Source organism: Artemia franciscana, chromosome 9 (genome assembly GCF_032884065.1).
Source record: "Artemia franciscana chromosome 9, ASM3288406v1, whole genome shotgun sequence".
Lineage (NCBI taxonomy): Eukaryota > Metazoa > Arthropoda > Branchiopoda > Anostraca > Artemiidae > Artemia > Artemia franciscana.
The window spans coordinates 24,281,944-24,354,032 of NC_088871.1; the positions used below are offsets into that span (position 1 = coordinate 24,281,944).

At 36.4% G+C, this 72,089-nt stretch overlaps 1 protein-coding gene across 1 annotated transcript; it reads left to right on the forward strand.

The window, feature by feature from the left end:
* The first annotated feature begins 3,021 nt into the window (after positions 1-3,021).
* Positions 3,022-28,698, forward strand: LOC136031177 (opsin, ultraviolet-sensitive-like). The gene is made up of 5 exons (XM_065710531.1): positions 3,022-3,147; positions 5,419-5,591; positions 13,144-13,304; positions 23,393-23,494; positions 28,538-28,698. Exons 1-5 carry the CDS (start codon positions 3,066-3,068, stop codon positions 28,641-28,643), a joined length of 624 nt encoding a protein of 207 aa, XP_065566603.1. The 5' UTR covers positions 3,022-3,065; the 3' UTR covers positions 28,644-28,698.
* Positions 28,699-72,089: the final 43,391 nt, after the last annotated feature.

Consider the following 72,089-nt stretch of genomic DNA (forward strand, 5'->3'; position numbering starts at 1 on the left):
AAAAAAAAAAAAAAAAAAAAAAAAAAAAAAAAAAAAAAAAAAAGGAGACAGAAGGAGAAAAGGAAGACTGTTTTCCTAAATTAGTGATTAATATAGACCAGCACTTGAATGAGGCCTTAACCCTACTCATCCATACAATCACATAGGTCAAACAGCATAGCCACACACAATCAACCATAAAGAATAATCCATGGACAGGCAGTCATGTCGTCAATAAGTATAAGTCGTCATTTACCAAACCATAGAAAAAATAATATAGACAAATAATTCAGAGGCAACACCCAACATAAGGGCTCATCAGGAGAATACACTGGCCTATATAGGGTTTCGCCACTCTAAATTCCCTACCCAGCACAGTGTTGTGGCTACCACAGAATATCCATGGCATCCCCACGTCAGGTATCACCCCCAAAATACATGTCTATGAAAAAAAAACACAGCAAATGTAAAACAACCAAGTAAAACCAAAACAAGCTTATCCTGTTAATATATCCCTCCCTTTAGCAACAATAGGTAAACTAAATATTAAAAATTTTACCAAATCACAAATATTAACACATTGCAAAAAACCTGAATGAACTAAACAATTATATAATTCATCTTTACCATGTGGCTAATTTTTTAAAAATTCCGCTCAAATAGAAACACAATTCAAAATAAATGGCGCTGTGACAACATTTCTCGAACCTCCGAAATTAGTCAAAAAATTTCTTTAAGTATTTCTAGATAATTCTTTTGATATTTATTTAAAAGTTCGTTATAATGAAAACTAAATTTTTTAAATTGCCAAGTTAATTTATTTGCAGAAAAACCTCTTGATATCAATTTTTGGCTTAAGATTTTACATCTATTTTTAAAATCAATATAATTACTACAAATCCTTGCATAACGAAGTAACTGTGAGAAAAACGCTGAATATGTGATATTTGAGTGTATATTACTTTCAGGGAATGGGAAACTAATCACTTCAAAATCAAAATCATCCGTTTTATTATACATTTTAAAACTTAATTTATTATTATCACAAATATTAATATTTAAATCTAAGAAATGATCTTCATGACCAGCGCCATGACTAGGCTCAAGAATAAGCTCTGATGGATATATATTTTTAGAAATATCAATGAAATCCTTACAATTTAAGACCAAAATATCATCTAAATATCTTTTATTATTTGACAAAGCATGTTTTAAATTAATTGGATTATTCTTATCCATCATATATTTATATTCTAGTTGACTTAAAAACAAGTCAGCTATAAATGGGCTGGCATTCCCCCCCATGGGAATTCCCATAATTTGCTTGTACAAATCACCCCCAAATCTTATATAAGTATTGTATAAAACAAATTCCAATAACTCAAAAATCATATCCAAGCTGTAACATCTCAAGTTAACTGTAGTATTAAAGCAGTTTGTCCATATGGCTTTTTTATTATAACTGTCTATTTTTAAGAACCTTTTACTAGATAAGAGGAAAGATTTCTTTATAACAGTTTTTAAATTATCTAACACTAAATTGAGTGATAAATTAGTATACATTGTCGCAAAATCGAAAGACTCAATTCTTTTAGCTGAAACCATTGTTAAAGAATCTATCACCTGCAGTGAATTATTAACACTCCAATATGGATTAAAATTCGAAAATTTTTTAATACCAGAACAATAGGTTTTAAGTTTATTTACAATTTCCTTTAAAATTAAAGAGAGGTCAGTAGCAGCAATGCGGGTTGGACATTTAGCTGCTCCAGCAATAAACCGTGGTTTAGGGGGATTCTTATGAAATTTTACAGTCCAATATAGGAAAGGGAACTTTTTATCATTGTCATTTATTTTAATATTAAAATTTTTAAAAAGTATTTCTTCAGTCTTTTCAATTAAATTCTCATCCTCTATATTTACCTTTTCATAAACATTAGTTGTGCCTAACTCCCTTTTTAAGATATCACAATACAGCTTCTGACAAATTATGGCAAAATTATTATTAGCTTTATCCACTGGCACAATTACAAATTCATTCTTTAGATTAGCAATTGCTTGTTTAATCTTCGCATTATAAAATAATGATTTAGTGTTACTATTTTTTAAGTTAGAATATATTTTATTTCTTACTCTACTAATAATTAAATTCTTCCAACTTTGAAAACTCTCTTTATTTTTATTCTCTTTCTTACACCACTTATCAATAAATAAATCAAAATCATTTTCCAAGCCATCAAGAACACTCGATGGTTTCAGATGATGAGAAAGACGGAAATTTGCCCCTTTATTCATTATAATTTGAAGATCATCTTGCTTTATTATTGACAAGTCCCCTGTTATAACATGTTTGTAAGTAGGATTTACAAATGGGCCAAGTTGCTTACAATTACAAACCGGTTTCCAATTTATATCGCTATCTAGTTTTTTTAGTATTAAATTATAATTAAAAATAATTTGCCCAATAGTTTTTGAAAATTTATAAGTTAAAACTGGACTATCATTATAATTTAAATTACTAGGAAGGGCCTGTTTCACATGCCGCTGATTTAAAATTTCTGGTAAATTAATATCTTCAATCTGCTTACAAGTAAAATTAATAGGTAAATATAATCTGTTATCCTTATTACTAATCTTATCGAACTTTTTCTTTTTTGAAATAAATTTCGTTTTAGATAGAATGCAAATTGTATCACATATTACTTTAAAATTATAATCAAGAGCTGTATTATTCTTCACAATCCAGAAAAGTTTGATTAAATTCCTCTTGGATAAATTATTTAGACACTTTATTACAGAAATCATACCCCTAGATTCAAGTAGCTGGCATAGATCTATAGAAAGCATATGTACATCTAATTCATTTCAGAAGAAAGAAAGAAAATAGATTCCGAACATCAAACTTCATAAAAATTATGACAATAACCATATGAAAAATCTAATAAAATATTTGCTGACCAGAGGGTTTTGTCTCGTATTCGATTGATTTTGTATGGCTTTTCCTTTAGTTATTTTAATATAATTCTTCACTCTACAGAACAATTGCACGCCCACTAGATGGAAAGTTGTCAAAAGGGCAAGCCATCATGATCATTATGCTATGCTGGTTGTACTCTACTCCGTTTACTTTACTTCCTTTTTTTGAAGTCTGGGGCCGTTTTGTTCCAGGTAATCTCTTGTTTTTGTATCCCAATATTGCTTTATGCCAAATTTAAGATATTTTTGGACTTCTTTCTTAATTGCGATACAAATGTAAAAAGGGAAAAATAAGCTCTATGTTGGTTTAATGTTGGTAGAATGTTGGTGGAATGTTGGCTTAATTTATTTTTACAGAAATAAATTTATTTTACTTATTTTAAAGTTTGACTCTTTCTCTCAACTCTACTTTTTAAAACAGTAAAAAACTTTAGCGTAAAGAGCGGGATGTTGATGAGGAAGCAGCCCCTTTCATATACGAAGTAATTTCTGTTTGTTGTAAGTTTTAATGTCGCTCCTTACTTTCAGTTAAAAAAACTTGTTTTTTATTTAATTTCTGAACGTTTTTGAATTAATGCATGTTTTGATTTTGGCTCTCCGCAGAGGAATAATTAAAACGAAACTTTCATGTTTAATTTTTTTTGGCTAAATGGCTTTCTCATAGTTTCGATCGAATGATTTTGAGAAAAAAGGAGTTGGGGAGGAAGGCTAGTTTCTCTCAAATTTTTTGGTTACTTAAAAAGGCAACTACAACTTTTAATTTTTTACATATATGAGGGGGTTCACCCCCTCGTCAGTACCTCGCTCTTTACACTAAAGCTTAGATTGTGTCCCAATTCATTCAGAATGACCCCTGAATCACCAACGCCGTAGAACAAATAGTTGAAATTACTAAAAATACTTTAGCGTAAAGAGCGAAGTATTAGGAGGAGGTGAGCCCCTCATATGTGTAACAATTTCTGTTCGTTTTAAGTTTTAATGCTGCTCCTTACTTCCAACTGAAAAAACTTTTTCATATTTATTTTTTCATTGTTTTTTTTTTTTAATAATGTTAGAAAATCCTGCGCTCCCTTCATGGAAATTTTCTTCTCCCATGACAAATTCTTCGATGGAAAGTTCCCCCAACATATCCTCCTCTTCTCAACCCCTCCCCCAGCCAAAACACCCCCCCGAAAACGTCTGTACACTTCCCAATAACCATTACTATATGTAAGCACTGGTCAAAGCTTGTAACTTGTAGCCCCTCCCACGGGGAATGTAGGGTCCCCGTAAGTGGTCCCCAAGGACATAGTTATAAGGCTATTCAGCTACGCTGAACAAAATAGCTATCTCAGAGTTTTGATCCGTTGACTTTGGGGAAATAATTAGCGTGGGAGGGGGCCTAGGTGCCCTCCAATTTTTTGGTTACTTAAAAAGGGCACTAGAACTTTTCATTTCCGTTAGAATGAGCCCTCTCACAACATTTTAGGACCACTGGGTCGATACGATCACCCCTGGGGATCGGCACATTTTTGTAGATAGGCGCTTGAAATTTTACAATAGGGTTCTCTGATACGCTGAATCTGATGGTGATTTTCGTTAAGATTCTGTGACTTTTAGGGGATGTTTCCGCCTACTTTCTAACATAAGGCAAATTTTCTCAGGCTCGTAACTTTTGATAGGTAAGACTAAACTTGATGAAACTTATATATTTAAAATCAGCATTAAAATGCGATTCTTTTGATGTAACTATTGGTATCAAAATTCAATTTTTTAGAGTTTTGGTTACTATTGAGCCGGGTCGCTCCTTACTACAGTTCGTTACCACGAACTGTTTGATAAGTGGCAATAGCTTCTGTAGCGTTAAAGAGTGAGCATTTGACGGCTAAGGCTGTTTAAGAAGTGTAATACGAGTTGCAAGATCAAGAAATTCAGACATGAAGTATTATATACAAATCAGACTTCACTGAAGTTTCATAAATTAGCTATGGATTTAAGGTACAAGAAAATTTGTTTAATTTAAGGTTTACAGCTTGATTTAAATTAAATTTCAAATTGCCTATTTTGTCGGATTGATTCAAATATCAGTCAATTTAACCGATCATTTTGATTAAAAGAACATTTTTGAGAAGTTAATATATTTTTCTCATCCTTTTTTTATCCGTCGTTCAGTCATGGTAATGAAGCTAAAAAAAGAAATGTGGATAAAATTCCGATAAACACTCATATCAATTAGTTTGCAAAACTCTTGAAAAGTAGCCCAATAAATTTAAGAATAGAACAAAGGCCGGACAATTGACAGCGTGTCGCCGATAATTTTTCGTGTGAGCGCCGCAGAAAATTTTTCAGTACTGTCGACGGCGTGTCGCCGACAGTGTAATTGTGTCCACCACCTCTAAATTTCATTTTGGCGTGGCCTCGGGGTTTTACAGCCAATACCCACATACTGATTGGAATACAATTTGATTTTTTTTTTTTTTTCAGAGGGGTTTCTGACTTCATGCACTTTTGACTATATTACTGAAGATTCAAGTACAAGGTTTTTCGTTGCAACAATATTCTTTACGTCGTATTGTATTCCCATGAGCTTGATAATTTTCTTCTATTCAAGAATTGTTGGACAAGTTTGGAAACATGAACAGCTGTTAAAAGAGCAGGTTAGTTGGTTATGTCTCATTTCTTTATAGTAGCTCGTTTATTGGAGAGATGGGGGTTCGACAATGCTCTAAAATCAAAGAAGTTGGGCTTCTTGAAGTTGGATCCCTTTTAAAAGGTTTTGAAATGGAGGCTCATGTTCCTTTGCAACCTTGGTCATTGTATGCAAAAACTGAAAATTTTGGATTTACTTCTACAGTAGTTCCATTTTTTTTGCAATCAATAGCAACACATAGCGCCATCAGGGGCAGATCTAGTGGGTAGTATTTTGGATCTATAAAGATATATTGAAGGTCCGTCCTGAGCAAAGCACATATAGGAATGTAAAAAGACTTTAATAAAACGGGTGAACGGAAATTTTAATCAAATTAAAAGTTAATGTCGGGCGCACGTTAGTTTTTCGTCCCATTCACATTGGCGTGAAAAATCCGCTAAATTTACTTTACATAAATTATACTTTCACTTAGCTCACGTGTCCAAGTGTACTTAGAAAGTTGAACATTTTTCAACTTAGTGAAATTTATTCAATTGAGAAATTTATTATTGCCTATGCTTGAAAAATGGGATCATTTGAAAATATGAACATTGATTTTATTAGAAATAGGCCATATTTTTTCTCTTCAAAGAACAAAAATTACAAGAGCGATTTACCAGATGGGCAACTCATTTTGAATTTTGCCATGATTATTATGTGTATCTGGGATTGCGTGTTCAATGTTTAATCTTTTTAATCTAGTGAATAAAACTTTAGACATGGGTCTATAGAATAATAAAATTTTAAAATTTGTTTAGCAAGTTCGAAGCATGACCTAAATTGTTTGATAAGTGAGAGAATACACCTATTACTGGCTACCTCCTTTTTTCTTGTACCTATCACACTTTTTCATTATTATTATTGATGGAAAACTAATGTAAGATACTACATGTTTTTCATAGATTTTCAGTTTTTACTGTTAGGCGCTATAGAAAAACAATAGAGGCCATATTCTGCAACAATTTGTTGTAAGGTTTTGCCAATTATGAGGAGTTTTGCCAAGTTTCAGGATAGAAGAAATAGCAAAACTGGGAAGAATTCACCCTTCCATGTATCTCTTTGAATTTTAATAGACTGTAGTTGAAACTAGCCTAGCTGTATGTCAGAATAAATGTTTTTAGGTGTTATTTATTGGTACATTTTCAAATTTTAACATTAGCTGATAGTTCGGATTTTTCTTTTTTTAATTTTGGAGGTGAAAGCTGTGACATTTCAGTCAGTATTACACACTATCATTGAAAGCAGGGGCTTAATTGACAAGGATGTAAGGGAAATTCAAAATGTTTGCTTAATCCAAAACGCTATTTTTTGAATGATAAAAATAGTACTTATGTTTCAATATGAATAGGAACATTTTAATGTGAAGGGACCCAAGTAAAATCCCAGAACTTATGCTACTGAACTTAAGCTACTTAGGGCAATGGGCGTCCGGCATAAAACAATTCTAAAATTACTAATTCGAGAAAGTTCAAACAGTTCAGCAGTTCGACAAAGAGTCCTAATTGGATTCATTTAAAAATAAAAGTTCTCTGTCCTGGATTAACCTCTCGATGCTTTACCTGTTACAGTTTGTATGATGGAAAGCTAATGCGGTTTTTGTCGTTATTTAGGCACTAAATTGTACTACTTACAGAGGCGGAGGGGCGGAAAATACTGATGGGGAGACAGATTTTTATTGGTCCCCCTCCAAAATATTAATTCGACCTCCTTCCCAGATCACCAGGGTTACTCAGAAACGTCTTCAAACTAAAATGTAAGTTTTTTTAAACGTGGATGAACTTTTGTTCGGCGTGCAACACGTTTTAAATGTCATTGAAACGCATCAGGTTTACAGATATATTTTAATACAACTGGTGTAAGCCAGTTGACAAATATGCTTTACTAAAAAGTGTCAAAATAGAGTTCATCTTTCGTTTTTAGATGTTGCCTTTTATGCTACAAAAACTATGAAGTGAAGCTATTCACTTAATCTGTTTCCTCCTTATGTCACATCACCTCCTCACTCTCAGTCATCCCTAGTCTAAGCAACTTAGTCCTCTTGACATTAATTTTGAACCTATGTTTGTGCTCTGAACTCGTAAAAATCATATGGATTTTTTTATTTATCCAACATACTTATATATAACACTTAAATCGTCTTCATAATCTAAATCTGATAATGTTTTGTCTTCCCTTTTGTTACCCTTCCCCAATAGCATTTGACGTGTCGCTTAGGCCGAAGACCATCAGTATGACCCATAGAAACAGATATAGAACACAACCCCGCTTAAAACCTGGTTTCACATAGAACCAACCACCAATCTTACTTCTTACCTAAATCGTAGCAGTATCATTTTTGCACGCAGTACTAATCACCTGAATATACATATCAAACAGTTCGTGGTAACGAACGGTAGTAAGGAGCGACCCGGCTCAATAGTAACCAAAACTCTAAAAAATTGAATTTTGATACCAACAGCTACATCAAAAGAATCGCATTTTAATGCTAATTTTAAATATATAAGTTTCATTAAGTTTAGTTTTACCCATCAACAGTTACGAGCCTGAGAAAATGTGCCTTATTTTAGAAAATAGGGGGAAACACCCCGTAAAAGTCATAGAATTTTAACGAAAATCACACCATCAGATTCACTGTATCAGAGAGCCCTATTGTAGAAGTTTCAAACTCCTATCTACAAAAATGTGGAATTTTTGAATTTTTTGCCAGAAAGCAGATCACGGATGCGTGTTTATTTTTTTTTTTATTTTTTTTTTTTTTTTTCAGGGGTGATCGTATTGACCCAATGGTCCTAGAATGTTGCGAGAGGAATCATTCTAACGGAAATCAAAAGTTCTAGTGCCCTTTTTAAGTGACCAAAAACGGGAGGGCACCTAGGCCCCCTCCCACGCTAATTATTTTCCTAAAGTCAACGGATCAAAATTCTGAGATTTTAAGATAGCCATTTTATTCAGGGTAGTCGAAAAGCCTTATAGCTATGTCTTTGGGGACGACTTACTCCCCCACAGTCCCCATGGGAAGGGCTACAAGTTACAAACTTTGACTAGTACTTACATATAGTAATGGTTATTGGGTAATGGTAAGTGTACAGACGTTTCCAGGGGAATTTTTTGGTTGGAGGAGGGGCTGAGAAGAGGGGGATATGTTGGGGAAACTTCCATCAAGGAATTTGTTATGGGGGAAGAAAATTTCCATGAAGGGAGCGTAGGATTTTCTAGCTTTATTTAAAAAAAATAATGAAAAAATAAATATGAAAATTTTTTCAACTGGAAGTAAGGAGCAGCAATAAAACTTAAAACGAACAGAAATTATTATGCATATGAGGGGCTCACCTCCTCCTAATACTTCGCTCTTTACGCTAAAGTATTTTAGTAATTTCCACTATTTATTCTACGGCTTTTGTGATTCAGGGGTCATTCTTAATGAATTGGGACAAAATTTAAGCTTTAGTGTAAAGAGCGAGGTACTGACGAGGGGGGTGAACCCCTCATATGTGCTTCTGAGTGCAGAACACGTTATGTCGACCTCGGAGAAAATTCTTTCTGCCTCACATGTTGAAACTGGAAGCGTCGCAAGGATTGTGAGCAATGCAAAGATGTTCGGGAAAATTTGCTCCTGACAGCCGTTGAGAGCCGAAATAGCCGTTTTCGGCCTCTCTGTTGCTATGTTCGACCAGTGGTTCTTCCAGATCAGGAATTCAACTTTCAAATCAGTACATGTGCCACTTAAAAGGTCCTTGTACTTCTAGTACCCTTCCTTCAGATCGTCCTAATTCTTGCTATGGACAATTGTTGGAATTAATGATGAATGTTTAGCCGTATGAGCGAAATGGGAGCTGTATCTTACCAAAAATCAAGGAGAATGGCATCAATGGTTGGGATGAATGCCACCATCCTGTAGTGGCTTTCTGGATCCACATTGGGTACTTCCGTTCGGTACATAGAGCGCGAGGCTATGCATGGTTGAACGACTTTCATGGCAACATCGATATTTTTTGCCATATTCTCAACTTCCTTATAGAGACACTGGAACTCAGTTCCTGCACGGGCTCGCATTCCCTCTAATGTTGTCTTGACGCTGCTTATGAGTTCTAAGGCTCTGACAAGATCGTCGTCCTTTTGTTGAAGTGACTCTGCCGATGGTTTCATTGGAGATGAAAACGAATTCGAGCAGACCAGTCCGATCAACGTGTCTGGTTTCTCGATGCAAGAACGTAGTAAATGTGCTATGCTGCTGGCTTCTCGGTCAAGCTAGCCTTCAATATCATCCAGAGTGGAAACAACAGACGACAAGGAATCCCAGAACAGACTAATTGCTTCATGCCTCTGTACAAATCTTATGGTACAAGGACCAATCTGGGTCTCAGCTCTACAGTTGTCTGACATTAGATGTTTCTTCAGAAGCCTTGTTTGTTTGGCACTCGAGCTGAAATGAGAGATAGTCTCTTGTACGACATCTTGTGCATTCTGTAGAATTGGGACAGCAACTATCTTCGAGCACGATAGATTAGTGGCATGGCTTACACAATGAAAATAACCTACAAATTTGTAACTCCGCTTTATTTCACCAGCAGTCTCATTTACTAAGCTTAAAATGCTAGCGGCTTTTTCATAACCTTGGCCGATGCACTTTGTCATGCCTGAGCCAGATTTGGTGACTTCACTTAAAAGTAGCCTGCCGAGGCTTTTGCCGTCTAGCCCTTATTCAAAATTTTGGCTTGTGTTGGTCTTTTCATCTTCAGAGAGCCCCGATAAGGTTTGAAAAGCGTTGAATATGGCAACATGATCCTCTCTGATTACGTAACCTTTCTGATTTGTATCCCTTGTCTGGCTATGGGTGGATTCTTTAGCAATGAGACACCAAATTCTTCCTATGTTCACTTTTCTGACTGCTTTAGACCTTATAAGTTCTCCAATCGTCCTGATTAGTCTATTTTGGATCTGCTTACTGGTGTATTTTGCGTTTCCAGGAGCAGCATCTACAAGCCTTTGAAGCAGAGAATTGGCCCCCTGAACACGATGCCGAAGTAGGTGACGAAAATTACCATCATTTTCTGCTGAGACTACATTAGGGCCCTGATTATCGAGTTTACCATCGTCCCAGTGGCCACGGAGGGGTATATTCTGTACCCCGCAAAGTTTAATTGTTTCCATAATGCTTGTAAATAGTTCACAGTTTTGGTGTATTTGTTTTATTCATTCAGAGTCCAAGGCATTCCTGATATCTTGATGGCCTTGCTTGAACAAAGCTAAAAGTACTGCAGCTTTACACTGGTGATTCATATGATACTGTTTTCCAGTCAGATTTAAGTAGTCTTTCAGGGGTGCTAAGACGAGCCGACCCATTTTTGCCCCCTACTCCCACCCCCAGACAGAGCCGACCACCGTCCGCCACTATTGGAGATTCTCATTATGACACAAACACTACACCAAAGTCCCTCATGTTCTTGGTGACGGCTCACCGGAAGCCAGGAAAATCGGGCAAGGAGCTGAGTGTTAACTCGACGAGTAACTTCACCACCCTTTTGTCTTTGTATTGAAGTTGGAACTTCGGCTTGGTTCTTAGGCTTCCATCTTTCTTTGAGACAAAACGCAATATCTCAAGATGTTAGTTGGTTTGTTTCCTTTAGTATCACTGCGAAGCCGAAGTCAGAGAAAGGTTTGATGCCAGTGTCAAGCGAGAAGGATGTACTGCTGCTTGGGTGTGTCATCTCCATCTGCCGCATATTGGCTATTGTGCTATCTTTCGATCCTTCTTTTAGTTGATCAGAATGTTTCACTTCAATGTATGTGTCAGAATGGTTGGAAAAAGTCGGTAGTGACAGCTTTCTGTTCTTGGTGGAGCAGGTAGACAGTGTCTCTGTAGTTGAATCTGTGTGAGAACTAGAGGTAACGGGTAACGGCAAACTTGAAGTTATCGTCAGAGTCTTTGAATTTGAATGAGCATCCCAAACTGAGGGAAACGACAGACTGGAGGCATCTGAAGGAAATGTTATTGTTTTTTTTATGTTAAAGAAAACCCTTTTAAAAAATACTAGCGAAGGTAGGTGACCCAAAATAATTGATATTCCTCTCAACACTCGTCGACAGTAAATTGACAGTGTCGAGGCAAAATTAATTTTCTGAGTTAGGTTTTCTTCTGAACAAATTTATAAGGTTTCATTAATTCTGTTGGATCAGTATATTGACCTCCAGCGCTCAATAAAGTCCTAAATGATCAATTCTGAGCATTCCTCTTGTGAGAACCAGTAAGGTCATTTTTTCTGGTTAGACTCCCCCCCCCCCGACCCCATGGATATCTTCTTGGCCTAAATTGCTCTTAATTCTTTTATTCATCTAATTTCAACCAAAATTGCTATATAGGTAAAATAAATAGATCGACGGATTTATCACACGAAATCCCTATTGGGCTATTCGCTATTTAATTAGTCACAAAACTAAAATTAGGAATTTTTTTTAGTGGAGAGTGGACAGGGGCAATTCAAAAAAAATATCTGTTTAGCATAAATTAATTTTTGTAAGTTGCCTTGTCATATCCTTATCATTGAAGCCCAGACACCACACCCTAAATCGACGGGCTCACAAGATAGAGAATAAAACAAATCTGCTAAAAAAAAAAATAAAAAAGAATACATTCTGAGGATGAAGATCTAGCAAGCAAGTTTAATTATATGATTAATTTTTCATGAAAATGAGGTTTGTCTTATAATTTTATGACGAAATGATTCGTAAACTGATCGTGTGAGCAGTTTCATCTCTGAAACCCTAACAGATCAAGAGCAAAATCTTGGGTAAGGGGGCTGCTGAACCAAGGGTGCCAGTGTGACTCGAGGTGGGCATTAAATTAAAAAGTTTATTTTGAAAAAGATTAAAAAAAAAGGAACGGAACAAGTGTGCCAGAAGTGTCTTAGGAGGAGGGTCGTCCTCTCCGACCTCATGTATCTGTTCCTGGCCTAAATTACTTTTAATTCTTTCATTCATCTAATTTCAACCAAATTAGATATTTAGTTAAAACAAATGGATTGATAAATTTATTCACATGAAAGCCCTATTGGGCCATTTGCTATTTAATTTGTCACAAAACTCAAATTAAGGATTTTTTTGAGGGTAGAGGGGGTTTATTGTTAGTCAAAACTTACCTTTAGATTTCCGAGTACTTTTGGATATTTTTGGATGTGAAAAAATAAAAATAAAAAAAGTTCAGGGTTGGTTGTCTATATAGCCATCAAATCGAAGAAAAGATCATGTTTGTTACGCATTTTTTACTTGTCTTAAAGTGAACAACAAGACCTGAAGCTTGAGCTAAATATAACTAACAAATCAGCTGTTATTTTGTTTATTCTTTCATGATTTTAACTTTAAACCCGAAAATCTATCAGCTTCTGTACAATTATTATTGTATGTTATCTAACTTATGTCTTTCACGGAATTTGGACCAGAAAGGTTAAAAAGTTAGGGACTATCTTTTTAGCTTAACTGGGAAGTTCTATGTCTTTCGTTTAATTTTTTTTGTCGAATTTTAGGCAAAGAAAATGAATGTAGAAAGCTTACGAAGCAGTAAGGATCAAAGTGAGCAGTCTGCAGAGATTAGGATTGCCAAAGTTGCTATTGGAATTGTTGCACTCTTTGTTGTGTCCTGGACTCCCTATGCTATCGTAGCATTAACCTGCACTTTTGGAAATAGGTAGGATTAAATTTTATTCAATCAAAGCATCGTAAAAATCCAAAAATGAATCGCCAAGCTTAAAACAAAAACGTGTACCTTACACATTTTTCTCAAACTAGGAAATGCTAAGGGTTTCCTCGTAAAGATTTTTGCAGAAAATTTACTTCACAGTCAGGAAAGGCGGTCAATTTTATTCAGGATTGGTTTCGATCAGGAAAAATTGCTTAGAGAAAAATTATCACACATGATTTTATGTACAATTAAATAAAAAAAACTAGTTTTTTCAACTGAAAGCAAGGAGCAACATTAAAACTTAAAACGAAAAGAAATTGCTTCGTATATGAAAGGGGCTGCTTCCTCATCAACGCCCCGCTCTTTACGCTAAAGTTTGACTCTTTCTCTCAACTCTTCTTTTTAAAAAAGTAAAAAAACTTTTTTTTTATTTAATTTCTGAACGTTTTTGAATCAATGTATGTTTTGATTTTGGCTCTCTGCAGAGAAATAATTAAAACGAAATTTGCATATTTTTTTTTGGCTAAATGGCTTTCTCATAATTTTGATCGAATGATTTTGAGAAAAAAAGAGCGGGGGAGGAAGCCTAGTTGCCCTCCAATTTTTTGGTTAATTAAAAAGGCAACTAGAACTTTTATTTTTTTACGAATCTTTATATTAGTAAAAGATATACGTAACTTATAAACTAGCTTACGTAAAGAATTTTTTATTCTCGTGTTTTTATTACACATATGAGAGGGTTCGCCCCCTCGTCAGTACCTTTCTCTTTACACTAAATCTTAAATTTTGTCCCAATTCATTAAGAATGACCCCTGAATCACAAAAGCCGTAGAATAAGTAGTTGACATTACTAAAAATATTTAAGTGTAAAGAGCGAGGTATTAGGAAGAGGTGAGCCCCTCATATGGGTAATAATTTCTGTTCGTTTTAAGTTTTAATGCTGCTCCTTACTTCCAGCTGAAATAAGCTTTTTCATATTTATTTTTTCATTGTTTTTTTTTAAATAATGCTAGTAAATCCTGCGCTCCCTTCATGGAAATTGTCTTCCCCCATGACAAATTCCTCGATGGAAAGTTCCCCCAGTATATCCCCCTCTTCTCAACCCCTCCTCCCAACCAAAAAATCTTCCTGAAAACACTTGTACACTTCCCAATAACCATTACTATATGTAAGCACTGGTCAAAGTTTGTAAATTGTAGCCCCTCCCACGGGGACTGTGGAGGAATAAGTCGTTTCCAAAGACACAGTTATAAGGTTTTTTGACTACGCTGAATAAAATTGCTATCTCAGAATTTTGATCCGTTGAATTTGGGAAAATAATTAGCGTAGGAGGGGGCCTAGGTGCCCTCCAATTTTTTTGGTCACTTAAAAAGGGCACTAGAACTTTTCATTTCCGTTAGAATGGGCCCTCTCGCAATATTCTAGGACAACTGGGTCGATACGATCACCCCTGGGAAAAAGAAAAGAAAAACAAAAAAAAAAACAACAAATAAACAGGCATCCGTGATCTGCCTTCTGGCAAAAAATACAAAATTCCACATTTTTGTAGATAGGAGCTTGAAACTTCTACAGTAGGGTTCTCTGATACGCTGAATCTGATGGTATAATTTTCGTTAAGATTCTATTACTTTTAGGGGTTGTTTCCCCCTATTTTCTAAAATAACACAAATTTTCTCAGGCTCGTAACTTTTGGTGCGTAAGACTAAACTTGATGTAACTTATATGTTTAAAATCAGCATTAAAGTGCGATTCTTTTGATGTAGCTATTGGTATCAAAATTTCATTTTTTAAAGTTTTGGTTTCTATTGAGCCGGGTCGCTCCTTACTACAGTTCGTTACCACGAACTGTTTGATACTCCAAAATGATGCTACATTATTCGGCTCCAAACTGTAGTTTTCCACATTTGTTCTGGTTCAAATCGCTCAAATTAAAATCCGAGGAACCGTTTCCCGACCATATTCTTGCCCTCTTGGAAAATTATGAGCTGACTGTGTAACGTGTTCTTTCGTCTAGGTGAGACAACATTATATGATGAAAAACAATGAACATGAACAAACCAACAGGACTGGAAAATGAAGTTACTGCGGGAATTAAATTCATTCATGAATTTTTTTAATTATTCATTTGACGAGTAGATAAGCCATGTTTTCTGGATTTTTATCTATTGGCCAGAAAGTAATAATGGCTAGTCTTAATAATTAGAAAGATAAAATGTTAATTCTGCGTGCTCTTGTTGCGCAAAATTTACACCGGTCTGCTTAGAATGACTGCTTAAAATGTTTTTCTTTTAATTAAAAAAATGTTAGCAACAAACAATTCGCATTAAGTTATAGCCCTTTCCCCGGAGACTGGGAATTGTCATCCCCTGAGGCACAGTTATTTATCCTTTCGATTATTTTGAATAAAATGGCTACCTCAGGATTATTATCTATTGTATTTGGAGAAAAAAACGTAGGTAGCGGTGGGTTTTTTGCCCTCTGATCTGTTTGGATCTTAAAAGTGCTAAAAATTTTGATTGGCAAATCTAGATTTTCCAATCCTTGAAGCAAAATTATTTAACCTTTGGATTATTTTCAACAAAATGACAATCTCGAACTTTTTATCAGATACTTTTGGGAAAAAAGGCGTTGGAGGGGCGCTGTCTGGTTTCTGATCTCTTTTGACTCTTTAAAAGAGAATAAGAACTATTCATTACTAATTAAATGAACCTCCTCTGAAGTCTATGCGACAGCCCCTGACATAGAAACCTAATATGTTAACAGTGGGCGGCTTGTGAAGCTGGCAGTCCTTGCCCCGGAAGTCTTGTTTTTCTAGCTCTGGAGCTATAGTTCTTTGACCTTTGGATTATTTTGAACAAAAAAGCCATCCAAAAATTTTGATCGGATACATTTCGGGGAAAAAAGACAAGGGGGGCTGGTTGCTCTCCAATTGCTTTTGTCTCTTGAAAGAGCACTAAAACTTCTCAGTTCTACTCGACTGAGTCTCCTCCAAATATTTTTAGATCAGCCCTTTCTTATGTAGCGCTTCTAGCAAAAAACAAAAACAAAATAATACATTGGAATCCTTTTACTCTTTACTATACACAACACTGTGTGCCTCTGGTGACGAATAAAACAAAATAATTTCTTAAAAGTAGTATAGGTGGTTATTATTACTACATGAGATAGGGCACTAAACGATCAAAACCTTTTAAATGGGCATCAGTTTTGAAAAGGTTTGGGAACCACTGGGGTAGAGTTTTGTTATGTCATTCCCATAAGTACATTAATTTGGGACTTAGACTATTTATATTAAACCTTTAGTTTGAGCAAAATGACAATTCCAAAGTTTTAATCAGTTTTGAGCAGAAGCGGCACCTAAGGAGGACAAGGAAAGTTGCCGGGGAGGGTCCTGTTGCCCTCCGATATTGATTTTTGACTTGATCTTTGAATCAAAGTCAAGTTGCCATCAAGTCATGGTTAATTGGAGAAAAGACAAGACAGGTAGTCTGAGTGAAAGGCAAAGCTGGCATAAGTATTTTTCAAAATTGTATAAAAGCGATGTCATATCACTTGTTGATAGATAGTCTATCATCTATCCATCCATCAATAGTCTGTCACTCATCATCAAATTGTCTATGACTTTATATGAGCCATTTGAAGGCAATTGGATATCCCAAATAAAAGCATTTCAAAGATTTATGAGACTTTAAATGCAATTGTGCATCTGAGGTTCATCTAGAATCTACTGTAAAACTAGTTGCTTCGTTGCCTTTTTTATGAAGTTGCTACCTGTCTCAACAGAATCTTTTCGCCCTCACATGTAGGGTGAGCTTTAAGGTGAAAGTCTAATTAGAACCTGCTTGGGTTCTAATTAGGCTTTTTGGTCGTTTCGTTAACCAAATATAAGCTAATCAATTGGTTTTTGATTGTGTTTTGTATTTTCAGGATAAACAGCTACATAGTGCGTTCCATGGTCTTTACCGTGCGTTCCATGGTCATTTCATTGATTAACATGGACTTTTTATTTGCTTTGTTTTTCAACTGTTTTTTCTATTCTAGTCTAAGAATAAAACACAAATTTTTCCAGGAGGAATATTAAAATGAAAACTGCCCTGAATTCTAAAAAAATGTATTGTTACGAAAAAATGTGTCAGACTATAGAAAATGGGTTTCAGCATTGCACAGCAGCCAAAACCTTTAGATGTTGCTGTTTTCAAGTAGCAGATATCTGTTTGTTTTGTTAACCAGGTTAAGAATAAGATTTTAAGTAGTTTCAGCTAACGCAGGATGAATGTACACTAAAATATTTACAATAGTTTATCTCATTAAGCGACTAACTTCTTCTTTATAGATTTGGAGGTCCTTGAACACAAAAGGCAGGTTCTTTGACCTTTTTATTGCACTAGCTACAGCGCTAGAGTATAAATGTGACTAATCAAGGAAATGGGATAATCAGGACTCGTACGCCCGCAACAACAAAATGGTCACTAGTAGATGTGTCTCTTCTTAGGATCTCAATGGACGCCTTAAATATATTTCTATCGCCATAAGGAGGGAGATTAGAATTCAAGATTTCAATGAAAGTATTAGGTATTTTAGCCATGGGACAGAGGTACTTGAGAGTAATAGTATCCATGCAAGTGGCTGGCAATGAACTAAGACATATTGGATTGTCTGATCTGTTACGAAGCAGACACGGCATAGAGGGAATGATGTGACTTTCAATGAAATTACAAACTGTTGAGAAGAATGGCATTAGATTTCAGTTGGTAATATAGCACAGTATGCAGTTTAGTGCGGATGGGTGATGAAATAATTTACTGTGATTAAATTTAGATCTTTGCCTAATAATGTCTCTTGTACTGAGGTCTCTTGTATTCTCAAGTTTACACGAAGTACTTAATACAGCTTAGAACCTGACAGCAAGAGGTCTGTTGGATCCCCAGTTGAATGGAAGCTTTGTTCAATCCTAGGCTTACCTCAAGCCTAATCTAATCTCAACCTTATTACCTCTGACTCATTATATTTTCATGTCTACAAATGTTATGGCACTACGAGGAGGTGACCAATAATAAGCCAAAAAAGCCCATCAAAACAAACCAAACTAAGAAGAATTATTCATTAATCAGAATCCAGTGCAAATGCTATGTCGTTTACCAGGCTATAACTTCCTCGAAGGACGCTACTGCTCGAGCCGAAAGTGCAGCACTGTTAGCAGTCACGGTTTTGGTTAGGAAACCAACGCAACCAGGATTTCCCTATCGGGGATATGGACGAAGAAAGAACCTTAATACGGAACGAAGACCCCAAATTATCTCACAAACTGGAAAAGTACCTTACCTATCCTCGGTAAGGCATTCGTCACGGTACTTGAAAAGTAAGTTAACTCTGCTTGACAAAAATTTTAAAAAGCACGAATTTCATCGACAAAACGTTTGTGCGCCAATTTGACCGAAATTAACTTAAACCTAACTGTACATAACCTAAGACAATTTAGCCCAGTTTAAATAGTCAAGCTAGTGAAATTAAAACTAAACCTGATTTAACCAGCCTAATTTAACCTTTTTAAGAGCTAAACGTGATCAGTGAAGGAAACTAGCCCCCCCCCCCACATACTTTTTCCCAAAACACATGCCATAGCCCTCCATTTTCATTTTCTTGATTGGGGATAGAAAGTTCTAGTTCCTTTTTATGATTGACAAGAGAACAGAGTGTAACCACCCTCTCCTCCCACACCCTTTTTCCCAAATGTACCGCGACAAAATTTTGAGATTGTCATTTTATTCAAAATATTCTAAGGGTAAGACGACTAAACTTTAGGGCTTGACAGCCTCCCTCCCAACCCCAGGGAAAAGGATGTACTTTATGTAGGTTGTCCATTGCAAATATGTACGGTTTTTATGAAAGAAGTTGTATAATGTTTTTATTATGTTTTTACTCGACAAAGGTGGCGGATAATCTTCTCGAACCTGAAATTTCTTTGGTATTTTAAATCTACTAAATCAGAGGTAAGATACAGCTCTTGGTCAAAATCTGTTATAAATTGTTTATACCGATTAAAACTGTCATAGGGCGCAATTTCAGCATTTTGATTGGGGAAGAAGATGGGATCTACATCAGGGGGCCTGGGATACCCTTCAAGGAAGAGGGATTTTCAATTTAAAAAAAAATATAATCCTAAACGAGTTTCTAAGCTATTTAAAACTTGTCTCTAAAATTAGTTTTATAATGGATAGCAAACACCGAATACTAAAAAATAAAGGTTGTCTGGGCCTGCCTTAAGTTTGCAAAACCATAATTTTCTTCAAATGGTAACGAACAAAAGTTCATATTTACCGAAGGTTCTACATAGTTAATCAGAGAAGCGCTATTGCCTATAGTAAAGGTCATATGGCTATAATGTTTTATTTATTTATTTTTCACAGAGGCACTTCATGTGGAAGGGGTGGTCGTATAAACTTTGGAGGAGCCTCGTTCGGCTGGAAATCGTAATTTCTAGTGCCCTTTTTAAGATTCAAAAGAGATTGGAGGGTAACCATGCCCTTTTCCTCCCAAATGTATCAGATAAAAATTTTGAGATAGCCATTTTGTTAAAAATAGTTCAAAAGTAAGATAACAAAAACTCCGGTGTCAACACTAATCTCCAGGGCCTGGGGGCAGGCGTTGTAAGTAATGCCCAGGGAGTATATATGGTTCTTACGGAAGGGATGCTTGTATAAACTGCAGAAAGGGCTCATTTGATTGGAAATTTAATGTTCTAGTTCACTTTTAAGAATCAAAAGAGATCAGATGGCAATCAAATGCATCATATGAACATTTTGAAATAGCTATTTTGTTAAAATTGTTCAAAGATCAGATAACAAAACCCCGGTTATCCGTTAAAAACCCCGGTAAAAACGGGGGCAGCCGTTTTTAAGTTATGCCCAGGGGGCATATATGGCTCTTATGGAAGGGAAAATCATATAAACTTCAGAGAGGGCTCATATTTGATTAGAAATTGAAGGTTCTACGTCATATTTCAATAGTCAAAAGAGATCTAAAGGCAACTAGCCCCCCTCACGCCCTTTTTTCCCAGACCCTTCGATAAAAGTTTTGAGATAGATTTTCAAGTTATCCGCTGGGGGTATATATGGTTCTTATGGAAGATGTGTTCGTATAAACTTCAGAGGGACCCATTTGAATAACAACAGAAATCTTACATTTACGGTATCCCAACAAGTGATGCACTGGCGACTCCGGTGACCCCGGGAAAAGGCAGTGAGCCAGCCCTCTATTTAAACAACAACAATCCCTCAATGTGGGGGGATGGAATATTTGCTCAATGAAATATTTAACAACAAGAACATTTATTGCTTGCAAATTTAAGGGCTACGAGCTACACATCCTTGGCCTATCCGATACGAGAGCGAACGAAACCAACAAAAATGAAATTATCTTTAATCGTAATGAATAGGGCCCCTTTCACTTCCTCAATTTTGGTCCAGAAAATGGTTCGGGTCAAAGCAGTGAGGGACTCGTAATCATTATCCTTCAATGGCAAACTATCTCCTCGCGATTGGATATGACCTGCTTTAAGAGCCACCTGCTCAACATCACTGTTTTTGCCATATATATATATATATATATATATATATATATATATATATATATATATATATATATATATATATATATATATATATATATATATATATATATATATATATATATATATATATATATATATATATATATATATATATATATATATATATATATATATATATATATATATATATATATATATATATATACATTCAAGAGAATCTTTGAAGAATTCCAAATAGACAAACTTTTTAACAAGCTATTAGAGTTAGTTAAGCCCACCTTCTTATTATTGTAGATAGTTTCACCCCCTACACCAGCATTGGCAACCGTAAGGTCCATAAACAGCGAACTCTAGGCAAATTTGGATTCAATGATAGATGCGAGAGAAGAAAGACTCTCGGTTTGCTCAGCTGAACACCCTAGTCTTAGCTAATATTCTGTTAAAGCAAAAACCGTTCATAGAATTACCTGGGGATCCGGAGATCGAAGGACACGATCTCGAAGTGGACTACATTCTAATATATGGGCATTCGAGACGCTCTATAACAAATTGTAGAGCCTTTAGAGACGCTGACACTGACTCCGAAAATTTTTATCCTAGCCCTCAAGCTAACAGCACGAAAAGAGATATTTGCCCCCCCCCCCCCTCCAAAGATACAATGTAGGGCGTCTCAAAGACAAACTAAGCCTTGAAAAATTCTTCTTGGAGCTTTTTAATCTAATCAGCATCCTGGCTCCGGGTCAGCGAGCAATATTGAATACAAACAGAGGTCAATTAAATATAATATAAAAGATGCAGATACTCAAACACTGGACCAAATATCATTTCAAACAGCAAAATCAGTCTTCATCGATTTTGTCACCGCTCTTGACGCGGCAGTCCGTTGTGGGATTTGGATAGTAACGCTGAAAGATGGAACGCCCCCCAAATTTTTTCACCTAATCAAGCCATACCGCATACACACCCGAGCCAGTATTTTATTAACAGAAAATACTCGTCTTGGTTCAACATTAAATTCGGAGTTAGACAAGATTGTATCTTCTCCCCAGAGCTTTTTGACTCTGTGTTTAGCTGGATTTTAAGAAAAGTTTTGAAAGGCTGCACTGGAATCAAAATAAATTCGTATGTCAATGTCACCGGTTTTGAATGCGCAGAAGATGTCTTGCTTCTAGCTAGTTCATCCCTAGAAACGCAGAACATGTTCCAGAGAGTAGCCTTAGCAGCTGCCCTCTTGGGATTGAAGATCAGTATGGAGAAGAAAAAAGCAGCCACCAACGATGAGTTTTACTTACCCCCCCAATGTTAAATCACTGGAGGTTGATATAGTGGAAAAAATCAAATAGGTCCACCTTATTTAAATTCATAGACATTAATGGCAGATACAGTGATGAAATCAGTAACAGTACATCAGTAGCCTCCTCCGTCTTTTTGTAACTTTTTGGGCCGCTCTGGAAAAGAATTGGGATTAGCATTAAGATCAAAAACCGAGACAATGAATCTCTTGGTTACTTCATTCTCATATGCAGATAAGAAACATGGCCGATTATGGTGTCCAAAACTCAGACTCTGAATTCGTTTGACTATAGGTGCATAAGGCACATACATAGATTGAGTTAAAAGCTAGTCAAAACCTAGAAGAGCATCATCAAATCTGACCTTGATACAATTGGTGGGTGTACACGACACGGTTGCAAATGGGGTTCCTTTCTGGACCGAAATTGTTGTCCCTTTGACCCTTATCCTCATAGAATGGATTGTGACCGTCTGCCACCTTTTAGCGCCAGGGTAAAGTTTCTTAACTTGTCTTCTGATTAAAGTTGAAGTAAGTACCCTATCAAACTTCCAATAAAACTAGCGTTTCAGTAATTTTTTGCACCAAAGCTAATTTAATAGAAAGTTAATTTAAAATCTACCCTTTAAGCGAGTCCGATTTTAACTCACATCGAGTCCAATGTTTAATAAAAAAAAATAAAACTAGCAACAAATAAACAACTTTGTCATCAATCATCATTTTTAGCATTACTTAAGAAAATACTATATTTTTCAAATTTTAAGCAGAGCAACCCCCCCCCCCCTCCTTCGCCAACCTTCAAATACACGGACCGATGGAGACTTGAACTTGGCCCAACACTTTTTGGATCCTCTATGACTACTAATTCCCTTAAAATATCAGGCAAAGTATATTTATTCCCTGAATTCTTGCATGGAGTTTTTCATGTAATGAAATGATCAGCTGAATTGAAATTAACTCAACAAGAAAAGACCACAATTTTTAAATTTTAACTTTAAATCCTAATTATATATAAGACCAAGTAACTTTTTGCGCAGTAATTCTTGTATTTTAATCCAGAGCTTGACTATTTTCTTTTATATGTATATAATGCTATGAAAACTCACCTCAGCTTTCTATGATCATTTATTCCTTATTCTAGGAGAGGGGGAGCTGGATAGAAGACGTAACACTCTTCAAAAGTTTAACGGACTAGCTATGAAAATATTTATACCTGACTACTTTTATTTTCAGGGCCATCATCACTCCAGTGGTTTCTATGATTCCAGCTTGCACATGCAAAACTGTAGCCTGTGTTGATCCTTGGGTCTATGCTATCAATCATCCACGATTCAGGTAGGGCATTACACAATTTATATGGGTGGAGGAGGAGCTAGAGAGAAATGAATATCCATTCACTTCCCTTAATTAAATATATAATGGTAGGTAAGGTATATAATAAACTGTTGAAATTAAAATATGGTAAACTCTGTTGCTTCAAGACATATTGATACAATCAAAATTAAAAGGCTGATTGTCAAAGACAATTAAGTTTAAAAATCAGTAAGTATAAAACATTTTTTTTTTTAAATTCTTCAAATATTGCTGTACAAGTATTTAAATTTAGTTTCAACCAGCTTCAAGCAGAAGGTGATTTTTGCTTGGCATTTTCTGTGATGTGACGCATATCTGGCTTAACTCACAAAGATCATAGTTGTTGGGGGGGGGGCAAGGTCCACAACTTACGCCCGGATAATCACAAAATTGACGGCTAGAAATTATACTGTTTCAAACATTTATCCTGAAAATCAGTTTTAAAAGCTGTCCCTTGAAATTGCAGCGTCCCTTGAAGTGTCCCTTGAAGTTGAAGTTGCCTAAGTAAAGAGCAATGTGGGTGCAAAGTATTATTTTTTTTTGTCTTAGGCCGGGGCACTTCGTATACTTCCCAATAAGCAAAATTATTTTTAACAATGGGCAAAGTTCATACCTTGCAGTCCTTCCCACAGGGGCTTTGGGGAATGAAGTCATTATCAAAGCCATATTTAAAACATTTTTCGACTATGCTGAACAAAATGGCTATCTCAAAATTTTGATCGAAAAAGGGAACTAGAACTTTTAATTTCTGTTCGAATGAGCCCTCTCACAATATTCTAGGACGACTGGGTTGATACGATCACCCCTTGGAAAAAAAACAACAAAAAAACAAATAACACACATCCTTGATCTTTCTTCTGGCAAAAATACAAAATTCAACATTTTTGCAGATAGGAGCTTTAAACCACTACAGTAGAGTTCTCTGATACGCTGAATTGGATGGTGTGATTTTTCTTAAAATTCTATGATTTTTTGGAGGTATTTCCCCCTTTTTTTGAAAACATGGCAAATATTTTCAGACTTGTAACTTTTGATAGGTATGACTAAACTTGTTGAAACTTATATATTTGAAGTCAGCATAATGATCCGATTGTTTCGACGTATCTATTGGTATCAAAATTCAGTTTTTTACAGTTTTGTTACTATTGAGCCGGTTCGTTCCTAATTTACAGATCATACTAAGTTTTGTTTTTTAGGTCAACTTCAGAAGCTATAAAACTAAATTAAAAAATACTGTTTGTGACAGGATTAAAATTTGCTAAAAATGAATTTCTCCAACACACAAATAGCAACCCATACTACGGGCTCTAATAAAAAAACTTAAAAGATGTACAATATTTTTTTTCCATGAAAAAGATTATGTCAATAAAAAGCGAACTGAAATTAATAAAAAAAAATTCCGCAAAATAAGTTTTTCAAAGAAAAGTAAAGAGCTCCATTAAGCTAAGAATGAGCAAAAATAAAGACAAATAATCTACAAAAAAAAACACAACATATCACTATCAATAAATAAATGAAACTAAAAACGAACAGATATTACAATAAATAGCCGATTCAAACTCAAAACGAGCAAGAATTAACATGAGTAGGGTTGATTACCCTATGCCCTCTCAAGACCAGAACATAAGTTGTGCTTTACTGAGAGCATAATACGTTTTAAATGTTTTCACTTCTCTTACTTTCATAAATATTAAAATTATCAAAACTTTATGTAATTAATATCAGTACATGTCAAGTAAACTGATAATCCTCTGTTATTTGTTTTCTTTTTTGTTTGTTTGTTTTTTTAGCAAAGCTCAAGTTATATTCGGGTTTTGAAAAGGTTGCTCTATGTTGAGACCTTTGTTTCTGGGATTGCTTGGCGCCATTGCAACAACATACATAACACAATGAGATGGCTGCTAGGCATTTTCCGATTATATGGTATAATAGATCCTAGCAGAGCGCCCGGGCATCTGAACAGATAATGAGAGCATTGCGTAACTGACTTTGACTTTGAGTCTAAGCATAAACGTTTGATGGAGAGTTAGTTAGTATCACAGTTCCACAGAGACATTTGATTCATTTTCATTATTTCAAGTTTTATTCGAAATATTATTAAAAAATGTGTTGTTTTACACTATTACAACTTGAAGAAATTGACAGTGATGGTATGAAAAACATGATCCCCCAATGTAGCAGTGTAAACGACAAAGGATATCGACTAATATTTGAGTGGGATCAGAATTTTGGCAGATATGTTATATCATTGAGCAAATTTAAGTTGGAAGAATAATTATATTTCGGGGAAAAAGTGAATATAATGCATATATCCAGATGTTTCAAAAATTATCGGTGCAAAAGAAAATATTCTCTCAAACAATATTTGACGGTATCATGAAAAAAGAGTCTCCAGCTGTGGATTATTGCTCAATGCTAATGCGTCGCATTTACTCAATTTGTTGGCATACTAGCTGAAACAAAACAAAGTGATATTGTAGATTTGCTTTTGGACCAACCTAGACATCCTAGTTTCTATGTTAATTTAAGACTCTATATGAATTATCTGCACTCTCTCTCTCTCTCTACGTGAGAATAATAAACAAGTCGACAATTAAAACAATCCTATTCAAACAGGTTTAGTTGATTATGAAATGCGACGCTACTTGATATCTCCTCCTCTCTATAAGTGAAATGGACATTCCTTTAAATCATTAGTTATTTTCTATTTTACATGGTGAGAGTCAACAGTAAAAATATGTTCTATGCATGTCCACTATGTTTGTATAGATTGTGCAGCTGGTAGTTATGTGAGAACTAGTGTTGATGACTATGTGACAACACTATGATGACTAGTGTTGATGAATTAAGCCTTTAAATCAGCCACAAAAATCATAGTTTCAACAAGTATCGTGTCCCCCTTGAATTTGACTCGTATAACTCATTCCTTTTGCTCCCCATTCCGCCTCAACGGGCCCAAACACATGCAAAATACGGTACTGATGAGACTGCGGGAGCTAGAATTAGCAAATGATGAGTAATGTCTTTGCTCTAAGAGTTATTGAAACTTTAAGAGAGCTCTCTGATTTAAACGTTCACCCTCCTTAGGGAGAGGGCTTACACAATATTAAAAATCGTGATTACATTCAAAAAGACACCTGTCTAACTATCTGTAGTTATCAGTGAAAAAAAATTCCTCACCCCAATCACTTTAATGTCTATATAATACACTGTTTCTTCAAAGATTTTATTCCTTAAGCCTTCAAAAACGAATTCCACTTGGTCAAAATAAAAGTGCTATACAGATCTTCAGTTTAATTAACCGACGACAAACCAGATATGAAGGTTTACACAGCGCGCCCTGTGATCGTTAGGGTTGTTTTGATAAGAATTTCAAGCTAGAAGCACATAATCTGTCAAAAGACGATTGGGAAGTTTATAAAAACGTTACAATAATGACTAGACTTTCAACGTATAATTTAGAATTAAAAATGATGAATGTATGGAAGGATATGGATGAAGCATTGGGAGAGAGACAGTGAAGAGGTATAGAGGGGTAGAAAGAGAGACAATCTAAAAACATTAGCAAATATGTTGAATACATATGGCAAATTGAGGGGGAAGACACTGCTGTGGATAAAGGTTGTCTCCATCTCATGATTTCCTTAGCATACATAGAAGTCTATTTACCCGGAGGTATTTATTGATCATATCCTTTTTGTAATTGCATCTGTCGCTATTCCTCTTGAAAACTGTATTGTTAACTCTTTCCGCTTGTATGCAGATTATATAGCGTGAACAAACAATGAACTACGCGGCTCACTACCCGACAAGAAGATTAATAAACTCTTGCACAAGCCCGGTAATGGAAAACGATTTTGCTTGGGGCCTTTATATTACAAAAAAGAATATATCTGACTAGCAACCATGTAAAACTACTGTGCTATTTTTCTTGTCTGAAAGATGCCAAGAAATTCCAGGAAAAAAAGATCTCAAGGCATAGAAACTGGTTTTTTCTATGACCACCTGTTATAGGGAACTCCTTATCAATCCAGATGAGCGGAGTTCAACTTGGATCTATTATACCATATCATCAACAACACACCGAGCAACCATCTCTAATCACTGTGCTTTGTATGTATTCAAAATGCCGTCGAGAAATCTTTGAAATAAAGATCTCAATGCATAGAAACTGGAAAGTGGTGTGTTCGGTCGTATAAATATGCAAAATAATTGGACTGTCATCGCACTACGATGGTTTTTAGAACCAGAACAAATTTCATTGACCTTCAAAACCCGTTTGGGTATTAGACATTTAAATTTGCAAAAAAAAATCTAGGTAATCAGCACTTAAATTTGCAAAAAAAACCTTTTTCCCTGGCAAAGTCGTTTGAATTTTTATATGTAAACAATAGACAAAATAATTGAAGGGTTAGTGACTCCTTATGAGTCCAGGTATACCCCCTATGCGTGTAGCAGGAAGTATTAATATGTAACTACTACTCACAGGATCGGCTGAAATGAGAAGCTCCCATTCAGAAGCTTTGTTTAGATTTCATTGAAGTGGGAACGCCTATTCCTGCTGCAGGTAAGCAGCTTTTTGACACCAGGGTATGCATCAATACACAAAAAATGTAGGTATCAGGGTACCAAATATAATGGCGTTGCAGCCATCTCAAAATTTCGCAGCTTTCCAAAATATAATGGTACCTTAAATATAAGGTACCAAATATAATGGCGTTGCAGCCATCTCAAAATTTTGCATACAGCTTCTGGAATTTACAGGAGAACAAAAATAAGGCTTTCAAGCTATTCTTTGGAACAGCTTTTTTAAAGTACTAATAAAGGGGTAAATCTGTGAAACTATAATATTCAGCTGAGCTATTTTGCTTCATTTTGGCATAAAGTCCATGAAATCATATGACAGATTTACTGAAATATTTTGTCCAATCAATCACAATAGGTCTTTCTCAAACCCTATGAAGTAGATTTACTTACTCTTATTTCTAAACAACTTTTCATTGCGATCGGATCTTTTCTTTCTAGGCTAGAGCTACAAAAGCGCATGCCTTGGTTCTGCATACACGAAGAAGAGCCAAAAAGCGATGCCACATCTGTCTCAAACGGAACTTCTCCAACAACGCCAAGCTGATTTTACATATTTCTTTTATAGTCACAATGTAGGAAATATATTACATATATATATATAGATTGTCTTAAAGAAACCCAAGCGAAATATTGAGTTAGGTCTTAAACCCTGCACTTTTTATTGTTTTGCTAGGTCTTCATATTTCGTACAGCTTAGGTTTTTGGATGCTTTTGCTCAAGTGAGTACCTAAGATTATCCTTATGCAATTCTTCTGGAAACGATTTTACCATAGTTTCTCCGACTTTTCAAATTACCCACGTTTTCACGCCACACTAAACGATTCTCTTCGCCATTGGTTCTTACCATCTGAGTCTAAGGCTTATCTTCTTATTCTTCCAAAGTTCTTCAGAAGGGCAAAACAATAAAAAAAAAATCAGTGCCATGGCCACACTATATGCTTTTACTTCATCCACATTGCTTATTAATAATATTAGCTAGGTAAGTAAAACTATTCACTAGGTAAATTTTGACTCCTATCAACATTAAACCTTTTTAACCTTGTTTTATTTCTAACCTATGCATCTTAGTCTACTTACTATTCTTTTTCAGTACTAGGAGAGGTATACCTTCCAAAACCTCAAGTTCTACTATGGTCTTTTTATTAATTTCTTAGAATAAAATAAATAAAATTTTCCATATAAAGGGGACAAATCGAACCCTGCTTATCTTCTGACTTCATAACAAACCAACTAATAACCTTGATTAGTACCTTAACCGCAGCATTATTACTTTTGTGCAGAGCATTAACCACTAAAATCACCTTATCAAGAATGAGTAAAACACAGCCCTGCTAAACTTCTGATTCCAATCCAAACAACCTAGTAGCCTAAACTCGATATAGGGCTAATCATTTTAACGTTGCTTACTTATACGGTCTAGTATTTAAGAATAGGATCTTCACTAACATTTTTCTGTCTGCTGAATGGAATGCTCGTTTAAACCTTAAAGCTCGATTCGAAAGAACCGCTTTACTTCACTGTTCTTCCTATAACCTTGTCAGTATTATGTCTTAGTCTGATGTGTTACAGCGCATCCTTCCGAAATCACATAGATGCCTCAATACTTACTGCACTCATCCTCATGTCCTCTCTTATATAGAAGTGTAATTACAGTTTCTTATGCTCACCAGGTACTTTTTCGTTACTAAAAATCATTTTAATATTCGTCAGGACCTTCTTTCTAACTTAGTATGAAGCATATTTCCTAACTCAACTATCTTATTATCAGGATCTGCAAAAATGTTGTTTTGAATTTCTTCCGATATATTTTCTAACTCTCCTTGGTTGAATAAATGTTCCTTCAACTCGAAACGTCAATAAAAATTTGACTATTTCCCTTCCCATTTCTTACGGCCTTACAAACCCCAGTTTGTTAATACAAAATCTTTCTTCCATGCTGTCTAACTGCATCAACCAGATCTACATTAATGTTACTTGCAGCCACAACTTCATATTTCATTAATTTAATGCCTACACTACTTCGTTTAATGTCCTTTTAATGGGTTTTGAAACTTAATTGGGCAATATAGCTTCTAATTAGTGAATAACCCTTTCCTAGCTTCTCGCAATTCTTTATTCTATATGATTTACTTGGTGTAAAAAAGTCTAATTCCTCATTGTGATGAATGGTACGTAAAGAGTGATCTTTATCAATAACGAGAGCTTAAATTTTTATAATATTAAATCAAGGAATAAGCTTTTGAGGTTTGTCCGAACATGGATTTTTTTCGATAATCAAGTTAAACATGTCAAGTCATTAGTACATCAGAGGGTTAATATAATCATAGGCAGCGCAATAGCGCTGCCTAAGTAAAGAGCGATGTGGGCATAATGTATTATTTATTTGTTTAGACCAGGGCGTTTCGTATCGAAGTTACTGTCATATAAACTTTGGAGAGGTTTTATTCGATTAGAAATCTAAGGGGTTATTGCCTTTTTAAGTAGTCAAAAGTGATTGGAGGGTAACTAAACCCCTTCCCACGTCCACCACTTCCCCAAGCGCATACAATCAAAATTTTCAAATAGCCTTTTTGTTCAGTTGAAAGGTCCGAAAATTATATTTTTGAAGATGACAAACCCCCCCAAGCTCTCAGGGCAAGAGTTGTAAGTTATGCCCTGGGAGTATATAAGGTTTATATAGAAAGACTGATCATATAAACTTCAGAGGGGGCTCTTTGAATTTATAATCAGAAGCTCTAGTGCCCTTTCTAAAATTCAGAGTGATCGGCGTGTGGATACCCTCCCCTACGCCTCGTATTTTCCCGAAATGCATACAATAGAAATATACGTGACTGACATAACCGGACCGGATCCGCTCTCTTTGGTGGAGTTGGGGGGGGGGGGGTCATTCTGAAAAATTAGAAAAATGAGGTATTTTGAACTTACGAAGGAGAGATCAGATCTTAAGAAAATTTCATATTTAGTACGAACTTGAAACTCAGATCTCTTATTTTAAATCCCGACTAGATCCAGTGTCATTAGGGGGGTACTGGAAATCCTGGAAAACGCTTAAAGCGGAGAGATCAGGATGAAACTTGGTGAGAATAATAAGCACAAGTCAAAGATACGTGACTGACATAACCGGACCGAATCTGCTCTCTTTGGTGGAGTTTAGGGGGGGGGGAATAGTTCGGAAAAATTAGAAAAAAATGAGCTATTTGTAACTTACGAACGGGTGAACAGATCTTAATGAAATTTGACATTTTAGAAGGATCTTGTGCTTTAGAACTTTCATTTTAAAACCCAACAAGATCTGGTGACATTGGGGGGAGTTGGAGGGGGAAACCGGAATTCTTGGAAAACGTGAACATCGAGGTACCTTACGAATGGGTGATCGAATCTTAATGAACCTTGATATATAGAAGTATCTTATGTCTCAGATGCTTCATTTTCAACTCGAATCAGATCCGGGGACATAGAGGGTTGGATGGGGGAAACAGAAATCTTGGAAACTGGAAATCATGGAAAACTCTTAGAGTGGATAGATCGGAATGAAACTTAATGCGAAGAATGAGAAAAAGTTATAGATACATGATTGACATAATTGGAATGGATCCGTTCTCTTTGGGGGATCTGGGGGCTGTTAATTTGGAAAAATTAGAAAAATTGAAGTATTTTTAACTTAAGAACGGGTGACCGGATCTTAATGAAATTTGATATTTAGAAGGAACTCATATCTCAGAATCTCTTATTTTAAATACCGACCAGATCTGTTGACTTTGGGGGTAGTTGGAGGGGGAAACCAGAAATCTTGGAAAACGCTTAGAGCGGAGAGATTGGGGTGAAACTTGGTGGGTAGAATAAGCAAATGTCGTAGATACGTGACTGACGTAACCAGACTGGATCCATTTACGTTATGCGCTTTCTTTGGGGGAGTTAGGGGTTTGGGTTTAGTGCTATGGCGAGTTTGGTGCTTCTGGACGTGCTAGGACGATAAAAATTGGTAGGCGTGTCAGGGAGCTACACCAATTGACTCGATAAAGTCGTTTCCCCCGATTCGACGATCTGGGGGGCTGAAGGGAGAGGAAAAATTAGAAAAATTGAGTTATTTTTGACTTACGAGTGGGTGGTCGGATCTTAATGAATTTTGATATTTAGAAGGATCTCGTGACTTACAGCTCTTATTTTAAATCCCGACCGGCATTAAGTCTCTGATTTTTCTTTTAAATCAATCTATTGATTCTTAGAATTTTGCTAGAGCTCATACCATATGAGCTCTTGGCTCTTCCGACCTCGTCACAAGTGCCATATGAGCTCTTATTTCTTGTTCCGTTTTGGTAATACTGAGCCGAGTCTACTTATTTCTCATCTGAACAGCCATGGGATACTTTGGTTTTGAAGTAGATTTTAATCACCCTTTTGATTTCTTTAAACTTGGTTTTTGGTTTTTGAAATTTAAACCATCGTTTAATTGGAGCAACAAGAAGCTTTTTTTAAATACTTAAAAAAAAAACTATAGAATGAAGAGCAAAGTAATTCTGATGAACCAAGATTTTGTTTCTTCTTTTTGGGAATTGAACAAGGGCACCGGCAGGAAATTTTCGAATGGGGTTGGCAAACATCAAAATATTAGTGGTTGTTGGGTAACGGGGAATATATTTCAGGAATTTTTTTTCGTAGGAATAAGTTTATTTTACATAGTTTTAGGAAAAGCTCTCAAATAAAAAGAGCAACTAAATTGTATACAAAAAGAAACAAAATACAGTAAATTTTAAACGACAAGCATTCCTCGTAATAGGATCAATTTATTTAATCAATAATATATTTAACTATTGTGCATTTAATTTAAAAGAAAATCAAATTCAAACCAATATTACAGAAAGATTTATTGCTTCGTGGATCATAAGAGATGTAAAACAATTCAACCCCCCCCCCCCTTCCAAAGATAACTCATGTAAATTCTTGTTCATAAAGCTTGATTTCTTGTTGTTGAAAAAGAACTGAAAAATGTTGGCTTGTTGTTTGGTCCGAATTCAGATGTTACGAAGTCTGTTTAAATGTTCTCCGGAGCACATGCATCTCGGTCCCGCTTTGTCTAATAGTTCAAGTACGGAATGACTGCACTGTCTAAATTAATCCGCCCTGGTTTGGTATCACCTTTCTCTTTCATTACAATTGGCTCATCAGTTTGGATCTGTTCCACAAACCATCAGAGCAATCCCCGAATTATTTTTTTAGGATTTCCCCATAAATCTCGCAAAGATGGAGCGGCCGAAACACTTGGGCATAGGAGTGTCAAAGCTTTAAATCCGCCCCTAGGATCTTTAACTTTTTTCAAGTAATTTTTAAAAAGATTGGAAACACCCTAAAAAGGGGACAATACTTATGAGCATTCTCCATCAGGTTCAGCATGTCCGAGTGCTCTTGAGCTTATTTCTGAAACCTCATAAACATAATTGTATAATTTTATCTTTTCCTCATAACGGATGTGTGCTAATTCTGTTTTATTATTAATATTTTTGGTACTGGTGTACATAAAGGTACACACTCGAGAACAAACCGGTTTTATTTATCTGTATGAAGAGACAATTAGCTTAGGCTCAGTGAAAGCAAGTGATAGGTGATAGAATACATTGGACTTACATAATTTGGGCCATATATTTGCATATTAGGGGGTGGGTTGCGGTGATGTATTCGAAGAGCGCTAAGTTAGAAAACAATTCTTATTTCTTAACATGTAGAATAATTGTAGCAAACATATTTTGTATGCAGACCCGCTATGCTTTACCCTCACTCCCCCTAATCTGTAAATATAGAGCCGAAACTTGTTTCTGAAGTATTACATTTTCATTATATTTTGGTATATTTCATTAGAATTAACTTGACTTCACTTCTCGAGTGTGTAGCCTACGTGTAGGCCTACTATTAAGTACACAGGTAGCATGTTTTTTTTATACCAGGATTGTCACATTGATCTGGTAGTTTACTTCGAAAACTTAACTTTTATAATAACTAATTATAAAGGCGTCAAATAGATCGGTTTTTGATACCCAAAGATAAAATCATCAATATTACCCAGTAGCGTCCAACACTTACGGCATTGGGGAATAACCCAAAACACTAGAAATTTTTATTTGATTTTCTTTTAATCTTTGTTTAACCGAATTAAAAAATATCGGCATTTCTCAATAATGTCAAACACTTATTGCGTTGTTAAATAAACTTGAACTTTCAAAATTCATACATTATTTTTCTTTTGTATTGTTTTGTCTTATTTTCGTAATTACTTTTCTTTTTCATTTACTTTTATAGACATTTTCACTTGACATACTATTTGCATCGTTTTCTATTACATTTGCATCACTTTTCAACCAAATAATATGAAAAAAACTTCGTTTTCTCAAAGAGTTAAAGAGGCTGCGTCCCAAAGTCGAACCTTAAAACGTACAGGAATTAGGAGAGGCAGTTGGGGGGCTACCGCCCCCCAAACCCCCCCCCCCTTTTAAAGACTCTTTTGTACAGGTTTTTTGTTGTACACCAACAAACCCCCAGCTCTTAGCTTGTGTGCTCTGTGTCTGGGAAACAGTTTCAATAATTATGTTAAAATGTAAATGGAGTGGTCAACTTCATTGTTACTAATTACTAGTTTCGGCGCAATGGTTCTCCTGTCCTCTTGTGTTTAACATTTTTCGAAGTTATTCCATTATTCATTCATTTCAATTTTTTGTTAATTAAAAGAGGGCCTTTCCGAAGCCAAGAGCGGGGGGTTAGGGGGGCGACAGCCTCCCACAACAAAAAACCTGTACAAAAGAGTCTTTAAAAGCGGGGGGTTTGGGGGGCGGCAGCCCCCCAACTGCCTCTCCTAATTCCTGTACGTTTTAAGGTTCGACTTTGGGACGCAGCCTCTTTAACTCTTTACGAAAACGAAGTTTTTTTCATATTATTTCTGTACGTTTTTCTACAATCCATGGTGGATGTAATTTAATAATAATTTTCCATGTTTATTTTCTCGCTTTCTGTATCAATAAATTCAAACTGACAAAATTATCTAATTTTGATAATTTTAATAGTTTAGCAGCTTAATTAAAAATTTAGCAGCTAGTGGTTGTTACCCACCCGCCTCCGGTTTATGGGCCCAGCGCGCTTCCGCTGCGCCAAGCTGCTGTTATGCTTGTTATCAAACAAGTTATTACAATAGAAAATTTCACCAACGGCTTCAATTAGGAAATCAATTTAAATGGTTCTTTTAACTTGCTTCCATCAAGCCTTACCCTCGCTTCAGTATAAATTCTTGTGAACATTCCAGTATGTAATTCTGATCAAATGTTTCCATGTTTATTTTCTCCCTTTCTGTATCAATAAATTCAAACTGACAAAATTACCTAATTTTACAAATTTTAAAAAATTAACAGCTAGCGGTTTCGATCCACCGACCTCTGGGTCGGTGGATCAGAAAAAAAAAGGGTTTCTGTCATTTTTCTCAATTAAAAATTTTACGGATTAAGACAGAATTTTTTGAAGCTTTCAGTCAGTCTCACCATGTCGAGCTGATCATTTTGATGTACTTGATGTTGAAATTCGTAACTTTTTACAACAAAAAACTTAACATGGGCTCTTATTGGGAAATGGGGTTTTTCTAAGCTAGAAAATCGGGGGGTTAAGATTTTCCGACGAAACTTTCAAGCAAAATTACTCGGAGAATTGCGCGTCGAATGAGTCTTCGTACACCCAGATCCGATGTCGGCTGTGACCTGTAGGCGTGGCGAAAAAAAAGAACATGAACATTATGTGGCTATGCTTGGTTTCTGGAAAACGGGGAAGGAGTTATCGGATCGGGCTGAAATTTCGCGGATAAGCTCTTGGGCCCTAGAGGACCTTAACTTGTGAATTTCAGCCCGATCGAACAACGTTAAAGGGGGGTTGGGGTTGGGGGGTCGAAACTTTCGGCCAGATTTTCCCCATGAAGGAAAAATCGGAGGGGGATGAAATTTGGCAGGTTTCTTAGTTGGAGCTCGGGCTACAAAATGCATCCCTCCCCATCCCTCTGCGACCACTGGAATCAAAGATTGCTTAACATTGTCGTGGTTCGCCTCTTTAAAGAGGCACGAGTGTGCCTACTTGATAGTATTTCGACCGTTTTTCCCACATAAGCAAAAGTATCCTATTTACAAAACTATACCATATCGACAATTCGACATAAACATATTTTATTTGAAAGTGTCAGTTGTTTCGGCTTTGAAAAGGGAAAGAATGAATCTGTTTGGAACTTGAATATAGCTTTGTGAGTTTAAATTTATTTTTTCTTGCTATTTTGTTAATTTTTGAAATGTCTGAAAATCTGATGCAGAAGCATAGGGTTTTAATTTGAGGTTGTGGGCTGTCCTTCTATAAAAAAGGTATATTATATATATATCGATCCACGTATATATATATCGATCCATCATACGATCCACGCAAGGAGGATAGGTTTCGGGTATGACCCCTTGGAAATCTGAAGGTTTTGGCGGAATTCCGCTTAAGAGGCAAATACAAAATTAGTTTTAGGAGGGAACTGTGAAAGTGTGAATCCCCCATCAGTATTTTTTGCTCCTCTAATTAGTGCAACTTTCGGTAAATTGGCAGTTTGCAAAATAATTTAGATAGGAAGGAAGCGAATAAATTATGATTCAATAAATGCTTCTGGGTCAAATTAAATTTTGAGCCTTTAAGGGGGGTTGAAAGGGCTCAAAACAGCCTATATTAATTAAAAGTTTCAGAAGATATTTCTATAAGGACATGCTGGTGAGAAAAAAATGGTTACTAGTAGTTTATTAAAGAATGATGAATACTATTTTCATTGATTTTAATAGGTTTAGTTTGCAGCGATTTTAAAAAGAACCAGAAACCCTTAAAAAGGTCAGTTTATTTTTGACATCATTTTCGAGGGGATCAGGGTTTTAAAAATTCATGTATTTTTTTTTTTTTTTTCAAAACAATATTTTACTTTCAAGACCCAGGAAAATAATATGGTAAATATTTTGCTGCAAGTGGCAATTTTTTTCACTGAATTTGTTTTTGCAGCATATTTCTAGACTTTTGGTTTGGCCTACTTTTGACTGCTTTTTCTCTTGGGGCCTTATTAATACATTTAATACATTTTCAAGGGCTCAAAATACATTTTCCCTGGGAAGCAATAATTGATTATGGAAAAACGTAAAAAAGGCATCAAGTGATGTTTTAGCTTTTATTCCAACTAAATTATGTTGAAATGGCAAATTTACCCAACTTTCGACCTCCTGGGGAGGGGGTGGGCGCATGCCCCCTTAAAAGTGACATCTGAATCCGCCCATGTCAGAAGATTCTGAAATATTAAGAGTTGTTAATCTAGGACAGGTAAATGACGCTTCTAGGGTCTATGGGCTCTATGCCGGTTTTGATCATGGGAACAAATTTATTTTTCAGTAGTTTCTGTTTGAGTGTAGGTAAATTAGTCTACTTTTCTTTTTATCAATTAAAAGAAAACTTTCCGGAAGAGAAGTTTCTCAAAGAAAAGTAAAGAGCCATATTAAATTGTAGACCGGCAGAAGTTAATTCCTATAGTAATTCAAACTAAAAAATGACTAGAAATTACAATTAGTCAATAAATGAAACACCAAACAATCAGAAATTAAATAAACCATAAAAATAAATCACCAACAGAAATAGTTTCCTATAATAATTCAAACTGAAAACGACCAGCAACAACTATTGAAGAGTAAATGAACTGCAAAACGAACATAAATTACGTAAACAATCAAATAAAACCTAAAATAAACAAAAAACACTTCAATAAAAGTTTGGCAGCAGCCCCCTCCCCTAATCGTAAAAGTATAAAGCCTGGTACGTCATTTGCGATTTATTGAAAATCATGTGTCTTGAACAGTCCTTGGAAAGAACAAATAAATTAAACTGGAATTAAATATATAAGGAGATTATATATGCTAAAATCTCAGCACAAGATTATATTTCACTATAATTTATATTTTATTTTCAGTGTTGCAAGTACAAAACGAAATATTTGTAATAAAATTTGTTTTCAGTAAATGGCTCAGTAGGGCTTAGACTCCACAGTTAGGGAAAGGGAGAGGCAGCAGTTGAAAACTCTTATTTGTTGGGATCTTCGTTCGTTTCAAGTTTCATTTGAACATTCAATTTAAGTTTTACACATTTTATAATTTTTATTCGTTTACATTAGTAGTTTACCTGTTTTATGTTTGTTTCCTATGGTTGTTTATTTAATTTCTCTTCGTTTTGGGTTTCGTTTATTCTTTAATAGTGATTTCTGGTTGTTTTAAGCTATAATTATTATAGCAATTTATTTCTGCTGGTCTTAAAATTAAAATGGGTCTTTACTTTTCTTTGAAAAACTTCTTTTTTCAGAAATTTTTGTTTTTTATTAAACTTATTTTCGTTTTTGATTGCCAAAGTTTCAAGTTCTTCAACATTCCCCATTTCAACATCACAGTATCAAAATATCAAAGTATTTGTACGTGTATATTGTCAAATTGATCCGAAAAGAAATGCTTTTTCTCGCTTTCTCTCTCTGTCTATCTATCCATCTCTCCACCCTTTCTTTCTTTCTCTCTCATCTATCTCGTTTAGCTCGTTAGGGGAAGTCAAATTCGTCCAGTTAGGAATGCTAATTTTTCTAAGAATTGTTTAGTTTTAATTGAACTGCATAATGATATATTTTCTGTTGCAGATGCAGCTTTTAAAAACCGTAGCTTAGCTGTTGTGTGTCTTTTTCATTCAAGTCTCCGCTATGCTTAATGGCAAAACACGGTTGTTTTTTTTTAGCTGTCCAATTTTCATTAGGCATACCCTATGAAACTGAAATTTAAGTTGAAATCCTTCTAGATTTGGACTGAAGCTCTTGAAACTAGAAGTTTTGTGAAACTAGAACTTGGTGTTTTTATGTATTTATGCTTTATTATTCTAATATTTCCGTAGGGAGGTCAGAAATGTTGAAATTTTTGATGCGTTAGTGGAGAAGAGACTACAGGACTGGATTTTCATTCGTTTTTCATAGAAACAATAGGGAAAATCTTTTCAAAACAGTAGAAATCAAATCTGTGGATATATCGGCCATATGTCCAAGGGCCGTCTTCAGCACAATACGAGAAAAAAAAAATATCATGGAAAAAAAAAAGAGTCCTGGTTGAATTTCGCTGAAGTAGGATGCTAGGGGTGCTTTTAAAAAAAGTTTTTCAAAAATATTATTAGTTTTAATTCTCACCTTTTAATGTAAATTTATTTATATATATATATATATATATATATATTTTATTTTTTTCCTCGTATTGTGTTGAAGACGGCCCTTGGACATAAGTCCGAAATATCCACAGATTTGATTTCCACTGTCTTGAAAAGATTTTCCATATTGTTTCTACTTTGTGTTTGTTTGTTATGGTAAGGCAGTATGGTCTTCGTTGCTATTTATTCATTTGCTACTCAGAATATTCTAAGGAATATTACGACTGGCCAATCTTATTAGCTCATGCTGCTTGAACTTGGCAAGGGGTGGATTTGGAGAAACCCCCGCTTAGCCTTCTATTGCAAATCGTACAAACCATTTGTTTATATAAGCCCTGCTTTGTTTTTTGTCTTTCATTAACCTGTTAATCTGTTTTTCAAGCAAAAAGAAGCCAAGAATAAAGTCAAATCAAAAGATATGGCTCAGGTGAATTTTGAGGCAGGACCAAGCACATCCAGTGGCAGTTCTAAATCAAGTAAGTTTTTTTGGTAAAATTAGACTAACTACTAGAATAGGAATTAAAGCAAATTATTTCAACCTTGCTCAGAGACGGTATTCTTCATTTTTTTAAATGTTTAATTAATGCTTCATTATACAATGCATCAAATTATTTTGGAAAACTTGATTTTCGCTTGTCTTTACCCTTTGTTGTTGAGATTGTTTTACGTATTTAAGTGAAATGAAATCAAATGATCGCCAAAAAATCTTTCATCGAAGAAGACGTGTGTTCTTACCCAAAGATAATTGAAATTTCTTCTTTTTTCTTTCTGTCAAAAGATTTGCTGAATCAAATCGTGTAATTACGTTATTGCTCTATTTTGTGCTTACTTGTCAAACTTTTAGTGTGCTAAAGAATTAAATTTTACCCGAAAATTATTTCTCTTTCTTGTTTATAAGGCATCAGTGAATTTAAATAAACTATTTTGAAGCTTCGAAATTTAGTAGGATTTAGCTCGTTTTTAAGAGATTCAATCTTTGCTTCCTTCTTAAGATTTTACTCAGATTTAAATAGGATCACTCTAAAGTAGTCCCTTTTGTAATTAAAAAAAAATAATATTTGAAATAAAATTTGCCTTATTTAAGGAAATAGGGGGAAACACCCCCTAAAAGTCGTAGAATCTTGACAAAATAACACCATCAGATTCAGCGTATCAGAGAACCCTACTGTAGAAGTTTCAAGCTCCTATCTACAAAAATGTGGAATTTTGTATTTTTTGTCAGAAGACAAATCACGGGTGCGTGTTTATTTGTTTGTTTGTTTTTTTTTTGTTTTTTTTCCCAGGGGTCATCGTATCGACCAAGTGGTACTAGAATGTTGCAAGAGGGCTCCTTCTAACGGAAATGAAAAGTTCTATTGCTCTTTTTAAGTGACCAAAAAAATTGGAGGGCATCTAGGCCCCTTAAAATTTTCATCGGAAGGGCTAGGGGAAAAAAGGGCTTGGGGGATGGCTAGTTGCCCTTGGATCTCTTTTGAATCTTAAAAAGTGAGCTAGAACTTTTGATTTTCAATCAAAAAAGCCCTCTTGGAAGTTTATACGAGTATCTCTTTCATGATATACGCCCCCTGGGCATAACTTACAACGCCTGACCCCGGGCCACGGGAGACTTGTCAGCACCGGAGTTTTTGTTATGTGACCCTTAACTATTTTCAAAAAATGGCAAACTCGAAATTTGTGTCGGATGGGTTTGGGGGAAAAGGGCGTGTGGGTGGGCTGCTTGCCCTCCGATCTCTTTTGACTTTTAAAATGTGAACTAGAACTTTCAATTTCCAATCAAATCAGCCTTCTCTAAGTTTTTACTAATATCCCTTCCATAAGAACCATATATGCCCCCAGGGCATAACTTACAACGCCTGCCCCCGGGCCCAGGGGCATTAGTCAACCCCGGAGTTTTTTTGTATGATTTTTGAACTATTTTAAAAAAAATTGGTTATCTCTAAGTTCTTATCGGATGGGTTTGAGAAAAAAGGGCATGAAGGGGGGCCTAGTTGCCATCTGATCTATTTTGACTCTTAAAAACTTTGACTCAAAATTTTATACGAGCATATCTTCCATTGGTACTATATGTGTTCCTTAGCATACTTAAAACACCTGCCCCTGGGCCATGGGGTTTGTGTATGCACAGGAGTTTTTTATCTGACCTTTGAACTATTTTTAACAAAATGACTGGCTCACAATTATTATTGGATGGGTTTGGTGAAAAAAGGACGTGGGAGGGCTAGTGCCCCTCGAATCTCTTTTGACTCTAAAAAAGCTAACTCGAACTCGCAATTTTCAATCAAATGAGCCCTCTCTGATGTTTGTACGAATATCCCTTCCATAATAACCATATATGCCCCCAGGACACAACTTTTAATGCTTGCTCTCGGGCCCTGGGGGTTTTTTATCAACATCTGGAGTTTTTCTTATCTGACCTTTGCACTATTTTTAGCAAAATGGCTATCTAAAAATTTTTGTCGGATGGGTTTAGGGAAAAAGAATTTGAGGGGCTAGTTGCCCTTGACTCTCTTCTAACTCTTAGAAAGTGAACTAGAAATTTCAATTTTCAGCCAGATGATCCCTCTTTGAAGTTCCTACGACTATTTATTTCATAAGAACGATAAGTGCCCCAGGGCATAAATTACAACGCCTGCCCTCAGACTCTGGGAGGTTGTGTTGACAACGTAATTTTTATTATATGATCTTAGAACCTTTTTTTAACAAGGATGGATATCTCAAAATTTTTATCCGATTGTTTTGGGGAGAAAAGGGCGTGGTGGGGGGGGGCTAGCTGCCTTCGGATATCTTTTGACTTAAAAAGATAATATAACGAAAACTCCGGGGTTGACAAATCCCCCCTGAACCCAGAGACAGGCGTTGTAAGTTATACCCTGGGAGCATATTATATGGTTCTTATGGAAGGAATATTCGTATTCGTGTTCCCCCAAACACTTCCGATACAAATTTTGAGATCGCCGTTTTTGAAAACAGTTTAAGGTTTGATAACAGAAACTCCGGTGCTGACAAACCTCCCATGGCCCGGGGTCAGGCGTTGTAAATTATGCCCAGGAGGCGTATATGATTCTTATGAAAGAGCTTCTTGTATAAACTTCACAGAGGGCTCATTTGATGGAAAATCAAAAGTTCTAGTTCACTTTTTAAGAGTCAAAAGAGATGCAAGGGCAGCTAGCCATCCCCCAAGCCCTTTTTCCCCTAACCCATCCGATAAAATTTTGAGATAGCCATGTTTTAAAAATTAGCTCAAAGATCATATAACGAAAAGTTCGGGGTCGACCCAGCGCCCGGGGACAGGTGTTGTAAGTTATGCTCCGGGGGCATATATGGTTCAGAGGGAAGGGATGCGCTGTATAAACTTCGGTTAGGGCTTATTTGATTGGAAATGGAAAGTTCTAGTTTAGTTTTAAGAGTCAAAAGAAATCCGATGGCAGCAAAGCCCCCCCCCCCATGCCTTTTTCCCCAAAACGAATCCGATGAAAATTTTGAGATAGCCATTTTGTTAAAAATAGTTTAGAGATCGGGTAAGAAAACCTCCAGTGTCAATAAAACCCCTCGGAGCCCCGGGGCAGGTGTTGTAAGTTATATATTGGGGTATATATAGTTATCATGACAGGGATGCTCGTATAAACTTCAGAGAGGGCTCATTAAATTGGAAATTGAAAGCTCTAGTTCACTTTTTAAGAGTCAAAAAAGATTGGAGGGGAATTAGCTTCCCCCCCTTCCCTTTTTCCCCAAATACATCAGATAAAAATTTTAAGATAGCCGTTTTGTAAAAAAAAAGAAAAAAAAGAAGAAGTTCAAAGATCATATAACAAAAAATCTGGTGCCGACACAAACCCCTGGGCCCAAGGACAGGCGTTGTAATTTATGCCCCCAAGGCATATGTGGTTCTTATGGAAGGGATGCTCTTATAAACTCTAGAGAGGGTTCATTTGATTGAAAATCAAAAGTTCTAGTTCACTTTTTAAGAGTCAAAAGGGATTGGAGGACAACTAGGCCCCCATGCCCTTTTTTTCCCGAAACCATCCGAAACAAATTTTGAGATAGCCATTTTCTTAAACATTTCAAGAGTCAGATAACAAAAAAATGCAGTGTCAATACAAGTCCTGAGGGCACGGGGGCAGGCATTGTAAGTTATGGCCTAGGAACGTAGATGGTTCGCATGAAAGGGATGATCGTATAAACTTCAGCGAGGGCTTTTTCGATTGGAAATTGAAAGTTCTAGTTCACTTTTTAGGAGTCAAAAGAGATCGGAGGGCAACTAGCCCCTCTTCCACGCTCTTTTTTCTTCGAACCCATCCAATTTGAACTTTGATATAGTCGTTTTGTTAAAAATAGTTGAAATGTCAGATAACGAAACTTCGGTGTCGAAACAGCCCCCCAGGGCCCGGGGGCAGGCGTTGTAAGTTGTGCCCTTGGGGCATATATAGTTCTTATGGAAGGGATGCTCGTATAGACTTCAGAGAGTGCTTATTTGATTGGAAATTGAAAATTCTATTTCAATATTCAAGAATCAAAAGAAATCCGAGGGAAACCCCCCCCCCCCCACATACACACACACACAAACACATACGCCCATTTTCCTCAAGCCTATCTGATAAAAATTTTGAGATAGCCATTTTGCTAAAAAAAAAATCAAAGATCAGATAAGAAAACCGCCGATGTCGATACAACCCCCCGGGTCCGGGGACAGGCGTTGTAAGCTATACCCTGGATGCTCATATGGTTCTGACGGAAGTGATGCTCGTAAAAACTGCAGAGAGGGCTCATTTGATTGGAAATTAAAAGCCCTAGTTCACTTTTTAATAGTCAAAAGAGATCGGAGGGCAACTAGTCCCTCCCCCACGCCCCTTTTTCCCTAAATGTATCCGATAAAAAAAAATTTAGATAGCGATGTTATAAGAAATAGTTCAGAAATCATATATCAAAACTGGGGTCTCGACACAACCCCCTAGTGCCCAGGGTCAGGCGTTGTAATTTATTTCCTCTTAGGATAGGGATTGGAAAACTTAGTCGAATAAATATTGACCAAAACAATACATAGAGCATCTTAATCCAGGAAATTACTATCTATTGCCATAGTAGAGGATATTCTTTTTAGTTGAGTAGCACAAGGGTATACACGGCTCTTATGGAGGGGATGCTCGTATAACCTTCAGAGAGGGCTCATTTGATTGAAAATTCAAAGTTCTAGGTCACTTTTTAAGAATTAAAAGAGATACGGGAGAACTAGCCCCCCCCCACTTTTTTCCCAAACCCATCTGCTAAAAATATTTGTTAAAAATAGTTCAAAGATCATGCAACAAAACTCCGGTGTTGACACAACCCCTCTGGGCCCAGGGGCAGGTTTTGTAATTCTATTAAATATTTGGATAAGAATGGGAAAACTCATTAGTCGAATGAATAGTGATCAAAACAATGCCAAAGAGCACCTTAACCCAAGAAATTACTATTTATAGCCAGGTAAAAGGAAACTCTTCTACTTAGTTGAGCAGCAGCAGGGCATGCACGGTTCTTATTGAAGGGATGCTCGTATAAACGTCAGAGAGTGCTCATTTGATTGAAAATTCAAAGTTCTAGCTCACTTTTTAAGAATTAAAAGAGATAGCCTACGAGGGCAACTAGCCCCCCCCCCCCACCGCGCGCCCTTTTTTCCCAAGCCCAACCGCTAAAAATTTTGATATAGCCATTTTGTTAAAAATAGTTCGAAGATCATACAACAAAACTCCGGTGTTGACTTAACCCCTCTGGGCCTAGGGCAGGTTTTGTAATTTTATTACATCTTTGGATAAGGATGGGAAAGCTCATTAGTCGAATGAATAGTGACCAAAACAATGCCAAAGAGCACCTTAGCCCAGGGAATTACAGCTGCTAATTGGGAATTAGCAGCAGCAGGACATACACGGTTCTTATTGAAGGGATGCTCGTATAAACTTCAAAGAGGGCTCATTTTATTGAAACTTCAAAGATCTAATTCGCTTTTTAAGAATCAAAAGAGATAAGAGGGCAACTTGCCCCCTCCCCTTCACGCCCGTTTTTCCCCAAACACATCCAATACGATTCTTGATATAGCCATTTTTTTAAATAGTTGGAAGATCATACAACGAAAAATCCAGGGTCAACACAAACCCCAAAGGCCCAGGGGAAGGCGCTGTAAGTCATCCCCTGGGGCTATATATGGTTCTTATGGAAGGGATTCTCGTATAAACTACAGAGAAGGTTCATTTGATTTGAAATTGAAAGTTCGAATTCACTTCTTAAAGTGAAAAGAGATACGATGGCAACTAGCCCCCCACCCCCTTTTTTCCCAAACCCATCCGATAAAAACTTTGAGGTAGCCATTTTTTTTAAAAAACAGTTCAAAGATCATATAACAAAACATCCGGGGTCGACCCCCCCGGCACAAGGATAGTTATTGTAAGTTATACTCTGGGGCATATGTGTTTGCTATGGGAGGGATTCTCGTATAAACTTCAAAGGGGGCTCATTTGATGGGAAATTGAAAGTTCTAGTTAAATTTTTAAGAGAGATTGGAAGGCAACTAGACACCCTTCTACGACCTTTTTCCCTCAAATCCATCCAATAAGAACTTTGAGACAGCAATATTTCATAAACGTAATGCAGGTCAAGTAAGAAAAACCCTGGTGTCGACACAATCCCCCAAGGCCTGCGAGCAGGCGTTGTAAGTTATGCCCTGGGGGCGCATGTGGTCCTTATGGAAGGGAAGCTCGTACAAACTTCAGAGAGGGCTCATTTTAATGGAAATTGAAAGTTTTAATTCACTTTTTAAGAGTCAAAAGAGATCAGAGGACAACTAGCCTAAATTCTTGGTCAACCTACCCAAGACCATAGGAAGGCGTGCCTTTTTACCTCTCATTCCAGGCAATCTAACGGTCCTATGTGAATTTTAGATTCTTGGTCAACCCACCTGAGACTCTAGGGGGGCGTGTCTTTCTAAAAGCTAACAAACAAGTATTGGTCCAATAAGAGAGTCATACTTACTCCCGGCGTTACTTGTGCCATTTAGCTAAACACTTGGAAAACTATAGGTTCTATGACTATCATAGTTTTATGACTATCTACCTTAGTTCTTCTGCCCTAGGAATGACGCATGGACGGATGATAGATAGACTTATCGATATTCCCGAGAATCTTAGATATTGAATCTTAGATATCTTAGATATTGCCGTTGCAAGTTAGTTCAGACAAGTCGCTGTGTCTTTGCTCGTGGAATTGCCACCTTACTACTGGATATTTAGATGATGTTCTTCAGTTAATTGAGAAATCTTCTTCAAAATTTTATATTATGGGTTATTGTGAAACTTTTTTGAGTGCTGACCAATCTCTCTCGGCTTATTGTTTTCCAGGATGTAATTTTGAGATGAGGAACCGATCAACTATGAACCGAGGAGGCCTGGGATTTTTGATTAAGAAGAATATGAGGTATATCGTGAGGGAGGATTTGGGTGTATGGATAGAAGGTAAGTTTGAAAGTTTTGTTTAGAATTTGAAATTGAAAGGAAAAAAAAATTAGTTGGTATGGTGTCTAAGCCGCGCAGTGCTCGCTTGGATGAGTTTGTCACAGGTTTTGATAAGTTGATGAGGCGGGTTTCGTCTACAAGAATGGATTTTTCTTTTGTATGGAGGATTTTAACTTTAATCTTTTAGAAATTTCAGGTGATAATTTGGATTTTTTAATTATATGGTTTCGCATGATCCCCTAACCCATCCGATAAAATTTTGAGATAGCCATGTTTTAAAAATTAGCTCAAAGATCATATAACGAAAAGTCCGGGGTCGACCCAGCGCCCGGGCACAGGTGTTGTAAGTTATGCTCCGGGGGCATATATGGTTCAGAGGGAAGGAATGCGCCGCATAAACTTCGGTTAGGGCTTATTTGAATGGAAATGGAAAGTTCTAGTTTAGTTTTAAGAGTCAAAAGAAATCTGATGGCAGCAAAGCCCCCCCCCCATGCCCTTTTTTCCCCAAACGAATCCAATGAAAATTTTGAGATAGCCATTTTGTTAAAAATAGTTTAGAGATCGGGTAAGAAAACCTCCAGTGTCAATAAAACCCCTCGGAGCCCCGGAGCAGGTGCTGTAAGTTATGTATTGTGGTATATATAGTTATCATGACAGGAATGCTCGTATAAACTTCAGAGAGGGCTCATTTGACTGGAAATTGAAAGCTCTAGTTCACTTTTTAAGAGTCAAAAAAAGATTGGAGGGCAATTAGCTTCCCCCCTTCCCTTTTTCCCCAAATACATCAGATAAAAATTTTAAGATAGCCGTTTTGTAAAAAAAAAAAAAAGAAAAAAGAAGAAGTTCAAAGATCATATAACAAAAAATCTGGTGCCGACACAAACCCCTGGGCCCAAGGACAGGCGTTGTAATTTATGCCCCCAAGGCATATGTGGTTCTTATGGAAGGGATGCTCTTATAAACTCTAGAGAGGGTTCATTTGATTGAAAATCAAAAGTTCTAGTTCACTTTTTAAGAGCCAAAAGAGATTGGAGGACAACTAGGCCCCCATGCCCTTTTTTCCCCGAAACCATCCGAAACAAATTTTGAGATAGCCATTTTCTTAAACAGTTCAAGAGTCAGATAACAAAAAAATACAGTGTCAATACAAGTCCTGAGGGCACGGGGGCAGGCATTGTAAGTTATTCCCTACGGACGTATATGGTTCGCATGAAAGGGATGATCGTATAAACTTCAGAGAGGGCTTATTTGATTGGAAGTTGAAAGTTCTAGTTCACTTTTTTGGAGTCAAAAGAGATCGGAGGGCAACTAGCCCCTCTTCCACGCTCTTTTTTCTTCGAACCCATCCGATATGAACTTTGATATAGTCGTTTTGTTAAAAATAGTTGAAATGTCAGATAACGAAACTTCGGTGTCGAAACAGCCCCCCAGGGCCCGGGGGCAGGCGTTGTAAGTTGTGCCCTTGGGGCATATATAGTTCTTTTGGAAGGGATGCTCGTATAGACTTCAGAGAGTGCTTATTTGATTGGAAACTGAAAATTCTATTTCAATATTCAAGAATCAAAAGAAATCCGAGGGCAACCCCCCCCCCCACATACACACACACACACAAACACATACGCCCATTTTCCTCAAGCCTATCTGATAAAAATTTTGAGAAAGCCATTTTGCTAAAAAAAATCAAAGATCAGATAAGAAAACCGCCGATGTCGATACAACCCCCCGGGTCCGGGGACAGGCGTTGTAAGCTATACCCTGGATGCTCATATGGTTCTGACGGAAGTGATGCTCGTAAAAACTACAGAGAGGGCTCATTTGATTGGAAATTAAAAGCCCTAGTTCACTTTTTAATAGTCAAAAGAGATCGGAGGGCAACTAGTCCCTCCCCCACTCCCCTTTTTCCCTAAATGTATCCGATAAAAAAAAATTTAGATAGCGGTGCTATAAGAAATAGTTCAGAAATCATATATCAAAACTGGGGTCTCGACACAACCCCCTAGTGCCCAGGGTCAGGCGTTGTAATTTATTTCCTCTTAGGATAGGGATTGGAAAACTTAGTCGAATAAATATTGACCAAAACAATACATAGAGCATCTTAATCCAGGAAATTACTATCTATTGCCATAGTAGAGGATATTCTTTTTAGTTGAGTAGCACAAGGGTATACGAGGCTTTTACGGAGGGGATGCTCGTATAACTTTCAGAGAGGGCTCATTTGATTGAAAATTCAAAGTTCTAGGTCACTTTTTAAGAATTAAAAGAGATACGGGAGAACTAGCCCCCCCCCCCACTTTTTTCCCAAACCCATCTGCTAAAAATTTTGTTAAAAATAGTTCAAAGATCATGCAACAAAACTCCGGTGTTGACACAACCCCTCTGGGCCCAGGGGCAGGTTTTGTAATTCTATTAAATATTTGGATAAGAATGGGAAAACTCATTAGTCAAATGAATAGTGATCAAAACAATGCCAAAGAGCACCTTAACCCAAGAAATTACTATTTATAGCCAGGTAAAAGGAAACTCTTCTACTTAGTTGAGCAGCAGCAGGGCATGCACGGTTCTTATTGAAGGGATGCTCGTATAAACGTCAGAGAGTGCTCATTTGATTGAAAATTCAAAGTTCTAGCTCACTTTTTAAGAATTAAAAGAGATACGAGGGCAACTAGCCCCCCCCCCCCCCCCGCGCGCTCGTTTTTCCCAAGCCCAACCGCTAAAAGTTTGGATATAGCCATTTTGTTAAAAATAGTTCGAAGATCATACAACAAAACTCCGGTGTTGACTTAACCCCTCTGGGCCTAGGGGCAGGTTTTGTAATTTTATTACATCTTTGGATAAGGATGGGAAAACTCATCAGTCGAATGAATAGTGACCAAAACAATGCCAAAGAGCACCTTAACCCAGGGAATTACTATTTATAGCCAGGTAAAAGGAAACTATTCTACTTAGTTGAGCAGCAGCAGGACATACACGGTTCTTATTGAAGGGATGCTCGTATAAACTTCAAAGAGGGCTCATTTTATTGAAACTTAAAAGTTCTAATTCGCTTTTTAAGAGTCAAAAGAGATAAGAGGGCAACTTGCCCCCTCCCCTTCGCGCCCTTTTTCCCCAAACCCATCCAATACGATTCTTGATATAGCCATTTTTTTAAAATAGTTGGAAGATCATACAACGAAAAATCCAGGGTCAACACAAACCCCAAAGGCCCAGGGGAAGGCGCTATAAGTCATCCCCTGGGGTTATATATGGTTCTTATGGAAGGGATTCTCGTATAAACTACAGAGAAGGTTCATTTGATTTGAAATTGAAAGTTCGAATTCACTTCTTAAAGTGAAAAGAGATACGAGGGCAACTAGCCCCCCACCCCCTTTTTTCCCAAACCCATCCGGTAAAAACTTTGAGGTAGCCAATTTATTTTTAAAAACAGTTCAAAGATCATATAACAAAACATCCGGGGTCGACCCCCCCCCCCCCCCTGGCCCAAGGGTAGTTATTGTAAGTTATGCTCTGGGGCATATGTGGTTGCTATGGGAGGGATTCTCGTATAAACCTCAAAGAGGGCTCATTTGATGGGAAATTGAAAGTTCTAGTTAAATTTTTAAGAGAGATTGGAAGGCAACTAGACACCCTTCTACACCCTTTTTCCCTCAAATCCATCCAATAAGAACTTTGAGACAGCCATTTTCATAAACGTAATGCAGGTCAAGTAACAAAAACTCTGGTGTCGACACAACCCTCCAAGGCCTGTGAGCAGGCGTTGTAAGTTATGCCCTGGGGGCGCATGTGGTCCTTATGGAAGGGAAGCTCGTACAAACTTCAGAGAGGGCTCATTTTATTGGAAATTGAAAGTTTTAGTTCACTTTTTAAGAGTCAAAAGAGATCAGAGGACAACTAGCCTAAATTCTTGGTCAACCTACCCAAGACCATAGGAAGGCGTGCCTTTTTACCTCTCATTCCAGGCAATCTAACGGTCCTATGTGAATTTTAGATTCTTCGTCAACCCACCTGAGACTCTAGGGGGGCGTGTCTTTCTAAAAGCTAACAAACAAGTATCGGTCCAATAAGAGAGTCATACTTACTCCCGGCGTTACTTGTGCCATTTAGCTAAACACTTGGAAAACTATAGGTTCTATGACTATCATAGTTTTATGACTATCTACCTTAGTTCTTCTGCCCTAGGAATGACGCATGGACGGATGATAGATAGACTTATCGATTAACAAATGAACTGTAATTATTTTTATACAATCCTAATAAGGGCCTATGCCAGTTATGCCTCTCACTCAATTGGACAACCTGTCTTGGCTTTTTCTACATTTAGCCATGGCTTGACTCCCACAGCTACTTGATTTTAATTCAAAATCAACGGTTTGAATTAAAATGAAGTACTTGTGGGCATCAAGCCATGTCTAATTGCAGAAACAGCCAAGACAGATAGATCCCCAAACCCATTCAATACAAATTTTGAGATAATCATTTTTTTAAATAGTTCAAAAGTCAGACAAAAAACTCCGGTGTCGACACAGACTCCCCCCTCCCCGTGGGCCCATGGGCAGTCGTTGTAAGTTGTGTATTGGGGGCCTATGTGGTTTTCATACAATGGATGCTCATACAAGTTTCAAAGAGGGTTAATTTGATTGGAAATTGAAAGTTCTAGTTTACTTTTTCAGAGCCAAAAGAGATCCAAGGACAACTAGCCCCTCTCCCACGCCCTTTTCCCCCAGAACAATACAATGAAAATTCTTAGATTGCCATTTTTTTGAAAATAGTTCTAAGGACAGATAAGAAAAACTCCGTTGTCGAGGCAACACCCCAAGGCCCGGTGGCAGGTGTTGTAAGTTATGCTCTTGAGGAATAAATGGTTCTTATAGAAGGGATGCTCGTATAAACTTTGGAAAAGTCTCATTTGATTGGAAATTGAAATTTGTTGTTTACCTTTTTAGCCCCTCCCCACTCTCCGCGCCATTTTTAGACATCATTTTCACATAGTTAAAACATCATATAACAAAAACTCTTGAATCGACACAACCCCCAAGGCCCTGGAGCAGGCGTTGTAAGTTATGTTCTGGGGGTATATATGGTTCTTAGGAAGGGATGCTTGTATAAACTTCAGAGAGGGCTTATTTTATTGGAAATTAAAAGTTCTAGTTCAGTTTTAAGAGGGAAAAGAAATTGCAGGGCAACTAAACCCCAGCCCCTCTTTCTCCAAATATATTCGATAAAAAAGGTTTTTATGGACGAGGTGGTCGTATACACTTTTGAGAGGACTCGAATGATTAAAAATTGAGTTTTCTAATTCACCTTTTAAAATTCAAAAGTGATCTGACGGCGACTAGCCTTCCCTTAATATCAACCTTCTTTTCCTCGTATGTGTCCAATCAATTTTTTTACATAGCCATTTTGTTCAAAATATAACAAAGATAATTATAACAAATCTCCACAAATAAAAGGGCCCTCCTCCCACGAATCCAGGGGCAGGTGTTATAAAGTGTAGCCTGGGGGCATCCAAGGTTTTTATGAAATGGATGGTCGTATAAACTTCTGAGGGGGCCTATTCGATTGTAAATCAGAATTCCTAGGGCCCTAATTAAGAGTCAAAAGTGATTGGAGGGTAACTGCCCTTCAAGGCCCTTTTCCACAAGTACATCCAATCAAAATTTTTAGATACCGATTTTATTCAAAAAAGTTTAAAGGTCAAATAACAAAACCTCCATGGTCAACACATCCCCCCAGAGCCCAGGGGCAAGTGTTGTAAACTATGCCCTGAGGGCGAATAGGGTTCGCCCTCAGTGGTCGTATAAACTTCAGAGATGGAGATTTGAGATTTGATTGGAATCAAAAGTTCTAGTTACTTTTTCATAGTTATCAAAAGTGATGGAATGTATCTACCCCCCCCCCCCCCTCACGCCTTTTTTTCAAAAGACATCAGATAAAAAGTTTGATATAGCTATTTTGTAAAAGATTGTCCAAAATTCAAATGACTATATATTAGGGGTTCCCCTTGTGCCTTTTTTCTCCAAATGCATCTTATCAAGATTTTGAAACAGACATTTTCTTAAAATAGTCCAAAGCTCCAGTTACTATAAATTGGGGGTTGAGATATCTTCCAAAGCCCCCAGGGCAAGGATTGTAACTGATGTGAGTTGCCCATTATTAGAATATAAAGTTCTGAAACTTTTTACGCCGAACTGGTCAGCCACGACAACAAACAACTAAAAGAGATAAAATTCAACAACAAAAAAATCAAACGAGACTGCGGTAATCCCAGTAGAGAGATAAAATATAAAAAAAACAAGTTTTTCTTAACGGAGAGTAAGGAGCGACATTAAAACTTGAAATGAACAGAAATTACTTCGTATGTGAAAGGGGCTGCTTCCTCATCAATGCCCCGCTCTTTACCCTAAAGTTTGACTCTTTCTCTTAACTCTACTTTTTAAAACAGTAATCACTTTACCGTAAAGAGCGGGGCGTTGATGAGGAAGCAGCTTCTTTCACATACGAAGTAATTTCTGTTCGTTTTAAGTTTTAATGTCGCTCCTTACTTTCCGTTAAAAAAAAACTTTTTTTTTTATTGAATTTCTGAACGTTTTTGAATCAATGCATGTTTTGATTTTGGCTCTCCACAGATGATTAATTAAACCGAAATTTGCATATTAATTTTTTGGCTAAATGTCTCTCTCATAGTTTTGATCGAACGATTTTGAGAAAAAAAGGAGCGGGGGAGAAGGCCTAGTTGCACTCTGGTTTTTTGGTTACTTAGAAAGGGAACTAGAACTTCTAATTTTTTACGAATGTTTTTATTAGTAAAAGATATACGTAACTTATAAATTACCTTGCGTAACAAACTTATGTATTCTCATGTTTTTATTACGTACTAGCTGTTGGGGTGGCGCTTCGCGCCACCCCAACACCTAGTTGGTGGGGGCGCTTCGCCCCCCCCCCAAGCCCCCCCGCGCGCGTAAGTCGTTACGCGCCATATTAGTTACACGCCATTGTAGTTGTGTCCCTGTGTCCCACCTGTGAATATAGATAGATATTTATATGTTTTTAATTACGTAAAACTTGCGAATATACAACATTCTTCGCTGTCCCATTGTCTGTGCATATAAATAGATTGTCAGGTTTACCGACTCTTGAACATGCAACATATAATTGTCCATGGGAAAAAAATCCGTATTCAGATCCATACCTCATTATTCTAATGATTGCCCTTGAGCTTTGTCGATGGTGATTGCTAATCGAATATTCCCTATGTCCCCATCGTCATTTATATATCCCCCCTGTTCCCCCCGGTGTCCCCGTTGTAGTTGTGTCCCTTTGTCCTGGTCTTCATTTATATTTCCTGTGTCCCGGTCTTCATTTGTGTCCCGGTGTCCCAGTCTGTAATTTCTCTTTGAGTGTCCCGGTCGTCATTTATATTCCCTGTGTCCCGGTGTCCCGGTGTCCCGCTCGTTATTTGTGTCCCGGTGTCCCGGTCTGTAATTTCTCTTTGAGAGTCCCGGTGGTCATTTATATTCCCTGTGTCCCGGTCGTCATTTGTGTCCTGTTTTCCCGATCTGTAATTTTGTCAGTCGACAAACATGACGTCAGTCAACAAACAACTTCATGACGGAATAATATCCAATCCTCATAATGACGTCAGTCGACAAACATGACGTCAGTCGACACACAAACATGACGTCAGTCGACAGACACACAGACAACTTTTTTTATATATATAGATATGAGGGGGTTCACCCCCTCGTCAGTATCTGGCTTTTTACACTAAAGATTAAATTTTGTTTCAATTTCTTAAGAATGACCCCTGAATTACAAAAGCCGCAGAATAAATAGTTGAAATTACTAAAAATACTTTAGCCTAAAGAGCGAGGTATTAGGAGGAGGCGAGCCCATGTTTAATAATTTCTGTTCGTTTTAAGTGGTTTTAATTCTGCTCCTTACTAAAATAAGGCAAATATTCTCAGGCTCGTAACTTCCGATGGGTAAGTCTAAACTTAATGAAACTTAGATATTTAAAATCAGCATTAAAATACAATTCTTTTGATGTAACTATTGTTATAGAAATTCTGTTTTTTAGAGTTTTGGTTACTATTGAGCAGGTCGCTCCTTACTACAGTTCGTTACCACGAACTGTTTGAAAAGAGATGAAAGACTAAAACAACGCGGATATTTCGCCTGTATATAAACTAGGGGTCGTCAGCACAAGATAAAAAGAAAAAACCCTAAACTAAAAACAAAACAAAACACCACCAATAATAATAAATACAATTGTATTTATTTCCACATAGGGGAAGAGAAGCTATTAGAGTTACTTCAATGAGAACATCAAAGCAACTGAGGAAACATTATAAAAATTGAAACTAAGTTAACTATTCCGTTGCGAAATAATCCTCTTGTTAGATAATATTGAAGCAATTCTTTTCGGTCCAGTAGGTAATAATAATGTTTTAATCTAATATAAATGAGTAAATAAATCTTAAAACGCGTGAAACTTAACTTGAATATGCAAATCAAGTTTGAAACGAACAAATATCCCTACAAAGAGGAGTTGGGTTTCGCCTCTCTCTTTCACTGTAAAAGTCTAAAACCTACTTCATCGTTTACGCTTTACTGAAAACTATATATGTCTTGAACATATTGACTTGAAAAGTACAAATAATATCAAACTGAATCTTTGATATATAATGCTATCAATTGTTGAAAGATCATCAGTTCAAGATTTTATTTCACTGTAATTTTATTTTCATTTTCAATGCTGCAATAACTGGAAAAGAAAATATTTGTAATATAATTCGTTTTCAGTGAAGCACCAATGACGTAGTAGGCTTTAGACGGAAGGGGGCAGTATTCAAACTCTTGTTTGTAGTGTTGCTATATTTGTCTTGAATAGTCTTGGAAAGAGCTAATGTAATTAAACTAAACATTAGTTGCTGAAAGCGCACCAGTTAAAATTTTTATTTTACTTACTTAATTTTAATCTTATTTTCAATCTTGTAATAAACACAAAAGAAAATATTTGCAATACTTTTCGTTTTCAGTAAAACGCCGAAGACGCAATAGATTTTATGCCTTTACAGTGATTGCGCAGATAATTGTTTATTTAATTTCTGTCCGATTTGGGTTTCATTTATTCTTGAATAGTAATTTCTGGTTGTTTTGAGCTCGAGTTATTTTAGGTTTCTATTTCCTCTGATTTTAAGTTTAATATGACCTTTAATTTTCTTTAGAAAACTTCTTTTTCAGAAATTTGTTTTTTAATTGATTTCTATTCGTTTTTGATAGCCAAAGTTTCAAGGTTTTAAAAATTCCCTATTTTAAAATATTTTTTTTATTCCAAAATAAATTAACAGTTTGGTAAGAATAATGAATTAAACTGAGTACTAGATATATAATGATATTAATTGCTGAATGCTCACCAGCTCAAGATTTTGTTTCACCCAGGCCGGATACAAAGCTTTGTTACCTGTAGGCCAAAGCGTTTTTGCCGATCCGCTTTTGCAAGATTTTCGGGGAAATCCCCAAAACTTCGGAAATAGTGAAAGCCACAGGCCCTAGTGGGCCTATTGATCGATTCTGGTCTAGTTTCACCGAAATTTTCATTTTATTTTCAATGTTGTAAAAAGAATAAAAGAAAATATTTGTAATATAATTTCTTTTAGTAAAGCGTCAAATACGCAGTAGGCCTTATACTTTTACCGTTAGAGAAACGGGCAGCAACCACATTCTTTTGTATAGTGAAGATACCATTCGGTAGAGTTAAATAACTCCTACTCCCTGAAAACGACCGCTGTCTTACAACCAACATTTAATCCAACTCTCACTTGTCTTTGAATTCTGTTTTCCCAATTATTATAATAAAAAAGGTAAGCTAATTTTGTAGAACTTTATAGCCACATAATTAAGACAATAATAAGAGAATTTCCATTTACTGTTCTCAATATATAGAAAGCCTACACACAGTGATAGGTATTTGAACTTTCATTCGTGCCACCCTATTTTAGTGAAACGAGGGGTTGTGATTGCACTGGTGGGTAGAGCTTCCAGAATTTGTCCCCAGGAGTTTTTAGATTCTGAATTGTTGCATTTGAGAGATATTTTATTTCGTAATAATGACCCTATTAAATTTATTGACAAAATAATAAAAAATAGACGCATTAAACATAACAATAGGGCTATCGGAGTTTCACAGCGTACAGAATTAAATACGCAGAAAAGTTTCCTTTCTTTGCCTTATGCACCTATTTTGGGGGGGGATGCTTAAACTAATTTTTCGTAAACACAACATTGATACCTCCTTCCAATCAGTGAGACCATTAGGTAGTTTCCTTAATTCTAGGAAGGATTTAACCCGGGGAGATTTATTTAGTGGGGTGTATAAAATCCCTTGTTCTCCGACAATTTATTTAAAGATTCAATGAGCATTGTAGCTTAATAGAAAGAAAAACACTACAATTAAGAAAACCTCCTGAAACTTTTGTTTTGGCTCTGGCTGAACATACATTCCTTCATCCTAAGCATTTTATACAATTTGATGAGAGCAGAGCTATTTCGAATGATAGGGGTTTTTCTCACTGAAAAATTATAAAAATTGAAACTAAGTTAACTATTCCGTTGCGAAATAATTCTCTTGTTAGGTAATATTGAAGCAATTCTTTTTGGCTCAACTGATCCACGTAGGGAAAAAAAGCAATTAGAATTACTTCAAAGAGAGTATCAAAGCAACTGAGAAAAAATTATAAAAACTGAAACTAAGTTAACTATTCTGTTGTGAAATAAACCTCTTGTTAGCTAATATGGAAGCAACTGTTTTTGATCCAGTAGGTAATCTTGTCCCCTGGTGATTGTGTAAATTTTAATTCTTTTCTTGAGTATTGGCTCATTTTCCAAAAGACAATTATACAATGGTCCAATACTTAAATTTCCCGTGTGCTATTTATTGAAAGATTAGCAAACATATGCTTTTAATTTGTTTGCTATGATTGCTTATTTAATTTTTGTTCGTTTTGTGTTTCATTTGTGTCTCAATAGCAAAATATTCTTGTTCGTTTTGAGCTTGATTTGCAAAATTCAGCTTAAGCTCTACTCGTTTTGAGATTTATTTATTCTTTTATATTAATGCCTGTTGTATGTTTTATGCTATGATTGTTAATTTAATTTCTTTTCGTTTTGGGTTTCGTTTATTCTTTAATAGTTTATTCTTTCGTTTATTCTTTAATAGTAATATCTGGATGCTTTGAGTTTGAGTCATTATAGGTTTCTATTTCTTCTGATCTTAAGTTTAATATGGCCTTTACTTTTCTTTAAGAAACATCTTTTTCGAAATTTTTTTTTAATTAATTTTAAGAAGGGTAGAGGATACTTTCCTAGAATTCCAGGAAAGTATTCCTGGATACTTTCCTGGAATGGAAGAAATTCCATTCTTAGACGAATAATTGAGAGGTGCCTGAGTTATCAAACACCTTTGGTCCTTAGTTTTACAGATTATGAGCAAGCGCTTCGTTAAGTTAATGGAGGAGCTTAACCGATGGTCCTATCCTTGTATGGCATACCAGATAAATATAAGTGATCAGTTGTATGTACGAGAATAACATTGATGCGGTGACAGTGGGAAATGAGGGTAGTTGCTGATTTCATATCGGATCAGGAGTTAAGCAGGATTGAGTTGTGTCCCCATTTACATGGAGTATTTTGAATGGACTTCGTCCTAAGGAACACAGCAAAGGCAATAGGACAACACTAAATTTCATAGGTAGCAAAAAGTATAATACTCATCTAGGTCTAGATTATGGGGAGAATATAAGCACCCTCGATGAAAATATTAGCAAAATGTCTGAAATTTTAAAGGTTTTGTGAGTTCAGGATGCAAGAATAGGCTTGAAAATAAAAACATGATCGATAAAAAGTCACCAAGATTAGGAATAAATGAAGGTAAAGAGGTGTTGTTTGACAACGAGCAGGTCGATCAAGTGGACAGCTTCACTTGCTTATGTAGTATTATCAGTAAAGATGATAATCTTTACTGAGAGATTATCAACTGTGTGTTTTTACAGTTGAAAAGTTTGGGAGAATAGGAAGAAAAGTATGCGAACCAAGATTGGAATACTGGAAGATTTTCAACAGAAATTGCCTACGGACTGTTTTGGATACTCCAGTTTTAGTTCTCATTCACTTAACATCTAAAAAGCGGATTATATATGCATATATATATATATATATATATATATATATATATATACTTGATCCAGCATTCAATTAGTTTGACTTGTGAAATATAAATCCTGCAGAATTTGTCGAAAAGTTAATTATCTTTGGATTTTGCTGAGAAGTTTTTGAATATAGATAAATTTGATTGGATTTGATTTGGATAATTTGAATGCAGCAATTTGGGATGTCAGAGTACGGTGAAAAAATTTGACAGGCTCCCACGTTCCACTGAGCCCCCTCCACGCGGGTGCCTGCCACCGCATAACGTGGTCCTGTCCACTAAAGATAGGTAAGTTTTTAATTTGCTGGATCATTACTTTCATCATGGTACAGTTTCAGAGTGGAGACTTAGTAGTACCTCAGTTCAAGGGATACCCCCTCTGGCCAGTTTGGATTGTTAGCATTACAAACCAAGAAAAGTTTACACCAAAATTCGTTGTGTTTTGCCACGGATCTCATGACTTTCAGACTGTGGTGGAAGCCGAATCTTCTGTCTTATGATAACAATCGCTTGAAAGCTTCAAAAAGTACAAATAAGGGCGTCAATCATGCTTTCCGGGAGTGTGAATCCTCTCCTGATGTTTATTTCCAGTAAAGCAAGTTACAAATAGCCCAGGGACTGCTTTGAGCATAACTTCTGAGCTTTTAAATCAGCTTACTTTAGCATAAAACAAAGTAGTAAAGCTTAAGGCTGGCCCAGCTAAAGAACTTGAGAAAAAGTTAAGGAAAAAGTTACTTCCATGGGCAGGAGCAGGAGGCTCATCACAGTAAGCCACTCTAAACCCAGAACTGATTGTTTCGGAAATTTATGATTCGATCACGCTAGAATACAACGGAAAGTTTGAGAAAGATGAAAAATTGTTTTCATCTCTGAATAGCCAGATTCAATCAATAGAGCTTCGAATTGCTACTACTAAGGAAAAGCTTGACGATTACGAACAGGAGCGTTTTAGTAAAACAGGACCCCGGAGCTGACCTGTGTACTACTGTTTTGGATATAGCAACACCTACGCCTGTTGCGCCAATTCTAGTTAAATTCATGACTAAAGATATGGCGTATACTGTTTTCAAAGCTAAATCAAAGCTAGCAAAATTTGGTGTATTCGTCACTGAATATCTTACGAAAAAGAGAAAAGTAATTCTTGAAGGTGCGAGAGACAGATATGGTGTAAGGAACGTCTGGACTCCATATTTACAAACGTGAGCAAGGTCATATCCACCCAATACGAATCCACTCACTTGTTGACACCCTATAGCTTTTAATAAAAGTTGATTATTTATGTTTATTTGTATTAGTATTTTTCGTTATTATTTAGTTACTTTAGTATTTATGCTCTATTATTCTTATCTTTTTCTCTTTCTCTCGCGGGAAAGAAAGTTATCTACTTATTTTTTTTGATGAATGATTTTTCTTCATTGAGTAGATTTATGTCTAATCTACTCCCTATTGAAGATCACTTGGAGGCTCAAATTGGACATGATGATTTGCCTAATATTGACTCAAAGCCTCTTCGTGAAAGTTCTTAGATATTGCCGTCGCAAGTTAGTTCAGACAAGTCGCTGTGTCTTTGCTCGTGGAATTGCCACCTTACTACTGGATATTTAGATGTTCTTCAGTTAATTGAGAAATCTTCTTCAAAATCTGATATTATGTGTATTTGTGAATTTTTTTTTAGTGCTGACCAATCTCTCTCTGCTTATTATTTTCCAGGATGTAATTTTGACGTGAGGAACCGATCAACTATGAACCAAGGAGGCCTAGGATTTTTGATTAAGAAGAATACGAGGTATATTGTGAGGGAGGATTTGGGTGTATGGATAGAAGGTAAGTTTGAAAGTTTTTGTTTAGAATTTTAAATTGAAAGAAAAAAAAATTAGTTGGTATGGTGTATAAGCCGGCCAGTGCTCGCTTGGATGAGTTTGTCACAGGTTTTGATAAGTTGATGAGGTGGGTTTCGTCTACAAGAATGGATTTTTCTTTTGTATGGAGGATTTTAACTTTAATCTTTTAGAACTTTCAGGTGATAATTTGGATTTTTTAATTATATGGTTTCGCATGATCTTTACCCTTTAACTTGAGTACCTACCCGAATTTCTATTCATTCTGTGACTCTAATTAATAACGTTTTCGTGGGACATAGCTTTTGAGTCAAAGCTGTTCTGATGTTATCGTATATCCAGGCTTGGACCATCTTCCGACAATTGCTCATGTGATGTGTCTCAGAAATGGACACATCCCGTCAAAGAAAATACTGACACGTGAACTAAAAAAGCAGAATTTGAATAACTTTGCCATGGAGTTGAGTTGCATTAAGTGGGTGAGATTTCAGGTGATTCTTCTATAGCTTATGACCAATTCATGTCAATTTTTCAACCGATTTATGAGAAAACATGTCCATTGCGACTTGTAAAGCAAAAGAAGGACGATCCCCGCAAGCCATGGATTACGGAGGAAATAATAGACATGATAAACAATAGAAACTTGTTATATGAGCAATATCTTAATAGTAAGCATGACGCATATTTTATGGAATTCAAGGGAGTGAGAAATATGGTGAATAGTATGAGAAGGCAAGCAAAGAAAAAGTACTTTAAGGAAAAGTTTTCTGACAATAAGGGAGATACAAGAGCTACATGGCATATCAATGAGTTAATGGGAAATAAGAAAAATAGCCAGTCGCCTTGCATTGATATAAACGGAAGTTCTGTAAGTGATAAAAATATAGTTGCGAATCATTTTGGTCAGTTTTATTCTCAAATTGGATTGTCTGTTCAAGGAAGTGCAAGATGTGACATGAGAAATGTTCTCAGTGAGGAATTCAAGGACTCTCCTGGCGACAGTGTTGAGTTCCAGCTTGAAAAGTGTACAATGGTAAAGTGATTAAGATAGTGAAAAATATAAAATCGAATGCTACTTGGGTAGATGGCGTGAATCTTAAAATTTTTAAAGCTGTTATGACGTATATACTACCATGCATCCTACATATTATCAACCTGTCTTTGGAAACACGGACCTTTCCAGAAGCGCTGAAGCAAGCTAAAATTATTCCACATTATAAAGGGGGTGCCAGGTCAGATCCCGGTAATTGGAGACCGATTTCGATGATGCCTCTATTTTCAAAGTTCTCGAAAAAGTGATTCATCGTCGTCTATATGACCATCTCACGAAACATGGCCTACTCAGTGACACCCAATTCAGGTTTAAAAAAGGTCATTCAACTAGTCATGCTACCATTCATCTTGTTGATTTTGTAAATAATTGTTTTGAAAAAGGTAAGATCCCCCTAACAGTATTTTTGATTTTGAGAAACCATTTGACACAGTAGATTTTAGAGTTTTATTGCAGAGATTAGAATGCTTGGGTATCAAAGGAGTGTGTCTGAAGTGGTTTGAAAGTTATTTACGCGGGATGTGTATTAATGTGATGATTGATGATGTGTTTTCTTCATCTTATCAAGTGTCGTTTGGTGTGCAACAGGGGTCGGTCCTTGGTCCACTTCTTTATCTAGTTTATGTAGATAGCATGAGGCTCTATCTTCCGGATTGTTGCTTAACGTCATTTGCTGATGACACTGCAGTTACGTTATCTAGTCGTTGTTTGGATAGCCTTGTGTTGAAAGTGAATGGAGTTTTGAGAAATTTCCATGTTTTTACTAGATTGAGTTTGTTATCAGTAAACGTTGCTAAGACTAATTTTGTTTTATATACTAGAGTAGGCAAGCCCATTGATATTAAAGGTAAAATTTTGTTTGATAATAAGCATGTAGTTCAGGTTAAGGAAATCCGTTATTTAGGTTTTTACATTGATTTTAATCTTTCGTGGAAACACCACAGTGATATTGTTGCAACAAAGGTTGCCCGCGACCTTGGAGCAATTCAACGTTTCAGAATTTTTTCAACTCCGAGAGTTTTATTGCTTTTATACCACGCTCTGATTCACCCTTATATTTCGTATGGGTGCTTGTTATGGGCAAGCAATTTTTATCTGAATTTTTAAACGTGTTCAGATTCTTCAAAATAAAGCGACGCGTTTTATTGGTGGATGTGTTGAAGGTGAACACAACACTACAGCTTCCTTCAAAAAGTTACAAGTGCTGAATGTAGTACAGCTACGGGAGTACCAAGTTTGAAATCTTGCCTATTAATGTTGGAATAATGCATGTCCAGAGGTTTTTCGCAATTATTTTGGTGAATATAGACCGTTGCATCATTATGAAACGCGTCACGCTAGTGATTTCGTCATCCCACACAGAAGTGTAAACACGGCCGGCTTCCCTACTAGATTTTCAGGTTCTAAAGTGTGGAACTAAACTGTGTTCCTGGGAGCATTCGGGCGGCTGAGCACCTGGGGTTATTAAAAAGTAAATTGAAAAAGTATTTATTAGGCCAATGTTCATAGTTCTTTCTTTTCTTTTTTTTATTACTATGAGATTGGTTATTATTATTGATGAGTTGGTGAGAGATTGGTCGTTATTGTTTATATTTTTCTTATGTTTGTAGTGAATTATTAATTAGAATATGAGTTTTATGTACCCGCCCAGTCGCAAGTGCTTTTTTGCATCTTTCTTGGGGCGGGTAATGGGATATTAGTTAATTGTATTTGGATTATAGATAAAGTGAACTGAACTTAATTGAACCCGGCTGACTGACCATATCTCAAATAGTAAGCTCTACGAAAAATGTTGTTCAATCCTGCTTTCTAGGCCTACAATAAAAGAAAGGATAAGTTAGCTAGGATATGTTCTACGGATGAAGAATGACAGATTGCCAAATATTGTCCTCATCGGCCAACCTTATAGGCCCAAATGATAAGTAGGTCGTCCCCGAATATGGTGGTAGGATGTTTTAGGAAAGATGTAAGGGAAATGGGAGCTTCTTGGGAGGGTATAAAGAGGTGGCCTATGAATATATTTAAATGGATGAGGAGTGTGTGTGACTGTGTTGGCCTCAGGTGGCTTTGTGCTACAGTAAGTTTTAAGTAGTATTAGTAGTGTTAAAGTGCTAAAAAAAACTTCGTCATAAAAAGGGAGATATTAAGGATGGTACAGTCTTCATCATATGCTGAATAATTTCCATTTGTTTTAAGTTTTAACATTACTCCTTATTTTTAGTTGAAAAAACTTGTCTTTTTACTCAATAATTTAGAACACAGCAATGTACTTACTAAACAATCAGAAATATCGAAATTGAAAAAGTTTTTTTTTCTTTTACAATTTCAATGCTCATTTAAAAAATGAATATGGATACAAAGACTTTATTTGAAATTTAAAACAAAAAAAATAAATATAAATTATTTTTAGTACTACTTTTCTTGCTCTTGTTTCAGCAAACCTCTTCTCTTCTTCTTTTTTTTCTTATCTCCGAAGTACAAGAAAAAATTTAGTTCGTATATAAACCCCAAGCGGTTATTAAAGCACCTGTAGGTCTATTATAGTCTTTTTTTGCTAGTTCGGCATTTTTTGTTGAGATTTCACAAACCCATCAATCTCCTTAAACATTCGATTTAGTTACAATGCAAAAGCTTAAGAGTCAGGTTGAGCTTTTCCATGGATGATGCTTACATAAGCCATAGGGCATCTGTATCTTAAAAATGTTATGCACAAATTACGAAAAACAGATCCCCTTGCAGGGACACATTCAGGGTTCAGTTCGGGGTGGGTATGTATTTTTCAGGAGGGGTAGGGGTCGAAATTTTTTTTAAACGTATCAAAATTTCTTATGTCCATTTTTGTTATTTTTACGTGAAGACAAACATGTTCAGGGGGGGGGGGGGTAAAACCATAGCCCCTCCTAAATACAGCCTTGGCAGCTTGATATAAGATGATGTATAAGATGATTGGAACAATCCATAGTCATACCTGCTCCCTCTTAGCATTTTAATTGCTTTTTTTAAGGAGCAGGACTAACTCTAACTCGCGCAACAGCAATATATAGAGCTGCAGAGGCGACCCAAGCAAAGCTGATAATTATATCCAACCAGGAACACTTCAAAGTGCATTTAAAACAAGAGTTAGATGTGGTAACGTGGCAAGGAAGAAAATGCTACGAATGTGGTGGAAGCTTCACACCTGTTCCTCAAGGGACTCGGGTGAAGGGTCAAAGTGTCACAATTGTGGAGGAGTTTTTTAGTAAAAAGCCATCAGCACCCTGCCAAAGGAAAATGCTGCATAAAATGCAAGAAGATGAATCACTTTGCAAAAATGTGCAAAAACAGTCAAAGGAAAGTCAATTGTGTTGGAGAAGAAGAAATTAACACAGATAACTCTTCACAGTACTTCATTGATAGCGTTCAAACCAAGGAAGAAAATAGCAATGAATCAATGGCTGAATCTAGCAAAAGAAGGAATCACTATAGAATTCAGAAGTGACACAGGTGCAGAAGCAAATATCATACCAAGGAAGACCTTTAACAAGATATACCCATAACCAAAACTTATACCAACATCCGACATACTTACAAGTTATATTGGTGAATCATTAAAAGTAACAGGCACCTGTCATCTAGAGGTTCAGCGTAGACACAGACAAAAAGTATATGTTTAGTAGACAGAACAGTGTATTGTTGAACTTAACTAAGTTCATATACAAATTAGAACAGATAACAATAGCTAGTGTCACATATGGGATTCTGGCAGAATACTAAGACGTGTTTGAAGGCATAGGTAAAATGTCTGGAAAGTGCAAGATATACCTGAAACATGAAGCAATACCATCAGTAAAGTTTCCAAAAAGAGTACCCTTGACAATCCGGGACAAACTGAAAAGCGAACTGGAACGAATGGCATCCCTCAGAATAATCGACAAAATTACTGAGCCAACAGAGTGGGTAAACTCTATAGTGATAGTACAGAAGTCCAACGGTGACATCCGGATATGCCTAGATCCAGTAGAATTGAACAAGTGGATACAGAGACCATACTATCCAATACCAACGTTTGACGTCATTACAAACAAATGTCACGGAGCTCAAAATCTTTTCAAACTAGATGCCTGGAATGGATGCTGGTCCATGGTACTTGATGACGCATCATCAGAGCTGACAACGTTCAACACCATGTTCGGGAGATTTAAGTGGATAAGATATTCATTTGGAATAATTTCAGCTTAGTATGAGTACCAGCGCCGGATGGAGGGGGTTTTTGGAGGATTTGGTATTGGGCTAATAGTGGACGATTTAGCAGGCATAAGAAAAAGTAAAGAAGATCATGACATGCAACTGAAAGCAGTCCTCCAAAGAGCAAGAGCGAAAGGAGTTAGGTTTAACCGGGACAACTGCATATTCAACACAACAGCCATAGCATAATTTGGCCATTTGCTAACCAAGGAGGGTGTCAAGACAGACCCCAACATAGCAAAAGCAATAGCTGAAATACCAGAGCCCAGAAAAACAGAGGAACTGCAGACATTATTAGGAATGTTCAACTATCTCTCCAGATATATACCAAACCTTTCAAGTCAGAATCAACCTCTTCAGGAGCTCGGAAAGGCTAAATAAATTGTTTGGACGAAGAACCACGGTGATACAAGTCAAATTATTCGCCAATCATTGCGTGGACACCTCTCATATTTCGATAACTTACTGTCAAGAAGTTGAAACAATCGTTGACGCCTCCAAACACGGCCTGGGAGCCCAACTACTAGTGAAAGACGAAACAGTAGCATGTGGTTCACGGTCATTGAGTGATACAGAACAAAGAAACTCTCAAATAGAGAAATAACTATTTGCCATCGTATTTGCGTATTTGCAAACATTCTCATCAATATTTATTTGGAGGGAAATTTTCCGTCATTACAGATCACAAACCACTGGAAAATATTTTAAGAAAACCAATCAGCAAAGCCCCACCTAGATTACAATGGATAATGATAGCAATCCAGGCCTACGATCCAAGATTCACGTACAAAGCTGGAAAAGAAATTCCTGTCGCTAATGCCCCATCACGTTTACACATGGAAAACACAGACCCAGAAAAAGAACTAAAGTCTTAAATATACATGCATAACAATATGAAACACGTTCCAATGAAAGACCGAATGGTGCAAAGTATTGCAGACAACACCAAACACTATCCAGAAATGCTAGTTCTAATTGACACAATCAAAAAAGTGTATCCAGAGCACAAAAGCCAGTGTCCAGATGAAATTCAGGAGTACTGAATCATAGAAATGAACTGGCGGTATACCAAGGCATCATCTTGAAGGGTAATCGAATCATAATACCGGAGTGTATGTGCCGAGACATAATGACCCGTCTTCACACGGCCCATTTAGGCATTTTCAAAACAAAACAACGCGTACGCTCATGCGTTTTCTTGCTAAATGTCACGGCTGATATCACAAAGTATATTTCCGGATGTAAAATATGTAAAAAAAAATTAGCGATTGCCAACCAAAAGAACCTCTCCTGAACTCTAAAATACCACAGTACCAGTGGGAACATGAAGGCACTGATTATGGGAAAGAAGAAACTAATTTATAACCACTGACTACTACAGCAGATACATGAAACGAGACAAGCTAAACAACATGAGCTAGGGAGCCATCATAGCTAAATTGAAAAGCCAATTCTGGCAATGGCCCCCAGTTTGCAGCAGAAGAATTCCAACATTTTTTAGGACATCGGAGAATCACACACTGCACATCCAGCCCCTGATACCTCAGAGCAACGACCTTAGCGAAAAAGCGGCCCAAATCGTAAAAAGACATGTCAAAAGCGCTGATTGACACATCAGACCCATACCTAGCTTTACTTGGGTATGGCAACACGCCGGTAGACGATTTGGCATCGCCAGCACAACTCTTGATGAGTCGTCAGCTGAGATCATTTATACCATCCATAGAGTACAATTTCATATAAAAAATCGTGCCTAAAGAGGAACACAAGGCAGCAAGACGAAAGTAATAAAAAGCCAAGAAGAAGTCTTATGACAGAAGAACACACATGATTAAATCCTTGACCCCAAGCCAGCAAGTATGGCTCAATAAAACTGGTCAAGCAAATAGAAGATGGATTGAGACGACGGTAAGCGGTATTTATGATGAATCAAGCAACCAGTCAGTGACTGTAAAGACAGAAGATGGGGCTGTATATAGACGCAACAGGAATTATATAGGTACCAGATCCACTACCAACGAGTTCACCTACTTGCAAAACAAAGAGATTCCGTTAACGAATATAGAGATGCCCTTGGAACCTGGTCCATCGTGTGAATCCCCCCAAGCTACGAGTCTATCAACCGATATCAGTTGGAAGTTTGGCCCATCTGAAGAAACTTCTCAAACACCAAGAGCAAACTGACAACCAAACATTAAGGAATCATAAGGTACACCTCCTTGTTCCAAAGCTGCCACTACAGAACATCAGACAGAACCGAAAGTGAAGACAATAAGATAAGGAAGTATTATACAGGAGCCGACTAGATTAAACCTGTAGCTATGGAACCCAAGTTTGATCACTTGAAGAAGCAACAAATCCAATAGAAGGAAGATGTAGAGTTCTCTGTTTAAAGTGATCAGACATTAATAATTCTTATTAATGTTTATTTATTTTGTCGGTGCTGGGGTCACAATATAAGCTTACTTACTTGTTTGGCACACATTAGAAAAATATAAAACCACAATACCAATTAAGGTGGGATTTCGTCTGTTAGAAACACTTTTATTTGCCTCTTTCACTGGCACTGAGTCACTTTGGCGTTAAATGTAAATTAAACAAAAATTTAGACAAAATTATGATTATGTCATCAAAACAAGAGGGATATACCAGAGGCTACAAAAAACGTGTAGCCATACTCGAAAAAACACTTAGGCATTATAATTTAGGAAATTTCAGTCGTTTTATAAGGTCTTCTTTCAGAAAGTTTTCTTTGTAATTTGCTCTTTAGATTGTTTTGGCGCCAAGAGCCCTAGCCTCCTTTTGCCCTCACCCTTTAGATCTGGCCCTACTTTTATATAATAAAATCAACAAACTATCCGATTGGGACAGCCAAAACCGACCTTATGTTAAGATCAGTAAGTGCAATAAAGGATAAGTGACTTTTTCTAGTCTTTCTAAGCCTGGAAGACAAGGGATATTAACGACGAATGATTTATGAGGGACCGATGGCAAGCCCAACATGAATATCAAACAGTTCGTGGTAACGAACAGTAATTTTAATGTAACGAGCTGCTTCCTCATCAACGCCTCCCTCTTTACGCTAAAGTTCTTTACTGTTTTAAAAAGAAGAGTTGAGAGAAAGAGTCAAACTTTAGCGTTTTAAGTTTTAAGTTTTAATGTCGCTCCTTACTTTCAGTTGAAAAAACTTGTTTTTTTTTATTTAATTACACAGCAAAGCAGGATAATTTGTTTATGTACCTTTAGTATTGATGCATTTCAAGAGCATTACTACTTTTTGAATTTGGCATATACAAAACATATTTTTTTTCTGCCTTGGAGGTCCAACTGACCCTACAAATAATCACTGAAATTTTCAGGTTTATTTCCAAGCGCTGTGGCTCTCAAATTATCCCCATTCATTACGTTTCCACGAGCTTTAGCAAACAATTTTTTTAAATTAATGATTGTGTTGTCACCGTTCTAACAAAATAATTTAGCTAATACAGTGATTTTCATGAACCTAATAAGAGTGTAAACTTGATTCTGATAAGCAAGATTTTTCAGCTAATCAATCACGGATCATTTTACGCTCTTAAGTTATGTACTTATATTAGTGAATGATAATGACAAATAGTTATAGTCAGAATCAGGAGAAGAATCCCAAGTCACAAAATTATTGTCAATAATAGATGTCATGAAGGAAGCACATTCCTAGGTTGTTTAACATCCACTGCTAGCTTTGTAAGAAAGAAAGCGACGAATTTGAAGATTTATAACTTCTGTATTTTTTTTTCTGTATTCTATTCTGTTTTTGACACAGAGATCGAAAGCCGACCGCATTTTCTCTATATTGTTATTTGAAGGTAATTTTTTTTCAAGATAATAGAGTTCTGGTTAGTATAGCTTGTGGGCAGTAAAGGTCTCCCTCTCCAGAATTCTCCTATGGGGACTAACTTTAACTCTACCATTGGACTATTGGCTTACCAAGGAAATGAGTAAAATTCTAGTTAATTGACTTCTTGCTATCTCAGAAAGGGTTTAGGTTAGGAAAATGAAACTTTCAGGGATGAATCTACAGACTAAAATATGTCCCTGAAAGGTATTTTGAAGCAACTACCTCCACTCCTTTTCCCTCTAGAGGGCCCTGACCTTTGATGACCTTTAAAAATATGTATGTTATAAAAGTGAAACCTTGCAAATAGATCTTCTGCTTAATTGAAGTACAACAAAATTGTTTTCAGCTTCATAACTTTGCTCAATTCCATTTTATAAGGTTTTAAAGATATGCAAATACATTTCCTAAATTTTGAAAAAAACATTGATATGGCTTAAAATTCTACTCAAAAAACAGAAATTACATTTTCAGAACTAAAGTCAAAGAAAAAGCAACTAGTAAATGAAAATTAAGGTAAAATGTTGTTTTGTCAAAATTTCAATAGATATAGACCTGTCATGTAGGCAAATTTCAGGGCCCTCTAGAGGGAGAAGGAGTGGAGGTGGGTGCTTCAAAATACCTTCCTGAGACATACTTTAGCCTGTAGACCCATCACTGAACATTTCATTTTCCTAACCTAACCCCTTTTCAAGATAGCCAAAATTCAATCAACTAGAATTTTACTGCTACTTTATGCTATATTTCCTTTAAAGTTTCATTTCCACATATTTTTAAAGGTCATCAAAGGTCAGGGCACTCTAGAGGGAGAAGGAGTGGAGATGAGTACTTCAAAATACTTCCTGGGACATACTTTAGCCTTTAGACTCATCCCTGAAAGTTTCATTTTCCTAACCTAACCCCTTTCCAAGATAGCCAAAATTCAATCAACTAGAATTTTACTGCTACTTTATGCTATCTTTCAAAGGGGTTAGGATATGAAAATAAAACTTTCAGAGATGGGTCTACAGATTAAAGTATGTCCTGGAAAGGTGTTTTGAAGTATCTACCTCCACTCCTTCTCCTGGTAAATGTTTAGTTTCATCACAAGCTGTTTAAAGTGCATATTACTACATATAGCAAGATTCTGATGATTGTATGTTGTTTCATTGTCATTATTAGAGAAGCACATCCATTTTTTAGCTTTCTAAAATCCCTCTCCATCAAGACTAAAAATGGTTAAAGTGGGCTTGCTTACAGGTAACAATACCTATAGATCAAAGCATATTAGTCCATGAGCCTTGCAGGCAGTGGGGCAAGCTCTGTATTCTATATTTATTCAACAAAGACTGATAAAACTAAAAAAAAATCAAACAAGGTTTGTTAAGTAAATGTAGAATACAGACCATACCCTACTGCCCACAGGGCTCATGGACTAATATGCTTTGCTCTATAGGTAATGTTACCAGTAAGCAAGCCCACTTTAACCATTTTTAATTTACCCCATGGTGGATGAGGGTCAACCAGAAATGGATGTACTTCTAGAATTAGCATTTCTAGGTGCTCCAAACTGGAAACTATTCTGCTTTGCAGCATAGTTTCTAGTTTAGAGCACTTGCGATGAAACTAAACATTTACCCTTCTTCCTCTAGAGGGTAGTGGCCTTTGATGACCTTCAAAGATTGGTAAAATTCCACTTTTGGAATTTTTTCTATCTTGGATAGTAGTTGAGACAGGAATGTATCCAGGAATGAAACTCCCAGGAATGCATCTAGAACCATAATGATCTTTTGGAAAGATGCAACTGTTTTGATGCACCTACCTCCACCTCTTCTCCCTCCAGAAAGCACAGACCTTTGGTGACCTTTATAAGTCTTTTTATTATAAATTGAAAGGTGTTAGTCTACAGTTAGGCCTACTCAAAAGGAATGAAATTCAATGTACAGCTTTGAAAAAATTCCAAAATACTTCTTTAGTTCATTCTTAAGAGTGCTTCAGTTTACTTGCCCTTATGTGCAAGTATGCACTCCAGTTATATATTTACCATGCATTTCTCCATTTCTTGTTTTTTTTTTTTTCAACATTCCTTCTTGG

What these genes read in the sequence shown, in the direction of transcription:
- LOC136031177 (XM_065710531.1), top strand. Translation starts at nt 3,066, where the DNA reads ATGATCATTATGCTATGCTGGTTGTACTCTACTCCGTTTACTTTACTT. An exon ending in ACCTGCACTTTTGGAAATAG is followed by an intron (nt 13,305 to 23,392) that starts GTAGGATTAAAT and finishes TTTTATTTTCAG; the next exon opens with GGCCATCATCACTCCAGTGG. An exon ending in ATCAATCATCCACGATTCAG is followed by an intron (nt 23,495 to 28,537) that starts GTAGGGCATTAC and finishes TTTTCTTTCTAG; the next exon opens with GCTAGAGCTACAAAAGCGCA.